This window comes from Schistocerca nitens, chromosome 6 (genome assembly GCF_023898315.1).
Source record: "Schistocerca nitens isolate TAMUIC-IGC-003100 chromosome 6, iqSchNite1.1, whole genome shotgun sequence".
Taxonomy (NCBI): domain Eukaryota; kingdom Metazoa; phylum Arthropoda; class Insecta; order Orthoptera; family Acrididae; genus Schistocerca; species Schistocerca nitens.
Window position 1 is genome coordinate 752,033,968 of NC_064619.1, and position 72,089 is coordinate 752,106,056.

Genomic DNA, 72,089 nt, shown 5'->3' on the forward strand with positions numbered 1-72,089 from the left:
GATTAATTTCTTTTTGATGGCTACTATTGTGTTCCATAATCTAATGGAAAATGCAATTAAAGTATTCACTGTACTAATACAAATTAAATTAAATTTACTATAAAAACATTACGACGGCAGTCTATCTTAATAAAGAATTAAGTGTCTGTAAGCCGATTGTACCTACTTTAACACAAATTAGTAGGATATTACCGACTTCTGACTTCGAGAAGGTCTGTATTTACGTCATGTCCTGTATCATACTCAAGTATTATGAATATGTGGCAGTTCATAGATAAAATTATGTATTCAGAATAACGAAAAATATGCCGGCAGAAAAAAGTGGAATTATGAATTTTGCAGTACCATGACGTTTCCGCTCTGACACTGTGGGATACTGAAAGTAGCAAGTAGAATTTTGCTCGAGCGTTGTCTTAAGATTCGCTTATTGAATTCCTATCTGTCTGCTTATAGCGGTGCTACAAAAGAAATAAAAACCTGGCTTTCAGCGAGTCTCGAAAGGCGAACGAAAGCACCATGCACCTGAGTGGCAAGCACGCTGCTAGGAGCTGTCGAAAAGGTGCGGTATCTTCGACTTCCTTATTGGCCCAGTAGCCGCTAAGGCAGATAAATCCAACATAAGAGACGACGGTAGTTGTATTTCTCGTGTGGAATGACTTTCGTTGACCCAAAAGGGTTAACTGATATCCTTATATCACATCTCAAGAGAAAATCCTCACAATATTCGGTTAAAATGACACGATAATATCAGGTGAATTTAGTTCGAGAGTTCTGTGCCATCGTCGGTCACAGAGTTGTCAAACATGTTCTGCGTTCTTGCCAGGTTTCGGTTACACTACCAGGAAGGATACTAGCTGTTGTGTTCTGCGAGTGACCCCGGAAGTTGCTATAACTTCGTCTCAAAGTTTTGGGTGGCAAGAGCCGGAATATCCTCATTTTATGTCAATGATTCTTATTCGGATTTTTGTAACTAGGTTTAGGGGCTAGAGTGTAATTACTTGTAATACATCGATGCACTGGGTGCAAAGAAAACGTCATAAATTAGTAACTTCGACAATTATTTGTGTTTTACTGTCTTAATCAGACCGAAACCTTGACAGCCTATTCACCAGAGGCGATTCACAGTTTTGGAGCTTCTCCAGTGGCTAATTTGACAAATTATCTTTGCTATAGAATATTGTTATTGAGATCACCGTCATTGGCACACCCGCAAGAAAACAGGCATGACCTCGCTTCTTGTTGTCATCTTTTCTGACGGATATCCTGCCGTTGCTGGAAACGGGAAGACTTCCGGTGAATTCGAATATTCCATATCGTGAAAATCTGATGTTTCTATTCTTCCAGGTCGCGCGGGATTAGCCGAGCGGTCTTGGGCGCTGCAGTCATGGACTGTGAGGCTGGTCCTGGCCAAGGTTCGAGTCCTCCCTCGGGCATGGGTGTGTGTGTGTTTGTCCTTAGGATAATTTAAGGTAAGTAGTGTGTAAGCTTAGGGACTGATGACCTTAGCAGTTAAGTCCCATAAGATTTCATACACACACATATATTCTTCCAGCTCTAACATTCAAAAAACAGTTACAATAAGCGGCAGAAAAGCGCCTGTGAACCAACAATTAATAATGCAGACATAATTCGTGGAATCTGTTAAACTCCATGTGTCATCTGATAATTGTGAAGAACTCCGGGAGAGGACTGTCAAGGGGGAGGTTACCATGAGAAAAATATTGAATAATCAACGAAAGGATAACGTTCTATGAGTCGGGGCGTGGAATGTCAGAAGCTTGAAGATGGTAGGGAAACTAGAAAATCTGAAAAGGGAAATGCAAAGGCTCAATCTAGATACAGTAGGGGTCAGTGAAGTGAAGTGGAAGGAAGACAAGGATTTCTGGTCAGATGAGTATCGGGTAATATCAACAGCAGCAGAAAATGGTATAACAGGTGTAGGATTCGTTATGAATAGGAAGGTAGGGCAGAGGGTGTGTTTCTGTGAACAGTTCAGTGACCGGGTTGTTCTAATCAGAATCGACAGCAGACCAACACCGACAACGATAGTTCAGGTATACATGCCGACGTCGCAAGCTGAAGATAATCAGATAGAGAAAGTGTATGAGGATATTGAAAGGGTAATGCAGTATGTAAAGGGGGACGAAAATCTAATAGTCATGGGCGACTGGAATGCAGTTGTAGGGGAAGGAGTAGAAGAAAAGGTTACAGGAGAATATGGGCTTGGGACAAGGAATGAAAGAGGAGAAAGACTAATTGAGTTCTGTAACAAGTTTCAGCTAGTAACAGCGAATACCCTGTTCAAGAATCACAAGAGGAGGAGGTATACTTGGAAAAGGCCGGGAGATACGGGAAGATTTCAATTAGATTACATCATGTTCAGACTGAGATTCCGAAATCAGATACTGGATTGTAAGGCGTACCCGGGAGAAGATATAGACTCAGATCACAATATAGTAGTGATGAAGAGTAGGCTGAAGTTCAAGACATTAGTCAGGAAGAATCAATACGCAAAGAAGTGGGATACGGAAGTACTAAGGAATGGCGAGATACGTTTGAAGTTCTCTAACGCTATAGATACAGCAATAAGGAATAGCGCAGTAGGCAGTACAGTTGACGAGGAATGGACACCTCTAAATAGGGCCATCACAGAAGTTGGGAAGGAAAACATAGGTACAAAGAAGGTAGCTGCGAAGAAACCATGGGTAACAGAAGAAATACTTCAGTTGATTGATGAAAGGAGGAAGTACAAACATGTTCCGGGAAAATCAGTAATACAGAAATACAAGTCGCTGAGGAATGAAATAAATAGGAAGTCCAGGGAAGCTAAGACGAAATGGCTGCAGGAAGAATGTGAAGACATCGAAAAAGATATGATTGTCGGAAGGACAGACTCATCATACAGGAAAGTCAAAACAACCTTTGGTGACATTAAAAGCAACGGTGGTAACATTAAGAGTGCAACGGGAATTCCACTGTTAAATGCAGAGGAGAGAGCAGATAGGTGGAAAGAATACATTGAAAGCCTCTATGAGGGTGAAGATTTGTCTGATGTGATAGAAGAAGAAACAGGAGTCGATTTAGAAGAGATAGGGGATCCAGTATTAGAATCGGAATTTAAAAGAGCTTTGGAGGACTTACGGTCAAATAAGGCAGAAGGGATAGATAACATTCCATCAGAATTTCTAAAATCATTGGGGGAAGTGGCAACAAAACGACTATTCACGTTGGTGTGTAGAATATATGAGTCTGGCGACATACCATCTGACTTTCGGAAAAGCATCATCCACACAATTCCGAAGACGGCAAGAGCTGACAAATGCGAGAATAATCGACAATCAGCTTAACAGCTCATGCATCGAAGCTGCTTACAAGAATAATCTATAGAAAAATGGAAAAGAAAATTGAGAATGCGCTAGGTGACGATCAGTTTGGCTTTAGGAAAAGTAAAGGGACGAGAGAGGCAATCCTGACGTTACGGCTAATAATGGAAGCAAACCTAAAGAAAAATCAAGACACTTTCATAGGATTTGTCGACCTGGAAAAAGCGTTCGACAATATAAAATGGTGCAAGCTGTTCGAGATTCTGAAAAAAGTAGGGGTAAGCTATAGGGAGAGACGGGTCATATACAATATGTACAACAACCAAGAGGGAATAATAAGAGTGGACGATCAAGAACGAAGTGCTCGTATTAAGAAGGGTGTAAGACAAGGCTGTAGCCTTTCGCCCCTACTCATCTGTACATCGAAGAAGCAATGATGGAAATAAAAGAAAGGTTCAGGAGTGGAATTAAAATACAAGGTGAAAGGATATCAATGATACGATTCGCTGATGACATTGCTATGTGAAGAAGAATTAAATGATCTGCTGAATGGAATGAACAGTCTAATGAGTACACAGTATGGTTTGAGAGTAAATCGGAGAGAGACGAAGGTAATGAGAAGTAGTAGAAATGAGAACAGCGTGAAACTTAACATCAGGATTGATGGTCACGAAGTCAATGAAGTTAAGGAATTCTGCTACCTAAACAGTAAAATAACCAATGACGGACGGAGCAAGGAGAACATCAAAAGTAGACTCGCTATGGCAAAAAAGGCATTTCTGGCCAAGAGAAGTCTACTAATATCAAATACCGGCCTTAATTTGAGGAAGAAATTTCTGAGGATGTACGTCTGGAGTACAGCATTGTATGGTAGTAAAACATGGACTGTGGGGAAACCGGAACAGAAGAGAATCTAAGCATTTGAGATGTGGTGCTATAGACGAATGTTGAAAATTAGGTGGACTGATAAGGTAAGGAATGAGGAGGTTCTACGCAGAATCGGATAGGAAAGGAATATGTGGAAAACACTGATAAGGAGAAGGGACAGGATGATAGGAACATCTGCTAAGACATGAGGGAATGACTTCCATGGTACTAGAGGGAGCTGTAGAGGTCAAAAACTGTAGAGGATGACATAGATTGGAATACGTCAAGCAAATAATTGAGGACGTAGGTTGCAAGTGCTACTCTGAGATGAAGAGGTTAGCACAGGAAGCATAAAACCAGTCAGTAGACTGATGACCAAACATTTTTCATCTGCACAGTATCGCAGTATGAAGAATTCAGGGGTTCCGTAGGTTTCCTACTTAATTTCGTTTTTATCGTTTTCAATGACAGTAGGAGATGAGAAAAACAATCTGACTTGAGATGTACTTTTCCAGCGCGGATTGAATCTTTGGCTACAGTTGCAGTAGCACATCCAGTGAGGCATCAAGAATGTGAGCATTCACTCATTGCTGTGGTATAGGCTAGGGCACCAAGTAAACGATGAGACACACTGTAATTAATGCATAAAACGACCATCTCGCGAACGTAAATTTTCCAAATCGCTGTCACTTATTAAACATGAGTTGTTCAGAAAATTACAACTATATCTAGTGAAATGAGTACGTAAATTCAGCCCAGTCCGTCACTATCACTGAGTTGCCAAACATTTTCCGAATGGCACTTTATATATATATATATATATATATATATATATATATATATATATATATATATATATATATATATTACCCCTGCTACCTTCAGAATTTGAAAGAGAGTATTCCAATCAACATTGTCAAAAGCTTTCTCTAAGTCTACCAATGCTAGAAATGTAGGTTTGCCATTCCTTAATCTTTCTTCTAAGATAAGTCGTAGGGTCAGTATTGCCTCACGCGTTCCAACATTTCTACGGAATCCAAACTGATCTTCCCCGAGGTCGGCTTCTATCAGTTTTTCCATTCGTCTGTAAAGAATTCGCGTTAGTATTTTGCAGCCGTGACTTATTAAACTGATAGTTCGGTAATTTTCACATCTGTCAAGACCTGCTTTCTTTGGGATTGGGATTATTATATTCTTCTTGAAGTCTGATGGTATTTTGCCTGTCTCACACATCTTGCTCACCAGATGGTAGAGTTTTGTCAGGACTGGCTCTCCCAAGGTTGTCAGTAGTTCTAATGGAATGTTGTCTACTCCGGGGGCCTTGTTTCTACTTAGCACACAGACTTGTAAATCAATTAAATATCAAAGGATGGATGTCCTGGTTGTCAAGGGGCGTTAAAATACAGCTACGGCGGCAGATGAAAATTTGTGCCTGACCACGTTCGAACCCTGATTCGTGGTGTGTTTTCTTTCGGACATGTCCGGAAGAATAGGTACCACACATATACGCATACGCAGAGTGTTTCAGGAGGAACAGTAGATATTTTAGCAGGTGACAGTACAGGCGAATTACGTAATAAATTCCATACAAATGTGTCTACTTTTTATTGACTACAGAGATACAGCTGTCAGTACGTAACCCTAAAAAACTCAAAGCCATGGCAAATGAGGACGTTCAAAATTGATTTTCAAAAATTCCCTCACCAACTTCAATGCACTTCTTGATAACACCACGAGTAGGTCTTCTGAGGTTGTCTTTGCATTCTTTTATGAGTGCTGCACTATTCGTAATATGAACGATCAAATCGGCTCTTGGGTTTACTTTTTCTTTGTAAACTTCACGTTTCAACCATCCCCACAGGCAAAAATGCAAAGGGATAATGTTCGGGGACGTTGGTGGTCAAGATAAGTGCCCATATCTACTGATCCATCTTCCGGGAAATGTTAGGTTTGGATGATGTGTCACCTGACGGCTAGAATGTGCAGGAGCCACGTCATGTTGGAGGAACATACGCACTCTTGTAGCCAAAGGAACCTTATCCAATAATTCTGGAAGCTCATTTTCAAGACAGCGAAAGTGCATTGAACCCAGCTGTATGTACTCAATAAAAATTTACTATTTCTCCTGAAACATTCTCTGTAATTATTCATGTCTCGACGGGTCATCGAAAGTTTTCAGTGCTAGACGCACGTCATCGTCCGAACCCTCGCGGCAATACATGGCGTGGCTGCGATCGAGTGGGATAACGGGGGGGGGGGGGGGGATACGCGGCAAACATGGCAATTCGCGTCTGAGGAGGTGCGTGTGCAGACGGGTCCTACAGGCAAAGAGATATAAAAGGAAAAGAAAAATTAGTCAGCGCGTCTGTCTAGTAAGCAAGAGGTCCAGGTTCGAACCTTGGTCGGGTACAAATTGTCATCTGCTGCCGTTGCTGTGTTTCAACACCATGTGATAGTGTGGATGTCTGTCCTTCGAAATTTAAGATGCAATTGTATTTTGAGGCAATACAGGTGATTTGCGAACATTTGTCTTTGTCAAGCAGACATTTAAGATGCAATTGTATTTTGAGGCAATACAGGTGATTTGCGAACATTTGTCTTGCCATCAATGTAATGGGACTTTACGGCATCCATTCCTTTAGTCATTGCTTTGTGATGGCTCTAGCCCATTTCATATGCATGCGAATCATACTGTAGAGCATTTTTAGTCAAATAACGAATGGTCAGTATACAAGTATTTACGAACAGTAGAAGCAGAATTGCAGCGAGCTGAGCACTTAACCAAGTGCAACGTAGAGTACCCGTGTAGTGTCATTTAGCAGCATAGCTGACAATAATATTTGTCAAGCAGTTCACTGCAGAATTAATGTAATACCCACACGATGATCTCTGTAGTCATACTGTATCATTAGCAGCTCGTGAATGGAATACTATGATCATTAAATCAGATTAGTCGTGCTGATGCCAAATAAAGAGAAGCGACGACGCCACTTCGGTAGTCAGCGCTAGATTATGTCCGCCACCACTAACGTTGCGTATGCAGTTTGACAGCGTAACACCACAACATCCACTGATGACATGTACCATTATCATCATACATTCGGTGATTACAAGTTGCTGATGTTTGTCAAGAATAGCGGAAAGCGCCTCATGAATGTGAAGTTCCATTTGCATTACGCCTCGGACAGAGAGAATCCTTAATAACAGTAAGAGGTTACCCAGTGAAGGGAAGAGGCCATGTACTGTCTCGAGTTCTTGCAGTTTCATATTAATGTAGTTCCCGATGATTTCACACTAACGGTTTCTTTTGGCTATCGGAATACTCATGAGGAATTCGACTGAGACAAGATGTCCATCCTACGACCCGCCGGCCGCGGGCATCTGGTTGTCGCTCGAGTCTGATATAATTCTTTCCATCTCCATCTCGGACGCCCAATCACCAAGCTGGAGATGTGGTTCGTTAGGCGACGCATGACGTTCTTCCGATGTCTTAGCAGCAAAATCGCCAGGGGCCTCGTCGGTGAGCTGAGCATCGTCAACTTGGTTTTGTCCTTGGGCGGACGTTGCCTGCAGCGAACCAGGAACCGTTGGTGTGACGTCCACAGCCTTGGCCGCAGATGGATTTTCCTCATCCACCTGCAACGTGTCACCATCTCGAGAATCATTTCCTGCAGACAGCCTCGTCTTCTTTCGTCGCTTGGGTGACTTCTGCTTGCGGGAACGCGTGTCCGCGTCCTGTGGATCACGACAAACAGTACGCACCTCCCGCATCTCCGTGTCCGAGCTCGAACCGATTTGCTGGTGCTCTCCTCCCTCACACGGCTGGGGTGCAGACGCGGTCGCTGCTGCCGAGTACGGTGACGGTTCCGATGGAGGCTGCGTCGTCGTGTTCGCGGAAACCGGGCCCGCGGGGGTCGCCAGCTGGAACGGAACAACGTCCGCGTCCGACACGTTCCTCGCTGCCTCGACGTACGCAATAGGCAGCGTTGTCGGTTGCGATGTAGGCGTCGTGTCTGCACGTGGTATCTGGACTAGGCGACGCTGCAGGCATTCAGATCGTACATGCCCTTATCAAAGTGTAATTATCAAAGTGTAATGGCTATAACACAACAGCTACCTCATTTTGGATTGAATATGACTCCGAAAGCGACGTTAATTTGACGTTTCCGTCCGTCTCCTGACGATTTACTGATTGAAGTCTGAAGTGCAGTCACAGTTGAGTTAGGGCAGCTGGCAGCCTTTGCTGAATACAATCTCTGTTGCATTTTTTTCATGCCGTAATTATCATAATAACATAAGGCTCATTCTGATCAAGAACTTGATACCCGCAAGTCCTTAAATAAGAATCTGCGAGCTGTAATAATGCATGAAAGGAAACACAATGTTGGAAATTGGAAATTTGTGGTAAGATCTTATGGGACCAAACTGCCGAGGTCATCGGTCCCTAAGCCCACAGCCGGCCGCGGTGGTCTCGCGGTTCTAGGCGCGCAGTCCGGAACCGTGCGACTGCTACGGTCGCAGGTTCGAATCCTGCCTCGGGCATGGATGTGTGTGATGTCCTTAGGTTAGTTAGGTTTAAGTAGTTCTAAGTTCTAGGGGACTGATGACCACAGCAGTTGAGTCCCATAGTGCTCAGAGCCATTTCAACCATTTTGAACCTAAGCCCACACACTACTTAATCTAACTTAAACTGACTTACGCTGTGGACAACACACACACACACACACACACACACACACACGAGGGAGGACTCCGACGGGGCGAGCCGCACGGACCGTGACAAGGCGCCTCAGACTGTTGGACAAAAGAATGGAGAGCTCCCTGCTTTTTGCGTTTCCGACAAGTCCTACGGTAAGAATCTGGTGTCATATCGTGCTTCGTAACCTTAAACTGTTTATTTTTTCACTTCATATTAAAACAAAAGCTATGATATGAGAAGAGGAAATGACTTATATACTTTCAGAAACTTCGGTTTTATGTGCTTATTTTCTCACGTCATACTAAAACAAGGGCGTTGATATGAGAGGAGGAAATGAAGTACACGCTTCGAAGACACATAATTTTCTTATATGCTACTACTGCGTGCATGAAAGCTCTGCAGTTAATTTTTGTGTGTTTGATAAATTTTAATATCACTTCACATTACTTTGTCAGAAGGTTCCTATTTTCTTGGGATTCAAATAGAGTGTACATTTAATCACTGGTTAATATTCTGACACCCGTTCCAATTTCTCCATAGCACCTGTGAGTAGAGTCTCACGTTTATTTACTATAAGAACATGCATGCAGTAATGTCCGCTCACTGCAGTCAGAGCCAAGGTGATTTCTTTCTGTTTGTGACGAAGCGACTGCTGCAGTGAGCACGATCAGCCAACATAAACAAATCGCAGCGGCATTGGTCACCGTTAATCGTTGCACTTGTCGCGAGCCGCGACAAAAGCGTACTGTCTCTGCTAACGATACTATGGAGTAAATACGTCTTACTTAACGTAATAAGCAGGACATGGGTTGGGCAAATATTCAGTTTGTAGTAACTAGCCATTGCATTAAAATACTGCAAGAATTGTGAGGAGGAGACTGAAAGTAAATGGACTTGTATGCTGAAGAGCTGCGACAAATCAAAGCTTGACTGATATCAGAGGATTGTCCCCATGGGTTTTGTGGACGAGTATACTTTTAGTAATCAACCCACCCACCGTCACTACGTAAGATTTCTCGAAGGCATTACGTAAGATTTCTCGAAGGCGTCGGGGCATTGATTCCACTAACGTCCTCGATAGTGTAGCGTGATGGTTTACTTCCCACCATACGTCTTCTACATTCGTCCAAAGGTTGCTTGCATTTGTAAGTCCACATGGCAATGACTGGTTCAAATGGCTCTGAGCACTATGGGACTTAACATCTGTGGTCATCAGTCCCCTAGAACTTAGAACTACTTAAACCTAACTAACCTAAAGACAGCACACAACACCCAGTCATCACGAGGCAGAGAAAATCCCTGACCCCGCCGGGAATCGAACCCGGGAACCCGGGCGTGGGAAGCGAGAACGCTACCGCACGACCACGAGCTGCGGACCCTATTGGCAATGACCTCGTTACTTCTGCCCACATATTCTCTATCGGGTTGAGGTGTGGTGATCGTGGAAGAATCGGCAACAGCTTTATCCTTTATTGGCCCTGAAACCAATCTTACACTGCTCTCCTCTGATGGATGGGGCTGTGGTTCTGTAAGAAAATAGTTATCTCTTTACTTAATATATTTATATTTAAATAACGTATTTATTATAAGCACATTCTATTAGTATTTCTCATAATGTTTAAGAATTCAGGCCCTGTCATAGATAACTGATCTAGATTCAACAGTCAGATTAGGAACATGGCTTACCGAGTCTATCATATGTGAGAGTCGTAGTCGGAAATCCGCATTAAGACAGACTGACTAAGTCCGATTAGAACGATCTGGTATCGAACTGAAATTACAGAAATCTGATAATTTGAACGTCTGTATTGCAACAATGCTGCGCACATAAATTGCTTTGATGGAGTAACAGGTAGCGACTGTCTAAGAAAAAGTGAGGAATATGTCTACTAACAGCAATGTAACGTAATTATAACCCATATTTATGTGATGCAAATATTGAATCGAACAATAGACATCTATTTCAGTGGTGGGAAGATACATCATATCGGATTTGCTGATGCCATAATAATAATAATAATAATAATTCCGTGTGAGGTCGTTAGATCCTCTATTGGGCGCCTCCCAAGGTGGCGAATACGGGAAAGCATTCCAGATACGGGTGGTACCGAGGAAGTCAAATACTTGGGATGGACAGAATACTAACACAATCCTCAACGGCTATTCAACCCATCGAACCCAAAATCCAGACACGTCTGAGTGAAAATCACCGGTACTCTGGTCAGCGTCTGTGAGCCCAATGAGCTCGGCTGAAAATATTTGGTTCCAAACTTACTCTTGTCCTGTCCAGTTCTGGTATTATCCAGGCCAAACCAATGAAACACAAGCAAACATGAACTGTGCAAGTAAATTCAACTTTACCCCAGGTGGTACACAACCCTCCCGTCGGCAAACAGCAACTGGACTTTCGGATTCTGGGGAGTCCAGCAGAGAATATCAGAGATCTCTGGTAAACTTCCCTACAATCAGAAAACATTAATTGGAACACTAAATATCAATACATGGATCCAAACAGGAAAACTACATAATGTCACATGAGAAATAGACAGACAAAAGATTCCCATCCTTGGTCTTCAAGAAACATGACTAACTGACAACGAATCCTTGCATTGCGGTAACTATCGAATCATCAAGTGCAAAACACAGCAAAAGGTATCGAAAGGCGCACCAATCTTCGGCATGACATTTCTCGTACACAGATCCACCATCAACTCTGTCAAAGAAATCACACCCATCAACAATCGACTTATGACTATGCGAATTCAGAGCGCCAATAAAAAATATACACTCATCAATGCATATGCCCCACCAACATCGAAAATAAGAAAAGAACCGAAAATGTTGAAAAATTCTGGAACACACTAGAAAGAACCATGAGGAAAATTCACCAAGACGACGTGAAAATACTAATGGGAGACTTCAACGCTCAATTTTGGACAGAAGAAACCCGTAGAAAAATCGTCGTTAAAAATTCAGCATACCAAAACACTAACACAAACGGCACACGTCTAATTGACATTTGCCAACAATTCAACCTCAAAATGACGTCTACCGACTTTAGGAAAAAAACAGAAAACATGGCGATCCCCGATCCAGCATCTTGGTGAATACCAGATCGACCACGCTGTCATCTGCTACGCCCACAACAGAGTCATCCACGATACTGAAGTCCGACGAGGCGCGAACATTGACTCAGACCGCTACCTTAGACGATTTCAAGTGAAATTCTCTCTGAAGTGAGTTCACCTCTAAAATCTCTGCATCCAAAAGTTCGACACACCCATAATTCAAGAAACCAGTATCACAGAAGAATGCGAAAAAGGACCGACGAACAAGTGGACTGACTTCTGCAGTAAAATCATCAGAAAAGCCAAAGAATAAATCCCACTTTAAAAAAAAGGCAAAACACTCGTGGTGGGACTCAAACTGCGATCAAGCCATCGTCAATCACCGACTCGCCTTCCAAAAATACAACAGCAACAAATCGACAGGAACCGTATAACGCTTCCTCGACATCCGCAAAAAGACAAACAGAACCATCGGAAAAACCAAACGCAACTACATCAGCAAAAAGCTGAAATCAGTTGAGGATAACTTCGGAAAATACAACGGCAGAAATTTCTATAGAACTTTCGCAAGCAAAATAAAATGTTACTAACCACAAAATTTGACCTTCAAGAATAAAATGGAAAAACACCCTCACCAACAAAGAAAACTGTGAAGAATTGGCGTACTACTTTTCCGATCTCCTTAACTGCCCCGAAGTGCCGCACCACAAACACCACAGGAAATCACACAGACCATTCAGGAAATCTGACGAAGTGAAAATCTCCAAGCCGACAGGAAATGTGCACTCATCGAACCACTCCGCAACAAACGAGACAAATCTGATGTGAATAACTACAGACGAATTTCCCTTCTTTCAGTCTCTCATAACATCATCACCACATGTCTCTTAGAATGTGCACAAATGGTTCAAATGGCTCTGAGCACTATGGGACTCAACTGCTGAGGTCATTAGTCCCCTAGAACTTAGAAATAGTTAAACCTAACTAACCTAAGGACATCACAAACATCCATGCCCGAGGCAGGATTCGAACCTGCGACCGTAGCGGTCCTGCGGTTCCAGACTGCAGCGCCTTTAACCGCACGGCCACTTCGGCCGGCAGAATGTGCACAAAAACAAGTAAAACCCCTAATTGGTGAATAATAAGCAGAATTCAGACCACGCAGATTTGGCACCGAACAACTTTTCTACCTGAAAACCACAATGAAAATATTGCGGTGCTGTGCAGATAAAAAATATAGTTTTTCACAATTATCAGAGACGACAGATGGAGTTTAACAGATACTACTAATTATGAACACCATTATTAATTGTTGGTTCACAGGAGCTTTTATGCCGTTTATTGTAACCATTTCTTGAATGTTAGAGATGGAAAAATAGAAATATCAGATTTTCACGATATGGAATATTCGATTTCACCTTAAAACTTCCCGTTTCGAGCAACGGCAGAATATCCGTCAGAAAAGATGAAAGAAGCCAGGTCATGCCTGTCTTCTTGCGGGTGTACCAATGACGGTGATCTCAATAAGAATATTCTATAGCAAAGATAATTTGTCAAACCAGCCACTGGAGAAGCTCCAAAACTGTGAATCGCCTCTGGTGAAAACGCTTTCAAGGTTTCGGTCCGATTATGGCAGTAAAACACAAATAATTGTCGAAGTTACTAATTTATGACGTTTTCTTTGCACCCAGTGCATCGATGTATTACAAGTAATTACACTCTAGCCCCTAAAACCAGTTACAAAATTCAGAATAAGGATCATTGACATAAAATGAGGATATTCCGGCTATTGCCACCCAAAACTTTGAGACGCAGTTATAGTCACTTCCGGGGGCATTCGCAGAACACATCAGCTAGTATCCTTCCTGGTAGTGTAACCGAAACATGGCAACAACGCAGAACATGTTTGGCAACTCTGTGACTGCCGAGTTACTTCGTTGATGGCACCGAACTGTCCTAATAAATTCACTTGATATTATCGTGTCATTTCAACCGATTATTGTGAGGATTTTCTCTTGAGATGTAATACACTCCTGGAAATGGAAAAAAAGAACACATTGACACCGGTGTGTCAGACCCACCATACTTGCTCCGGACACTGCGAGAGGGCTGTACAATAGAGATGGGGGATCCGCTCTTGAACTAATTCATAGAGTTCAATCTTTCAAAGGAGTGAACAATCAGTGATTCAGAAAAAAAGAACGGTAGCTCCAAACGTTTCCCACGGCAGAGAGAGAGAGAGAGAGAGAGAGAGAGAGAGAGAGAGAGAGACGGAGCATATCAGCAGCGCCTCTGCTGGTCAGAGCACAGTGCACGCCACACAACACAGCCAGCGCCGGCCTCTGCCCTGCTTCTACCTTGGCTGCCTGCATTGTGCAGTGCCCCATTGGATTTTGTGTTTCACATATGCCGTGCCGTCTCTGTGCGTCGTCTGCCGCGTGCAGTGTCTGGCGCAGCTTAACTTCGCATCGCAATCTGTCGGCGATCGTTTCAGTCGCACGTCCTGCCCTCTGGGCAGTTGATGCGAGCAGCAGGACAGAGAGCCACCTAGCGGATAACATAGGAACTACTTGCAAAAACCTGCTCGCAAGGGAACGGACGATTTGTCTCGGAGCGGGTGAGCTCCCCCCACCCTCGGAACTCGCCCGCTCAACGCTCACCCCACCGTCTCGACTCTAGCCAGAGCGTTGAGCAAAGCAACTCAGGTGTCACTCTGGTCTCTGCGGTCTCAGCTCATGCAGCAATACAGCTCACGGCTCGACCTGCTCGACTCAGCGCCTCTGCATCAGAGTTCGTCCCCACTGGATATTGTTCTTCGTAGTAATACCGCTATGTATATTACATTATTATGTTATGTATACATCAATCGTTTTTATTTTATTTTTATTTCTTTAAACTGATTAGATTAGGTTGCTGATGACTCCTCTTACCATAGGATTTTTATTATGGACACTCGAATTTACGCTTTAATTACGAGCGAACCGATAAACGTATCGCAAAATGTGATACACCAATATTTTCCTTGTTTTATTCTGCGTAAGGCTATATGCAGCACTTTCGTTTTACAGTCAAATTTATATATTTTTTTCTTATTCTGCTACGGATTTTGCGATGTTAGGCGTCTTCGGAAGGAAACGTTCACTTTAAAAATATATGGCTTGCGATGTATTTGTATGAGGTTAATGAAATTTTAATACATTATAGCCAAATATATTGTTAATGTAAATCTCAAGTTACAACATTTTCCGATCACCCAAAAAACCACGATAGTGCAAAATAAATCAATAATCAAAAACTTTGTCATATCGTGGAAATTTCAATAAACAATACAAAATTCTTACTCATTATCTGTGTTACTTCAAAATACGATCAAATAAGATCAAAATACAGGTATAGTACTGGAATAAACCAAGTTTAAAGGGCAATGTGCCTTCCATTTATTTTCTATTGTAAATGAGTGGTGAGTCATGAAAAAGAGCTAATTCATTTCAGGGAGTGAACAGTTCTGATCCAATCTCTGAAAAGAACAGTTTTGCCCATCTCTACTGTACAAGCAATGATCACACGCACGGCACAGCGGACACACCAGGAACCGCGGTGTTGGCCGTCGAATGGCGCTAGCTGCGCAGCATTTGTGCACCGCCGCCGTCAGTGTCAGCCAGTTTGCCGTGGCATACGGAGCTCCATCGCAGTCTTTAACACTGGTAGCATGCCGCGACAGCGTGGACGTGAACCGTATGTGCAGTTGACGGACTTTGAGCGAGGGCGTATAGTGGGCATGCGGGAGGCCGGGTGGACGTACCGCCGAATTGCTGAACACGTGGGGCGTGAGGTCTCCACAGTACATCGATGTTGTCGCCAGTGGTCGGCGGAAGGTGCACGTGCCCGTCGACCTGAGACCGGACCGCAGCGACGCACGGATGCACGCCAAGACCGTAGGATCCTACGCAGTGCCGTAGGGGACCGCACCGCCATTTCCCAGCAAATTAGGGACACTGTTGCTCCTGGGGTATCGGCGAGGACCATTCGTAACCGTCTCCATGAAGCTGGGCTACGGTCCCGCACACCGTTAGGCCGCCTTCCGCTCACGCCCCAACATCGTGCAGCCCGCTTCCAGTGGTGTCGCGACAGGCGTGAATGGAGGGACGAACGGAGACGTGTCGTCTTCAGCGATGAGAGTCGCTTCTGCCTTGGTGCCAATGATGGTCGTATGCGTGTTTGGCGCCGTGCAGGTGAGCGCCACAATCAGGACTGCATACGACCGAGGCACACAGGGCCAACACCCGGCATCATGGTGTGGGGAGCGATCTCCTACACTGGCCGTACACCACTGGTGATCGTCGAGGGGACACTGAATAGTGCACGGTACATCCAAACCGTCATCGAACCCATCGTTCTACCATTACTAGACCGGCAAGGGAACGTGCTGTTCCAACAGGACAATGCACGTCCGCATGTATCCCGTGCCACCCAACGTGCTCTAGAAGGTGTAAGTCAACTACCCTGGCCAGCAAGATCTCCGGATCTGTCCCCCATTGAGCATGTTTGGGACTGGATGAAGCGTCGTCTCACGCGGTCTGCACGTCCAGCACGAACGCTGGTCCAACTGAGGCGCCAGGTGGAAATGGCATGGCAAGCCGTTCCACAGGACTACATCCAGCATCTCTACGATCGTCTCCAGGGGAGAATAGCAGCCTGCATTGCTGCGAAAGGTGGATATACACTGTACTAGTGCCGACATTGTGCATGCTCTGTTGCCTGTGTCTATGTGCCTGTGGTTCTGTCAGTGTGATCATGTGATGTATCTGATCCCAGGAATGTGTCAATAAAGTTTCCCCTTCCTGGGACAATGAATTCACGGTGTTCTTATTTCAATTTCCAGGAGTGTATAAGGATATCAGTTAATAGTTTTGAGTCCACAGAAGTCGTTCCACACGGGAAAAACAACTTCTCTCGCCTCTTAGGTTGCGATTTATCTCTCATAGCGAACAGAGGAACAAATGCCTGAGAGACGACTTCGCTATGAATCTCCTGTATAGTTTTGTTTCTCAAATGAAAAGAGTGCGTAATCATGCAGTAGCAAACGTGATGTAGTTTTGTCGGTCGATTTTCTTGCACTGCGACCAAAAGATGTCTCAATTGTTGGCAACAAATTCCAGCTGTGGTGGACCCATTCTTTGGAAAGAATTCGTAGAGCAAAAAACACTTTTGGAGCTATCAGATGGAAAATATTAGGTTCACACCACTCTTTGCTCGAGTTTATGTCTTTTGGTAGGACCCAGCCTTTCATTTCTTCTTAGGAAATTAACGATAAAGGCATCATAACTCGTCACCAGTAACAGTATTGCAGAGGAATGCTCAATGAGCGGCCTGATGACGTTCAAGCAAAACTGCGATAATAGTCACACTGTTGATTTTTGTTGTTTCGAATCAGAGCGTGCAGTACTCCTACACTAAACTTCTGAACCTTGCCTGTTGAATGCAAATGTCGCATGATGGTTAAATGGTATTCCATGACTTGTATCAGTAGTCGAGACTTCCTTAATTCATGACAGAACGATCTTTGTTAAAACAAGAATATCTTTTCTTGGCGTATTTTTCCCAAAAGCACTCGCGTTACACACAATTCAAGTCCTTAGAGCTGCCTCCTGTGCATTCACCCCTCTGTTATACCAAAAGTAAATATTGTGTTGCAGATGTGATGCCTTTCCCCACTTGCGACCCAATTTTACAACGCTTAACCGTAGTTCATGATTATCAAGTGCGTGATCTCCATTCTTTAACTGCAAGATGATAACTAGAACTTCAGATTCGAAAATGACAGCTGACACATACACTGGCAGCGTCGCGCCGCGCTCACCTGGGCGGCGCCGGATTTCAGGCGGCGGGTGGCGTCTGGCCTGTGGGCTGGCCCGCAGCCGGTGCAGCGCGAGCGAACGCCGGAGCTGGAGCGTCAGCCACTGTGGTCGCGGCGCAGCCACCAGTTGTCCTGCGGAACTGTTTCTGCAAGTACTTGCTATTACTGGTGGGTAGACTGTGAAGCGAATTATGTCAGATGTTCAATAGGACTCGTAACTTTAGACGAGAGCCGAAATGTGGTTTAAAAGAAAAAAAAAAAAAAAAGAGAGATATACATTCGGACGCGAACACTCGTTTGTAAGTTCAGAATGCCCAACGATTACATTTTTTTTTTCATTTTGTTCGTTATTGATCGTTGTGTTTGGTCGTTGCGGACGTCGCAAGACATGCTGTTCAAGTTCGATGGTTGATCCTTCCACTCAGTTATTTATTACAGAGGCCAACCGGCTCTCTGACCGAACACGCTGAGCTACCGTGCCGGCTATCATTAGACCACGGGCCACCTTAAGTGAACGACTCAGACTTAGTCTCTGTGGCGGCAAGCTGGCGGTCAGATTTTATGCGTAAGACTGTACAATACATTAGCTGTGATCGGCAGGCTTATAAAGTTTATGTTGGGTTGCAAAGTTACTGTACTCATTGTTCAGACAAGTGCAAAGAAATTGGCTATGTCTGGTCGTAAGGGAGGTACTGATTTGGCGTGGAGAATTGAGATTTGAACGCACCGATAGGCATGAAGGGGATGAAGGGTTCTACGTGGAAAATTATTTCCACTCATAAGAAGGATATAGATACTGATATTTCCAGAACCACAGCCGTCTGGAAAAAGTATTTCTGATACTTCCATCATTGTCGTATGTCGCGAGTTGTGGGTTGCAACCGTAATATTTAATTATAAGAAGAGTGATAAATATGTGATTGGTTCCCTAAGACGCCATCGTTTGGCATCCGGGGTGCTTGGCGGAGGTAGCCTGTGGTCAGATCGTATGGACATTTCCGTATTAAGGCTCTCGCCAGCGGCGAATACACAGAAAAGTTCCGGACAGCTGGCTATTCGGTTCTTCCTCAGAGCCGCAGGGCATGTCCCAGTGTCGGCGCTCTCTGTATTGCTGGATAGTGGACTCATACACAGTATGGGTTGCGCTGTCTCTGCGATCACGTGTGTTGCATGTATTCTCCGTGAAAAGTCGAGTGATGCAACACCGATCACTGCTACGGGTTGGCGCTGGACGTACTGATAACATCTGAATTGCCACCACTGCAGTCATCCCTGGATGCCCTCCATGGCTGGGCTGGTGCTCTCCCGCCTGCAGCTGTGGTCGTGGCCGACATCTGGGCGCCGGCACTGGTAGTGCGTGTAGGAGGGGGCTGGCGCGCTGCACATGGCCGCGCCGCACCTGCGGCACGCAGCCAGCACAGGTGCTGGTGCGCACTGGAGCGAGGCTTCAGTGCACCTCAGTACATCACAGTGGACCCTGTCTTGCAAAAGTATTTGCTGCTGCCTCCGTCCTATCGCGCAGTACACCCTTCCTCCCCCTCGTCCTCTTCTACCTCCTCCTCCCGAAAGTAGCGAGGAGAACCAATTTAGGAATTATATAGTACTTTATAAACCCAATCGCAACGTCACATTCCCAATTGATAGCGATCCCCGACAACTAGCCGTGACAACTGCTGCTACAGATTTGATTGTCACAAATGCACGCGTAATTGTCCCAGGGAGGAAGGCTCGATGAAGACTGGGAAGTTTCACAAGTGCGCCAGAACCCGCCGCGATCTTTATAGATTCTGTGGTCAAATGTGGCGGTATTACTCGAAATAAAAAGTGTAGTTACATTGCAGGTTGTTTAAATATTCTTGCGTCATCTGCAAAGCCGTCAGTCACTTTCTTCATAAACTGTACAAAATATTCCACACAATGCCCTTATTGTTTAAACAATATAAAATATCCCTGTATATTCGTCTTGCACACTGTAATTCCAAATATAAGGAGTACAAACTATATCTCTAGATACCTGAACCTTAGCGAGGTGGGAACTGCTGTAAACCAATGAGTAACTAGAAACTTATCTCGCCTGCAGAGATGTTTACACGAAAAGTCGAAACAGAGAAAACTGTTAGTTCCACTCCTATTTTTTTAATGAATATCGATGTCAATGATATAAAAGATTGCAAATCATACTTGAACTTTACAATATCAACCAAGGTTTATTATGTGCAGAGAGCCAGCAAATGTCTCTTCCGCCTGTTTTTCACCATCTACATCACCTCTCCCCCCTCCTCCCCCTCCTCTCCCCCCCCCCCCCCCCCCCCCCTCCAGGGGGCACGCCACTCTTTGTCGGGTTCGTGCTTGGCTACCACGGGGCCCCAGCCTTTGCAGCATTTCTTGCCTTCCCTTCTGCATGTCTATCCTCTTGCTATTCTTTTTCCCTCCCTTGGGGAACATGTCTGGGGTGTTATTGGGAATGTTCTGCATTGTCTATCGCTGACATAAGAACAGTCTCACCTTTGTTTTTCGCTCCCTTTTCCTTTCTTTGTTTTCCCTCTCCTCTCGTTCCTCGCTTCGGCGTTTGAGGTTCCTCTCTTTCTTTTTCCTCCCTGTGCGCTCCTGAAGGCCGGCCCACGCATCTGACTCGTAACAGGTGACTGGGTAACGCGTAATTCCCAGCACTGGGTCGACAGGTAGGTTTTTACACATACCCCCTGGTACAGGCCAGGCCCAGGGATGGGTGACTGCCTGAGCTGCAAGCTTCCCCAAATTGCCAATTGGTCCCTCTGACAGAGGTTCGGGAGGTGTGAACAATCTTCTTAGGCGGGTGCGCCCCCTTGTGAAGGGGGCCCCCAATTGGAAGGAGCCCACCTCAAAGACACTGTCAATCGTGGAGAATTTTCTCACAATGAGCCAATCATCTTTCCAATCAACGTCTACGAAACGTAAACGTAATGAGGCTAATATTTGAAAGACTGTTCTCGCTGCACCACGATTCCTGGTGGTCTCATGTACTGAAGACGGTCAGTCCTTCGCCACAGTAAATTCGTTTATTATTTACAAAGGTGTTGATGCGATTGCCTGTCCTGTGAAATCCTGCTCTCTTTTATGGAATGGCACTTTGCTTTTGGAGATCTGATTCTCAAGTATAGCAACTGCTTGCTGCCTCGCTTCTCCACAGCTACCCTGTTCATGTCGAGGCTCACAGAATTCTTTCTGTGGTGTAATTTACACCAGGCTGCTCGAAAGTCTAACTGAGGCCGAAATCCAATCTTACCTCTCTGACCAGGGTGTCATTGCCGTCCATCGTGTAATAAAAAGGGTAGATTCCTTCTTAGTGCCCACCCACACTCTTTTTCTCGCCTTTGATAGAGTGGTGCTTCCGTCCAAGATCAAAGCAGGGTATGAAATTATCACAGTCTTGCCGTACATTCTGAACCTGATGCGCTACTACCAGTGTCATCGTTTCAACCACACTAGAACGTCTTGTAGTCATCCAGCCATATGTGTAACCTGTGGTAGGGATGCACACGAGGGCGATTGTGCACCTCCTTCTCCCCACTGTATAAACTGCAATGGCTGCCATTCCGCCTCCTCTCGGGATTGTCCCGTATATCTTGATTGGTGGGCTGTCCAAGAGACCCGGGTAAAGGAAAAAGTGCGTTACCCTGTCACTCGCAAGTTTCTGATTAGTCACAAACCCTGCGTTCTCCTTTCTGGCACTTCTTTTCTTGTTACCCCTCGACCCTTGAAGGACATGGCCACACAGACATGCGACCTCCAATTCAGCTCTGAGGTTGTGAAGTCGCCCAATGTCAGGGCAGCACCGCCATCCCCCCATTCAGCTGTGCAACGAGCTGTCAAACTCTAGCCTCAAGGGGCAAAGCCACCAGCTGCACAACCGGTAGGCCGGAAAGGACAGGAGACTTCCTTCGTCCCTCCAGCCAAACACCACCCGAGTCCTCCTTTAACCAGAAAGGCTTGAAGAAGTCCACCAAAGGCAAACGGTCTTCTCCTTCGCCAACTTGAAGATCCTGTCGGATGGTTTCGCCACGTGATACCTTAGCCTGGACAGCCTCCTTGTCGCCAGTGCGCACCACCAACCCTTTTTCAACGCTGGACTCCACAGACTGACTGTCCAAGCAAGTTGATGCTTTTGTGGACCACATGGAGCACGATCCTCTTGCTTTTGTGCCCTGTAGTAGCGGCTCTTCACCGGCTGTCACTCGACAGCTGCCATGCTGACACCCAACCCCCCCCCCCAATCTCTTCTTCACCATGAGTCTCATCCAATCGAATGCTCGTGGCCTTTGGTCCCACAAAGCGGATTTTGGCAGCGCAGCGCCCCCCTTGTACTCTGCCTACAGGAAACGAAATTGCCCCCTCACAACTGCTTTGAGCTTTCGCATTTCTTCCCAATTCGTATTGATTTTCCCCCTGAGGTCAGCATTCCATCTCATGGGCGCGTGATGCTGCCTACAGGATGACATTCATAGTCAAACCATCTCCCCGACTACCCATCTGCAAGCTGTTGTAGCTCGCCTTTTCCTTCCCCACCTGACTTTTACCCTCTGTACCATTTAAGTCCCTCCGTCATTTGATGTCACCAGGGCAGACTTCCTTCAGCTTTTTGGGCAGCCACTTCCCGCAGTTTTTCTATTCGGTGGCGGCCTGCCCACTCACACTGTCTGACACGCCAGGTATCGCCCCGCCCCGCACGTTCGGAGAGGCTCCGCAGCGTGCTTTTTCGTCATCAGCTTCTTACTGCCCACTGCTTCGCATAATACTGTAAACCTACCTACTGTTGAGTAAATTATTACGTGTAAGGCAGCAGATAATATTTAATCGCACTCCGTAATAATATTATAAATGTGAAAGTTTCATTGTTTGTTACACTTTCGCGCAAAAACTACAGCCTGGATTCCGATGAAATTTTGCACACGGGTGGAGTTCGACCTGGGTAGGACATAAGATACTTCCATACGCTGAAAAGATGCGTGGGATAATTTTCGATGTTGGACCATACTAGACGAACCAAGTGCGGGCAGAAGCTAATGAAAATTAAACAATGAAGAAGTAGTGCTCAGCGACCAAAAAAAAAAAAAAAAAAATGCCCCTGTGCCGCGAAGCACGCTGGGAACAGTGAGGGCAGGACATTCACGTCTGTGGTGGCACAGAGGTGCTGCTGCCAGTGCCGGCAGCGCACTCTCGCCAAACTATTACAGTCTGCTGTCAGCTCAGTGCGCCGTACCGATCGGTTTGATTTCGTTTAGAGCTGCGATTTCCGATCGGTGATTGTCAACAAGGGTCGGAGACAGGGCCCATGTTTTCATGGCTGTATTAGGTTACAGTCAACAACACAACTAGACGATAAACCGAAATAGACAGTTTTAAGAGTGAGATTTTCACTCTGCAATGGAGTGTGCGCTGGTATGAAACTTTGCGACAGATTAAAACTGCTTGCCAGACCGAGACTCGAACTCTGCACCTTTGCCTTTATCGGGTAAGTGCTCTGGCAAAGGTCCCGAGCTCGAGTCTCGGTCCGGCACATAGTTTTAATCTGCCAGGAAGTTTCATAGAGAGATTTATTTCAAAAATTCATTTTATAATCTTTCTCTTGATTTTTGCAAAATCATTAACAAGTACCGTTAAATCTAGACTTCATCCGGCCTTGTTTTTGACTGCTATGGGTGATAAATGTCGGAGCCGAGATTGACCCATAACATTCATAAATAAGTTTTGATAATTTTAATTTTCTGAATCATCTTTCGGCTGTTGCAGAAGTGACAGGCATTGCCCAAAACAATAAAACTGCGGTAAACACTTCCATAATGTCGCACTGCAGCATTGCATATTTAGTTGTAATTTTTTTACATAATTGGTGAACAGTCCAAGTCGGATCCAATTTAGGTAGAACAAAGTAATAAGTATTAATAGACTGAAGTGAAAAATGAGAACCTATTATATCAAATATTTACTTTGGAATTTTTGTACAATACTAAAGTTGCTTCATCTACACCGAGCAAAAATGATGGTGTTAGGAAATTAAATATTTGACAGGCTGCACTCACGGCAGTGAAACGTGTGTTTAACTGAACTATAATTGTGTGTAGCACAATTCTGAAACTAGTAATTTAAATATTTCTTCCCTGTTTCGAAATCGGTGGTCAGAAGCTAGTTTATCAAAATGTTTTTTAATTTCCTTTTGCCGTTTTTCGTGAAAATTGGGCTCTGTGTCAAATTTTTTTGCAGTTTCACTGACTTTGCACTTGAATAATTCGAAATCATTTCTATAAAATATCAATTTTGTTTTAACATCTGCTAAAAGTCTTCTTGCATCGTCCAGATCGATAATGCGCTTTTGTAAAATTTTGGATGTATAGTTCATGTCATTCAGTATTTTGTGCGTGAATTCACAACGGAATACGAACGGGAAAGATAGCACTTTTGTTTTAATACTATCTGCTTCGCTACACTCATCTTTACTGGAACTCTTCAGTAGTATTTCTGATAATGCCTTCTGATAAAAAATGAAGTTGTATTGCATATATCGTATTAACTATACTAGGCTACGTAGTCGCATTAAATATTTTTTAGAGTGGTTTCTGGTTCGCCAGTGAATATCAATAGTTAATGCTATTCCCGAAAAAATTATGTAAGTCTTATATTGTTGAAAAAAAAATCTCTGCTTCTAGACAACTGCTAACGGCATCATTTACCACTAAATTCAAATTATGCACATACTCCACAGTTGGCTTAATGTTCTTAGCCGGCCGCGGTGGTCTCGCGGTTCTAGGCGCGCAGTCCGGAACCGTGCGACTGCTACGGTCGCAGGTTCGAATCCTGCCTCGGGCATGGATGTGTGTTATGTCCTTAGGTTAGTTAGGTTTAAGTAGTTCTAAGTTCTAGGGGACTGATGACCACAGCAGTTGAGTCCCATAGTGCTCAGAGCCATTTAATGTTCTTAATCTGTTTTCGTACATCATTATCAACACCACTCATCACAGTGATCCCATCATGACCTTGACCGACACACTTTTTAAAATCAGTATTTTTGTGAATATAAAGTAATTTGATCACCAGCTTCACTAAATCTCCTGCACCATGTTTTATGAGTGCATAAAACCCTACAAAAATTCTTTTACTTGTATATCGATTGGTTGTCCATCTTCCGAGCTGGTTATTACTGCATATCTCAGAACAATGCTTAGCTGATCTACCTTCGATATATTCCGTATAGTGTCCAATATGATGGCGAAAACCATTGATCCTCTAATTTGATATAGCAGCTTATTTTCAAGTTTGTTCCTTAAGTACTCAATCATTTCATTTTTATTTGTTGGCGTCGGGTAACTTGCACATCCCAAAAACAAAAAGGCATGATTCTAAAAACGATTCCGAATGTAAGCAATTGGAAAAATAAACAAAAAACAAAATGCTCAACAAGTTTCTTAGATGTGAAAATAATTACCTTTGGGCATATCCAAAACTTGCCGCGAAGTGTGATTATACCGGGTGGCAAGGTCAGAAAATGGCCATGGTATCCTTCCTCGTGACGTAAGGTCTCTCAATGTGCTTTGAAAGCCAACGAACTTTTTGCTAGAGTAAGTATGATATCGGATAACCTTGTAAGAAACATTTTCGAAAATGTCGCTTCTTTACGAATTTCGTTTTTAACTTCCTTGTCAATAGTATCATTCTTTCTCCAAAGTTTGTACACAGCATATGCTCCCACATGGCCACTCGAGGAACTGTGTTCTTTAATTCTTTCTGATAAGTGCTTCAAGTGCCGGTTACCCGTACACCATGCATTGGTGCTTTACCGAGCAAACAATCAGCAAAGTTGATAATAGGCAGCAACTATAATTTAGGAACAACACAGCCGTAAACGTTTAACTGGTCTATACTTAGAAACTGAAACCTAGGACGATGTTGAAAAACACCTGTTGTTCTGGTGTGGATCATTGCTAATGCTTGGTTACCCAGATGTGCTCGAGTCAAGTATTCCCTGCAATGCACTGACTTTATACGTAGTTATGAATAAACCTTATGTAAACATTGCCCTATGTATACTTCCGCGTTGGTGTTACCTCATTGACCTGTCGTTTATGAACACAGTGAAGTAAAATGTTAATAAGACAAGTTGTGCCGTAATGTCTCCGATAAGGCCGCAAAATCTCACAGCCGGACAAATATTACCGGCACATTTGCGCTGACTGGCCAGTAGTTATGTGAACACGTGCGGTTAATTTCTGACACATCGGCCACATAAGTAAGTGGTGCCGGTTTCCCCGACGGGCTCGTACGTGTCATACACTCGTATCTCACCCACGGACGCATACTGGGGTCCATCCTGCTTAATGATGTCCCAGCAACACAAAAAACGACATTGGCCGTCTACGAGGCTGACAATGCCATCCTTGGAAATCGTCGAACATAAATTCGCGATTACAAGCAGCACTCAGAACTGGCGAGCCTCCGCTGGAACGACAACGTCGACAAGTGCGAAGCAGTTCTGTTCACGTGCAGACCGCGTCTGCAGCTACTGCGCAAACATCGACACTGCGGGCAGTGCACGTGCACGCCCAGTACGTTTCTGAGAGGCAGTCAGGTACCTCGGTGTCCGGCTGACCCGCAAACTTACACGGGGGGAACACGAGTCTCAAACGACTCTACCCAATGCTCAACAGCGAAAGTATATTGAATAGGAGGGTGTCGAGGTCTATATACACGACAACGATTAGATCTCTGATGACGCACGCAGCTCCCGCCTGGGAATACGCAGCTGCTCACGCCTGCGCTTCAGAACAAAGTACTGCGTATCATTTGCAAAGCTCCACACCACACACGCACCGCGGATACTCACAATGCACACCGCCTCGAAATCCTGGAGGACCTATTCAAATAACTCGCCACACGACTATACTGGAAATCGAGACACTCGAAAAATCCTTTCATCCTCGCTCTGGAGAGGTATGATCACAATCGTAGGTGGAGCATTAGCGACCAAAGACGTTACTAGCCGGCACACAGCGGCCCACGGCGAGCTGACGCACACTCCCAGCGAGACCCTCCACGACTGGACGTGCCGCCACCTGCCACGGCCGACCGACACGCTACAGCAGGGAAGTCCATAGACCCGCACACTGACGCACAAACAAATCGCCAACACTGAGAACCCGGTACACGAGCTGTCGGACACTAACCGATGATGGACTGAATTTCTGATGGTGGTTGAGAAGTCAACGCCGGTACCGAGCTGCAGCCGCCGAATAACAGCGCCTCACAATGTCAAAGGCGCAGTACCGACCACTCAGCTACGATCTGCTGCAGATAGCGAGCAACCGTCTACTGCTCCCACTACCCGGCACGACCATCGCAGAGGTCTCCTACCCTCCGCTCTCACCTTCATACTATTTTTCCTCTCCCCTTCAAACTGCTTCCCTTAGTTCAACTTTCGACCCAGTTTATCTCCAGATAAGTGCATATTAATAGTTAATCATAACCAGACGTACGCAAACTTGACAGCAGCCACATCCTTCCGACACTTCGTCTAGTGAAAACTAATCTCCGTGCAGAGACGGCAGTAGACTTGTTGTATTGGCCGCCGTGCCGGTGTGGGCGTGGAGACGTGCCACACTTTCGGATGCAGATAATTTATAGTAACGACGATCGATAGCAATGCCAATTGATTTTAAGAGAGTGAATTAAAATAGCTCAAACTTCACAAATACGCATTTCAACAGTCAGGTTGAAAGCGTATGTTAGTTTAGAAAAAGAGCTGGTACAGAAAGTGAAGTCACTGAAGGCAGTACTTAACCTACATTAAGTGATCCGGTAACCTTTTAACTCCCTCGATATCCGAATCCGATGGATAGAGCCATACAGTTCACCACTAGGACTGTTATTTGCTACACTGGTGACGAGCCGATCACTAACGCAATCCTGTAAACCGTCCGAGACTGAGATCCACATTTTCTCATCTTATTTTACGAAATTCAGAGAGCAGTTGGTTACAACACTTTATCGGGATCTACGATTAAGGATCATTCGGTTAGGGGAATTCCCTGCACAAGCACCTGAGTTACCACGCTTAATGCCGTATTACTGCCGCGGAGAATTCTGGGCCCGAGCGGAGCAAGGCCGGGCAGACGCGGCTGGAAAACCTCGGTCGGTGCTTCGTAGGGCCGACAACTTGGCACGCAGTAGCTACCGTTTTCGACGTTATAAATGATGGGTAGCAGCGACGGTGATCCGTAATAATACATTGCAGACACTTTATACTCAAATGTGGACACACACTGTACTGTTAAACACACTGCTAGTGATTCAGCGCCACTCACTGTTGCTTCCCAAAAATTGACAGCCGTGGCAACTCCGACTACAGCCGAGAATACCCGAGCGGCCGCAGGGTCCACGTCTTGGTGGACAAGCAATACGTTTACGTTCTGGAGGTGGCAGACATTCTTGTGGTTTCAGTTCGTGCCATTCAGGTTTATTGGTGAGGGTCCAAAAAGATAAAAGACGAAAATTCTTGATCCAACTAAGGTATTACGTAACTTTTACCAGCGTCGTTCACGGAGGCCGGGAGCCCCGCCCAGTCGTGCGCCACTGGCTGTGACGTCAGACGTCGGACACGCTCCACGTTCGGACGCACGGTCCGGCTTTGCCGCCGACACACGGGACGAGTTAGCTGCCGCTGACGCGGCACTCTGCGTGTCTTGTGACGTCACTTCCTCCTATTTCACGTTGAACAGCCATTTCGTCACGTCAAACATAACCGCTAATGTTACACTAGCAGTTATTTCAGTAACTGGCTCGCGCCATCTGTTCACTGAAGATCGTCAACTCATTTGAGATCTGGCTACACCATCTGTGAGGCGTTCTATACGCCATGGAAATACCCGTGAGACTGCACGCCATCTATTGATTGAGCTGTTTACTATTTCGGGCGCTGTCACTACTTTCAGCACAAAGAAGTAAAAAAATAAAGTTAATGTCATAGCGGTAGCTGATGGGAGTGACCTTAAAGGTCTAGTCATCGTTCTGTGTGTCAGTTTAGTTCGGGCAAGAAATTCGAGCGACTTCGGAAATAGCTGCCAGAGGTCGGTATTTTTCTCTGCCAGTTATGCGCTCGTAGTTCTAGTTCTCTGGCAGGTAACGGGCTACTACTTCGGGTAACATGGAAGTTGGTAACTGTGTTCCTAACTCCAATTAAAGGTCGTAGAACCCGGCTATTTCCAGAGGATAGTTATTGGAGTGAACAAAATATATCCGTATTCTTACGGAAATAACCGCTGGCCATCGGGTCTTCCGCAGATTTAAAATAACGGGATTCTATTCTCTGCATTTCTTGTAGTTCTGAAACAGGTGTCACTCTCTTTCCGGCTTTTGGTTGCATTAGATGGTACTGACCTTCGTTTCGTGTTCTTGTTTTCCTCTGTGTTGTTGCCACTAGCTTAGTAGTACAAGCAGTAGTCCTATACATGGAAAGCTATGAAATATTGTAAAGAGTATGCATCATGTTAATATTTATTTAGGGTTTTTACACTTACTGAAATATTTGAGTATTGTAGGTGATCTAAAAGTGGAAACTAGTTGAGTATCTTGTCAAAGTATACCATATCCCTAATGCTTAGTGGCATCATTGTGATGAAATATCACCCTCATTAAAGTGTATGTTATCAACTTGACTACAAAAAGCTTGTGCCATTTTATGAAACATAGCTTTGTAAATAAGTTTTCTGAATTTGTACACATCCATTGCAAATGGGCTTTCTTTATTTAATTAGTTTTTGGTAAATAACTTCGAAACATTTTCTACTTAGTACTGAGCACATGAATTTTGTAGAGAAAAATGGTACAATGAAATAATTATACTTGAGACACATGTATGGCAAATTAACCATTTCATGGAGGTATATATGGAATGAATACAGGTATGCTTACAGCAATAATCGGGTCATATACTTCGTCTGTGGTATTTAAATAAAAGCATAGATTTACTTATAATGGGACCTACTAGTATTTGTGCATACTACATGAACGTGTTTGAATAGTATGTGCTTTTTCGTTTTCAAAAAGCTCGGCTCAGTTCATTTTCTATCATGTAAAGCAACACTAAAACACTTTGTCAGTTGCACTCATTGCCATATAGAGGTTCTGTTATATGCAAAAATTAGCCGTTAATTTTGAGTGCTAGTTCATGAATAAGTCTGTCATAATATTAAATTGTAGAAAGGAAAAAAAGTGAAAGTAGGTAGGTGACATTCACAGATGAAGTGTTTACTATTGTGTCATATGCGTTACCAAGGGAAAAAAAAGCAAAACATGGAATCGGCAAGTAAAGTATTCTTCAAGACAGGAGATTTTGTTACTGAGCAATGACTGAAAACTTAATGCAAATCCGTATTTCCAACATCAATACTATTAATTCAGACTCTCACAATCTGGATACCCAAAGAAGAATTAGAACGACAGTGTAAAGAAGGTATCGTAATGACGTCTGATCTGTTTAAATTTGTTAGCCTTACGAGGTCAACATAACCAACCATCCACTAGAATCCTTTGTACAATGATGCAAAACGTAAGAGAAACACAAGAAACCGAAGGCTTGGATATATGCAATTTAGTCACTCTCACACACAAAAAATTAAGACCCTCAAAGGAGCTGAAGAAATCGAGCAATTCTCCAAATCTCACATAAAACTTGGATTAAATTACCAACGCTTTCCTCAAATGGACTATCTACACTCCTGGAAATGGAAAAAAGAACACATTGACACCGGTGTGTCAGACCCACCATACTTGCTCCGGACACTGCGAGAGGGCTGTACAAGCAATGATCACACGCACGGCACAGCGGACACACCAGGAACCGCGGTGTTGGCCGTCGAATGGCGCTAGCTGCGCAGCATTTGTGCACCGCCGCCGTCAGTGTCAGCCAGTTTGCCGTGGCATACGGAGCTCCATCGCAGTCTTTAACACTGGTAGCATGCCGCGACAGCGTGGACGTGAACCGTATGTGCAGTTGACGGACTTTGAGCGAGGGCGTATAGTGGGCATGCGGGAGGCCGGGTGGACGTACCGCCGAATTGCTGAACACGTGGGGCGTGAGGTCTCCACAGTACATCGATGTTGTCGCCAGTGGTCGGCGGAAGGTGCACGTGCCCGTCGACCTGAGACCGGACCGCAGCGACGCACGGATGCACGCCAAGACCGTAGGATCCTACGCAGTGCCGTAGGGGACCGCACCGCCATTTCCCAGCAAATTAGGGACACTGTTGCTCCTGGGGTATCGGCGAGGACCATTCGCAACCGTCTCCATGAAGCTGGGCTACGGTCCCGCACACCGTTAGGCCGCCTTCCGCTCACGCCCCAACATCGTGCAGCCCGCTTCCAGTGGTGTCGCGACAGGCGTGAATGGAGGGACGAACGGAGACGTGTCGTCTTCAGCGATGAGAGTCGCTTCTGCCTTGGTGCCAATGATGGTCGTATGCGTGTTTGGCGCCGTGCAGGTGAGCGCCACAATCAGGACTGCATACGACCGAGGCACACAGGGCCAACACCCGGCATCATGGTGTGGGGAGCGATCTCCTACACTGGCCGTACACCACTGGTGATCGTCGAGGGGACACTGAATAGTGCACGGTACATCCAAACCGTCATCGAACCCATCGTTCTACCATTACTAGACCGGCAAGGGAACGTGCTGTTCCAACAGGACAATGCACGTCCGCATGTATCCCGTGCCACCCAACGTGCTCTAGAAGGTGTAAGTCAACTACCCTGGCCAGCAAGATCTCCGGATCTGTCCCCCATTGAGCATGTTTGGGACTGGATGAAGCGTCGTCTCACGCGGTCTGCACGTCCAGCACGAACGCTGGTCCAACTGAGGCGCCAGGTGGAAATGGCATGGCAAGCCGTTCCACAGGACTACATCCAGCATCTCTACGATCGTCTCCAAGGGAGAATAGCAGCCTGCATTGCTGCGAAAGGTGGATATACACTGTACTAGTGCCGACATTGTGCATGCTCTGTTGCCTGTGTCTATGTGCCTGTGGTTCTGTCAGTGTGATCATGTGATGTATCTGACCCCAGGAATGTGTCAATAAAGTTTCCCCTTCCTGGGACAATGAATTCACGGTGTTCTTATTTCAATTTCCAGGAGTGTATTACAAGATTAAACGAACCTATCACGTTACGTATATTTTTGTGTTGTATTAAAAGGTCGTATACTTATTCTATTGAGTGAAGAGCACAGGAAATTAAGATTCGAATTTTACCTACAATATTCATCTTACGTATTCGTTCATACTCAAGAAAGCACGTTTCTGATATTCCACTTAAACAGTGCTGTCGCGAAATTCCGCTAACTTTCTGTTGCAGCTGACAGGATATTTTTTTTAACAGCGGCCGATAACCTACAAACCTACATATGAAACGCCAATAACCGCCCAAACATCACCTGAAATGTACCGGACGGTTAATTAGCTAAGGTTGTCGCACAACCCATACGACATTCCTGTCACTTTGCACTTCTCTCGGTTATAATTATACTGATAACTAAACTGACAAACGTGTGGTTCCTGAAGAGGGGCAGCAGCCTTTTCAGTAGTTTCAGGGGCAGGACAACGGTCTGGGTGATTGACTGATCTGGCCTTGTAACATTCACTAATTCCACAAGTTCCCCTTTCTGCACATTCTGTTCAAAGCCTATTTTATTATCTTTCAACCAGCTTACTATTTCGTCTCTCCTCGCAGCAGCCGTTGGTGCCTGTACAGAACGGTACTGCGCATTGTCCATTACAAAAACACTTCCAGAACTGACGTTTGGTAGGAAACGAGTAACGAACCAGTCTTTGGATGTATCTGCATTCATCTCCTCGGGCTAGTCGACAGTTTTTTATTTGACGGAAACGTCATCATAGCACCGGGCACAAAACCGTTCATAGGGCCACCACGCACTATAATTGGTCGCCCTCGCCCTCCCTCGCCAGTTGGTACGCTCGTAGTTCCGTGGCGGGTGTCGTCTGACCCGGCGGAACGCGCACGGCGCACGTTGACCCATGTTTCGTCAATCCGTATTACATTTTCCGTATTCACTGGTAGCAACTCGCGCAGAAAACAACATCTCCATACCCGTACAATGTCTCCGCATTCCAACAATACCTTTCGTCCTGAGAACTTATTCCAACCGAAGTCAATTTTTTTCAAAACAATCGAGAGACTTTTCGTTCTGCCTGTGAACAGACACCGTCCTCCAGGCTCGGACAGCTTCTTGTTGTGTCCCTTCGTCGGATTGTAGCAGGGTAATTTGTCGGCGCATTTTATCGCTGTGGCATGCCGATTGGGCTGCACTTACGGACAACAAGCTTCGGGCCTTGAAACCTCTTCCCGCGGCTTGGACGTCCTCCTCCCGCCCTTCTCGGCGGGAGGAGGTCGTTTTGGCCCGGTTACGAATTGGACACAGCCGGTTCAGCCATCGCCATCTGCTGACGGCTGCGCCGGCGCCGTTCTGCCCGTGTGGACAATTGCTGACGGTCCGCCACATTTTAACGTCCTGTCCGGATTTTAACACACTGCGTCTTGATCTTGGCCTGCCATGTACTCTAGATGCCATTTTAGCGGATGACCCACGAGCAGCTGCTCGCGTTCTTCGTTTTATCAACTTGACAAAACTCTCTAACGACATTTGATTATGCTGTTTTTTTTTAATCCTATGCCTGTCAGTCTGTCTTTTATCGTGTTTTCCCTTTTAGTTGTTGTTTTAAACTTGTACCTCGCGGTGCATTGCATTCTTAACGTAGTCTGGGCGCTAATGACCATTGAAGTTGTGCGCCCTAAAACCACAAAAAGAAAAAGGGGGGGGGGGGGGACGCCGTCAACTTTTTAAGTGTCGAATACTTCTTCGCGCTGTAGCATGCACGTATGTGTTGCCTGATAGCACTTTCGTCAAAGTGATCTGTTTCAGTCACACGACACAATCTCTTCCTCGATTTTCCAGGCGCCACAATAACAGTGCTCGCAGCTGAGATGGCAGCGTCTTTATAATTTGTGACTCTCTTCACTGTCGCTGTAGAGATGTTGGATGTTTCTACCACTCTGTCAACCACTATACTTACTGATATCAAAGACCCACCATTGTCCCTATCCCTTTCAAAATAAAAACTCAATCCGTATATAAAATAGCACGCTCGGGATTTCAGCGTAGCTGCCTTTCCGAAAGCCCTTTTCTTTGCGCTACAGGCAGCCATTTTCCAGTTATAGACACTTATACATACTTATGCACACTTTTCCACTTGTACACACTGCAAGAGACTCACAGAAGTAGCGGAATGCACACGCATACGCACAAACCTGAACGTAGCACGTGGCTGACTGAAAGCAGTGGTCGCCCTGGGGCGTTGCCACGGTAACGTAAACATAAGCTCACGATGTGATTGGCCGTCGCGGATGCTCGAAGCACGTGCGCCAAGGCCGCGTCAACTGTCAAGAACTCTTCTCTCGCCGTACGGGGTACAGGTACGAGTAGCTATCTCCGCCGTCGTCATTGGGAGTCGAAAGCAGTGGCTGCCGATGCGGGCACGGTGTTGTGCTTACGCAAATGTAACAGCTGCTCATGCGAACTGCCAGAGAGGGCCGCAGTGGCGCGCGAGCGGCAGGCGAGTCGGACAGCGACACCGGCGGTTCGGTGTGCGGAAGGTCTACTGAAACAGCGAAAGCTTTCACGAAGCAGTACTGAAAACGCTAGTACGTGGGGCAAAGACTATTACTGACGACAACCGACCAGAATCTGTATCTGAGCATTTGGAGCGCGTGTTCGGAGAAAACGATTACTGCCGCAACTTTAGAGTGCCGCGGACGAAATACGCCTCGTGAATCGGCGGGAGAGGCCGAGACGGCTACGTTCGTTCCTGTTGTGGAGCAACTACTAGCGAGAGACACGTGCGCTGAGAGAGGCGTTCCGGCGCGCCTCCCGGGTAGCAGGTACGTGGAAGACGACGTAGCTGCTCCAGTTGTCCCCTGTGAATGTGCCAGTGCCTAACTGTCACCAGTGTTGCCGTGCGATCTGCAGAGCATTCGCGACCAGCGCGGGGCCGCCTGGCCGCCGGGGCGAGCAGCCGGCCGCCGCCGCCGGCCGCAGACTTTAACAGCGCCAGTGCCGAGCAACAGGAAGACGGTACTGACAATGCGTCCTGCGAGTAGCAGGGGTAGGAGGTGCAGGAAGCGCGGAACCACCTCGTAACGAGAAACTGAGGTTCGTTTCTTTCCTTTTTACAAATAAAAGGTTCTATTAAATTGGAAGTGTTACGTGTGGATCAGTTTCGGTTCTTGCCACCAGCCATCGAAACTTGTCTCCTTCCTCGCTTCTGTCGGTGCTGACTCCCACAGCAGCCGACACAACATAAACAGAGGGAACTCAGCTGATCGTGGCCTACAAAACGGGCATAAAGCTTGTGAAAGAAGCCACAGTTTTTACCCGTTTGGCAGGGCATGGGGGCGCGCTTTGGACATCGAAGGCAAGCAGAGACGTAGACTCGATGCTCGTGGGGATGAAAATGGCGCCGGCTGCTAGCGCCCCGTGCCGTCACGAGGAAGGACAGGCCGTGCGTCACGTGACACCGCGGCCGCCTCGCCAGGGGACACACGTGTGTAACAGTTCTCGTTCGCTTCTTTCAGTGCCGTCGCCAAGTGCGGCGTGACGGCCGACTACAGATGTCGTCCTCTGCACTAGAGCACGTCAAAACGCTGCTCAGTCTCGCTCGCTTCTCGCTGAGTACGCGCCTCATTATCGCTGGCACGGGCGCGTCAGGTGGGGATGACTGACGTCACGCTACGAAACTGATCGGAGACGAGGATTGTCGAACAGGACACGTGCCGGGCCGAGGCTGCGAGACCGCGAGCTGGCCGAGAGACTCGCATTATCGTAACCTAGTGGTAGGCAGTAAACTCAGCATGAGTGGTTCCGGAACCGGGAACAATGCGATGACTACCATCTCAAAAGATGTTGTGTTGAAGAAACTTGCTGATGCGACGTACATTCTGATAAATAAAGTGGGAGTAAGGAGTGGCAGCTCCAGTTGGGAAAAATTTAAGGTTCGCTCTTCAGTTATTACTAAATAATTACAGAATAGAGCCTCCGAATTCGATACGTGATAGTATTTGATTAATCGAATCGCTTCGTTTGTGTAGCATTTTGTAATGAATTGATACGTTAGTTGTGTCCGTAAACGAAAAGAAAAGTTGTCTTCGTTACGACTGTTTCAGGTGGTTGATGGAAGAGATACACGTCTTCCAGTTGGTTAGGTTCAGTGCCAAAATGGAAATTGTGGAGCATTGCTTGCTTACAAAGGAAGCACAACTGGAATGAACAGACATAAGTGTAAGGATAATCGACACTTGTCAAGCGTTGCAGCTGCCAGTGCTGATAAAATATCTACTAGGGACAAATGTGTTTTAATGTGTGCAACAGACCTCTGACCATTTAATATAGTAAGTGGTGAAGAATTCATAAGCTTAGCTCAAGAACTCATAAATACAGGAGCAAAATACGGACAAATCATCGCCCAAGACGTGCCACCTTCCCCAAGGACTGTAGCACGACTTATTAAGGAATTGGCTGATCAAGTCAGGAGTGAACTTATTCCAGTAGTGAAAGACGCAACTGGTAAAAACCAGTGTTCAATGACGTGCGATCTGTGGACAGACAGTTATCGTAAGACCCATTGCCTGACCGTCACATCTAGCTATATTGATCAGTCGACGGGCAAATGGAAACTAAAAAACAGTGTACTCTTAACTACGAGGTTTTTATGATGTTGCCAAGACTGGTGAACATATCATTACGGAAATACATGAACAAATGGCAGAGTTGCTGATAACGTCCTCGGAGCTAAGACAGATTACTTTCGTTACAGATCAGGGAGCTAACACCAAGAAAGCACTAGAAGCACACAAACGACTCCCATGTGTGATGCACTGTATTAATACAGCACTGAGACACACATTCAATGAAGGTTTCTTAATGGATGAGATTCCTGCAGTGTATGACTCCATCCTGACAGTACGTAAACTAGTAGGCTTTATGAAGCGATCTGGCTTAGTCGCGAGATTAGACAAAACATTACACCATGATGCTGAAATCAGGTGGAACAGTGTGTACATGATGTTAGACTCATTCCATTCACAGAAAGACCAAATAGAGACCGTTTTGCGTGATTGAAGCAAACACGATATGATGACGTCGTATCAGAATGCGACTGTGGAAAGCGTTATTCAATTTCTGAAGGTTTTCAAAGAGGCCACGGACGATTTGGAAGGAGACAATGAGCCAGAACTACCATTTGTAGTGCCGTGGATTTTGAAACTGATAGGACTCTGCGAAACTGGAACCGACGATGTGACAATGTGTAAGCTAAAGAAAAGGCCAGAACTGTTTATAAAACAGAAAGTTCTAACTGAACTACATGACATTCATTACGTGGCAACGTTCTTGTATCCCTGTTTCAAGGAACTATTAGTTTTTCCCGAAGAAAGAAGAGAAAAAATTCATCAAGATGTGTGAAAAATGTTAAATAACGTTGTTGATACGAACGTAACCAAAGATGTCATCCCTTCTCCCGCAAAAAAAGTTTCAAAATTGGCGAACATTCACCTCAGATTCGAAAGATGAGGTTGAGAAATATACGAACATGGAGAGTCCAAACGATCAGTTCACAGACCCTGTCGAAACTCAGCAAACTCAGCAAACAAGTTTTCTGTATACCTGCCAGTAGTGCCTCGAGTGAAAGAAATTTTAGTAAGGCAGGGTTGGTACTGACTCAGAAAAGAAGTTGTCTAGATTCCGACTGCGTTAATGATATTCTCATCATCCATAACAATAAGAGAACCAAATAAGCTAAATTCGAATCACAGAAGCAAAGGCGACTGACAACTGGTTTTCTGAGGTGTGTAAGTAATCAGATATCATACTGAGAAGTGATAAGTATTGACTGCACAATTATGCAGTGAATATTACATACTTCATACTAAGTAATGTAAACTGTTGTATAACTATGGTACTAACAGGAGAACAGACTCAACTGCAGTGCAATATCCTCAGAAATGGGACTGCTGAATTAAGGTTTCAGATTAATTTGCGAAACTATATTCTACATTATTCATTTTGAATATGTACACTTTCTTTTAATAAAATGAATTTATTATTGTGTACTACGGTCGTTTACATCGCTTGAGTAGAAGAAAATTGGTTGTGTATAAGACGCTACTTCTTCACTAAATAACAGATTTATTCCAACGTACTGTTTAGCAGGTGGATCGCATCCTCAGCTGCTGCTTTAAATCGTTTTTCTTTTGGGTGCTATTGTACGACTGCCGGTACAACAGTCTTTGGTTGGTCAGTTAGTTAAATGTTCGATAAATCATTTGAATGATGTGAAAAGATCGTCTTTTTTTCTCTGGCTACCACCTTTTCAATAGACATTCTTCAATGGAACAGAAGGAGTTGTCCAGGAGAAGTGATTTTTAAGTTCAATTTAAAACTCACTTTGCTACCTGCCAGACATTTTAATTTTTAAGTTCGATTTGAACTTACTTTGCTACCTGCCAGACATTTTATGTTTTTGGGCAAGTGATCAGAGATATTTGTTGCTGCATATTGAACTCCTTTCTGAGCCACTGACAGCTTTAACAGCCGGCCGCGGTGGTCTCGCGGTTCTAGGCGCGCAGTCCGGAACCGTGCGACTGCTACGGTCGCAGGTTCGAATCCTGCCTCGGGCATGGATGTGTGTGATGTCCTTAGGTTAGTTAGGTTTAAGTAGTTCTAAGTTCTAGGGGACTGATAACCACAGCAGTTGAGTCCCATAGTGCTCAGAGCCATGTGAACCATGTGACAGCTTTAACAATGGGTAAAATCTTTTTTCCTTCCAGTGTTCTCCCTATGGACAACACTGTTCTTCTCAAACTGTGATGGGCTGTTTATAACGAATGTCATTAGCAAATATATGTATTTTGACGGCGCAGTTGAAATGCCAACCTCCTTGAAGATTATTGTGCCTACATGATTTCCGTGAGTGAACATCGCATATTATTTTTACTGCTCTCTATTGTGCAATCAGTATTTTCTTTCTAAATGATGAGTTACCTCAGAACATCATTGCATAACGCATTTCTCTTTGTTGAGTTCAAGCATCGTAATCTTAAGGTTCTTTCAGGTTTAGCAACGGGTGGATCCGGCTTTTTGTAGTTTTTCTTATGTATGTTACTGTGATTTGTATATTTTTAGTCCGAAAACACTGCATATAAAAATAAAATTGCAAGGCAGTGATGGTTAACAGAAGGATATCAAACGATAACAAACGATAACGACGTACAGTGATTAATACATTAAGCACCTATGACCTGAAAAGTGGAGCACCTCAGAAGGTGGTCGTTTCCTTCAAGCGTTCCAAGTATGTAGCTACAGAGCCTGCGAAAGACTGTTCGTAAAGTCCAAAGCACCTGCCTTCTTGAACATTCTGCCTGTACAGTGTTGTTGCAAAAGTGAAATATCTTTTATAGAACTAGGGTCTACAACAAAATAAACACAAAAGTTACACAGTTAGCTTTGATAGTAAGCGGTACAAAATTAACTCTGAAACAGATATGTTAACAACCTTGCCCTAGTTGACGGCAATCTTTAATGCTGACGGAGGTCGTAATAAACACAAGAACCGTATTAAGTCGTCGAAGAGTGAAGAAACAGGGGGATAATAGCTAAATAAAGAGGAAGAAATAAACACAAGCATTTTAATATCTATGGTAGGCAGGAAAGTGGGTGGCTAGTTTTCCTTACTACTTCCTGTTAATGCTTAGCTCAGAACCCACGATAAGCGCATCTTCATGTAGAAAATCATTTACAGTCGTTATCTCTCGCTTTATCATAAGGTTTCACGATTTCCCTTGTCGCCAGTACATGACAGTTTCTGAGTAACCTGAATGCCACCACTGATAGCAGTTTTACAGGAAACTTTGGCAGCTTTACTTTTATAGTATGTGGACTGGATTTGTTCGAATGTCTCAGTTTTGATTCGGTCGACCGAAATGTGTCTTAAATCTCCCAAAATGCATTCATACATACCAGCACAACTGTGACATGTCACACGTGCATGTTCCTTACTAGTACATTTGTAACTCGGATAGCCGCACACAGTGCGATCCACGTTCGGAACGGCCCCCTGCGACCGGCGGCGCTGCGGGTGGCCAGCCGAGAGTGTCGGGTCGCCTCGTTATCGAGACCGCGCTCTCGGAACACGATAATCTCGCAGGCAGCATTCTCGTTGCTCAGTCTCGCTTACGAGAACGATCGGGAACACGGCGACAGTTGACGGCCTCTACTCTGCACTTAAGCACCACCACCTAGAGACAAAGCCACGGCGCGAAATTCATAGCAGGTCGTGACGTCACTCCAAGCCGGCCACCATGTTGTGTTTCGAAGCGTTTGTTTATCTACACGTTTGTTGGATCGAGTGCTACATTCGTGCTTAAAACTAGCGATTAAAGTGTTTACGTGTAGTGAAGCTACTGTGAACATGGTTTACAAATGTTGTGTGCCAAGGTGTCGTGGGAATTACGGAACTGGACCGAAAGTAGTGTTGTTTACCTTTCCGAAAGATGCGAGTCTGCGTCGGAAATGGCTTTCAGCGATTCATCGGGACAATTTCCAACCCACTGAGCACACGAAGGTATGTAAAAACTATATACCTAGTACAATTTTTTTTCTGGTGGGATATCTTGAATTTTGGATATATTTGACTAAAATTGTGAGCAAAAGTTTGCAGGCTGCCCAAGCTATTTGTCTACTCCATCCACCAGCTCTCGAGAAAGTGCAGAGGAAAGGAGAGCTAGATTGGACTATGAACATCTTCTACAAGCAATTAAAGACAGTATAGTAACCAAAACAGAGTGTGATTCGAGGAAGTTATTTTCTGCTTTTGAAGCATTTCCGCAGTGCTTAGAAAGAGCAACCATTCGCAGAGAGTGGACCATTGTTAAGAGAAGTGACTGTGTGCTATTTCTATTGCTTAATGTATTGCCTGCTCCATCTGTGTCGGTATATGTTGTAGTGACAAATAATTTGCAGTTGTCTGCCTATCGAAGTAACACTGAGATAAGAAAGATAGGCAGTAACAAAATATCAGACAAACTTTCAAATATGAATGATTTGTTTATTAGACAAAGTGAAAAATTAGTCAGTGCAAAAGAAAATTCATTAAAAAGCCAGTGCCTTCTTATACAGGACATTTTAAATGATATGTGCAGTTCTGTAGATGAAGAAAACCAGAAACAAATTCAATTGTTAAGTGAGCAAGTTAAGTTGCTATGTAGCTGTAAGGAAAACTATAGGTTTAATCCTCACTTTTATGTATTTTGTTGTATCCTGCATTCTATCCCCCCTCATGCCTATAAATTTTTGTGGTCGTCTGGCAATATTATTCTTCCTCGTCCAAGAACTTTACAGAAAATATGTTCCTCATATACTAATGGTCCTCATAATGAACAAAATGAAGTTGCTATGCTCCTGTATATTAAGGAAAGATTTAAATCTTTGCAGGAAAGTGATTGCACCATTTCTTTAATGATGGATGAAATTCATATTAAACCTTATTTTGATTACAAGGGAGGAAACATTGTGGGGGCAGCATTTGGTAGTGACAAGGCAGCTACTACAGCATGTGTCTTTACGATACAATCATTGCTGTCTTCTTTTAAAGAAGTAGTGCATGTCCTTCCAGTGAGAAACCTTGTAGCTGAACAGCTATTTTTGTATGTGAAGAAAATATTATGTGGCCTTTATGACATTGGTTTCAAAGTTATTTGTGTAGTTAGTGACAACAATGCTATAAATAGGAAATCTATGGCACTTTTTAGCTCACCTCCAAAACTCAGTATAGTTTACCCACATCCAGCTAATACAACTCAGCCACTATTTTTTATAATTGATTCTATCCACATCCTTAAGTGTACATGTAATAATTGGGTTAATCAAAAGAACTCTCAAGTTTTGCTCAAATATCCACAATTTGATGGAAGCAGTGATGATTGTCAGGTGTTAATGGCATCTTTTGAAGAATTGAGGCAGCTTCATGAGGTTGAATGTAATGGTCTACTTAAGCACACTTATGGTCTTTCTTTGAAGTCTCTTTATCAATCTTCACTTGAGAAACAGAATGTGAGCCTTATTTTGCAGGTATTCAGTGAATATAAAATGGTTCAAATGGCTCTGAGCACTATAGGAGTTAACTGCTGTGGTCATCAGTCCTCTAGAACTTAGAAATACTTAAACCTAACTAACCTAAGGACATCACATACATCCATGCCCGAGGCAGGATTCGAACCTGCGACCGTAGCGGTCACGCGGTTCCAGACTGTAGCGCCTAGAACCGCACGGCCACTCCGGCCGGCAGTGAATATACAGCTGGAGCCATTTCAACTGTAGGGGAACAGAAAAACTTGTTACATTACCAGACAACTGCAGAATTTATTAAAATTATACTTACATGGTGGAAAATTGTAAATGTTAAGACAGTTCACAAAGGAGTTCGACTAAAAGATCTCTTCCAGTGCCCTCGGTCTTTAAGTAATAATGATGAAAAATTAGTTTCTTTGGAAAAGTTTCTTGTGTGGCTCGATAAGTGGAAGGACTCAGGCCTGAAAAATAATTCCCTTTCAAAGGAAACCCATATAGCTCTGACACACACAACCTATGGTTTGATTGATATGGCAAGGTACTGTACTAAAGAGCTTGGTTTCACTTATTTTTTGCCTGAAAAAATTCAAACTGATTCTCTGGAATCAATGGCTGGCTCTCGTATCTCATATCTGTGAGACAAATTTTTGGAGTGGAAGCGAAGATGAGGATGAAGAACATGTTACCACTCATGTTGAATTCAAGTGCTTTTGGCAAACTGCCTGTTGCAGAAGGATTCACCTTTAATTTAATGATGACACAAAAGAGACTATACAAACAGACTCTGAGTTTATGGTTGACGTTACGTATTTGGAGGTCCATATCAGACAGGCAGAAACATACCTTCCAATATTAACATATTTAGCAGGGTATTGTGTTCGCAGTGTACTGAAGAAACAGCAGTGTGACGTGTGCAGCAAATACCTTCTCTTGTTGTTGTTCTTGTGATCTTAAGTCCTGAGACTAGTTTGATGCAGCTCTCCATGCTACTCTATCCTGTGCAAGCTTCTTCATCTCCCAGTACTTACTGCAACCTACATACTTCTGAATTTGCTTAGTGTATTCATCTCTAGGTCTCCCTCTTCAATTTTTACCTTCCACGCTGCCCTCCAGTACTAAATTGGTGATCCCTTGATGCCTCAGAACATGTCCTACCAACCGGTCCCTTCTTCTTGTTATGTTGTGCCACAAACTCCTCTTCTCCCCAATTCTATTCAATACCTCCTCATTAGTTATGTGATCTACCCATCTAATTTTCAGCATTCTTCTGTAGCACCACATTTCGAAAGCTTCTATTCTCTTCTTGCCAAACTATTTATCGTCCATGTTTCACTTCCATACATGGCTACACTTCATACAAATACTTTCAAAAACGATTTCCTGAAACTTAAATCTATACTCGATGTTAACAAATTTCTCTTCTTCAGAAACGCTTTCCTTGCCATTACCAGTCTACATTTCATACCCTCTCTACTTCGACCATCATCAGTTATTTTGCTCCCCAAATAGAAAACCTCCTTTACTATTTTAAGTGTCTCATTTCCTAATCTAATTCCCTCAGCATCACCCGACTTCATTCGACTAGATTCCACTATCCTCGTTTTGCTTTTGTTGGTGTTCATCTTATAGCCTCCTTTCAAGACACTGTCTATTCCGTTCAACTGCTCTTCCAAGTCCTTTGCTGTCACAATGTCATCGGCGAACCTCAAAGTTTTTATCTCATCTCCATGAATTTTAATCCCTACTCCGAATTTTTCTTTTGTTTCCTTTACTGCTTGCTCAATATACAGATTGAACAACATCGGGGATAGGCTACAACCATGCCTCACTCCCTTCCCAACCACTGCTTCCCTTCCATGCCCCTCGACTCTTATAACTGCCATCCGGTTTCTGTACAAATTGTAAATAGCCTTTCGCTCCCTGTATTTTACCCCTGCCACCTTTAGAATTTGAAAGAGAGTATTCCAGTCAACATTGTCAAAAGCTTTCTCTAAGTCTACAAATGCTAGAAATGTAGGTTTGCCATTCCTTAATCTTTCTTCTAAGATAAGTCGTGTTCCAATATTTCTACGGAATCCAAACTGATCATCCCGAAGGTCGGCTTCTACTAGTTTTTCCATTCGTCTGTAAAGAATTCGCGTTAGTATTTTGCAGCTGTGGCTTATTAAACTGATAGTTCGGTAATTTTCACATCTGTCAACACCTGCTTTCTTTGGGATTGGAATTATTATATTCTTCTTGAGGTCTGGGGGTATTTCGCCTGTCTCATACATCTTGCTCACCAGATGGTAGAGTTTTCTCAGGACTGCCTCTCCCAAGGCCGTCAGTAGTTCCAATTGAATGTTGTCTACTCCCGGGGCCTTGTTTCGACTCAGGTCATTCAGTGCTCTGTCAAACTCTTCTCGCAGTATTGTATCTCCCATTTCGTCTTCATCTACGTCCTCTTGCATTTCCAGAATATTGTCCTCAAGTACGTCGCCCTTGTATAGACCCTCTATATACTCCTTCCACCTTTCTGCTTTTCCTTCTTTGCTTAGAACTGGGTTTCCATCTCAGCTCTTGATATTCATACAAGTGATTCTTTTTTCTCCAAAGGTCTCTTTAATTTTCCTGTAGGCAGTATCTATCTTACTACTAGTGAGATAAGCCTCTACATTCTTACATTTGTCCTCTAGCCATCCCTGCTTAGCCATTTTGCACTTCCTGTCGATCTCTTTTTTGAGACGTTTGTATTCCTTTTTGCCTGCTTCATTTACTGCATTTTTATATTTTCTCCTTTCACCAATTTAATTCAATATTTCTTCTATTACCCATGGATTTTTACTAGCCCTCGTCTTTTTACCTACTTGATCCTGTGCTGTCTTCACTATTTCATCCCTCAGAGCTACCCATTCTTCTTCTACCGTATTTCTTTCCCCCATTTGTGACAATTGTTCCCTTATGCTCTCCCTGAAACTCTATACAACCTCTGGTTTAATCAGTTTGTCCAGGTCCCATCTCCTTAAATTCCCACCTTTTTGCAGTTTCTTCAGTTTTAATCTACAGTTCATAACCAATAGATTGTGGTCACAGTCCACATCTGCCCCTGGAAATGTCTTACAATTTAATACCTGGTTCCTAAATCTCTGTCTTACCATTATATAATCTATGTGATACCTTCTAGTATTTCCAGGATTCTTTCATGTGTACAACCTTCTTTTATGATTCTTGAACCAAGTATTAGCTATGATTAAGTTAGGCACTGTGAAAAATTCTAGCAGACGACTTCCTCTTTCATTTCTTTCCCCCAATACATATTCACCTACTATGTTTCCTTCTGTCCCTTTTCCTACTCTAGAATTCCAGTCACCCATCACTATTACATTTTCGTCTCCCTTTACTACCTGAATAATTTCTTTTATCTCATCATACATTTCATCAATTTCTTCATCATCTGCAGAGCTAGTTGGCACACAAACTTGTACCGCTGTAGTATGTGTGGGCTTCGTATCTATCTTGGCCACAATAATGCGTTCACTTTGCTGTTTGTAGTAGCTTACCAGCACTCCTATTTTTTATTCATTATTAAACCTATTCCTGCATTACCCCTATTTGATTTTGTATTTATAACCCTGTATTCACCTGACCAAAAGTCTTGTTCCTCCTGCCACCGAACTTCACTAATTCCCACTATACCTAACTTTAACCTATCAATTACCCTTTTTAACTTTTCTAACCTACCTGCCCGATTAAGGGATCTGACAATCCACACTCTGATCCGCAGAACGTCAGTTTTCTTTCTCCTGATAACGACGTCCTCATGAGTAGTCCCCACCCGGAGATCCGAATGGGGGACTATTTTACCTCCGGAATATTTTACCCAAGAGGACGCCATCATCATTTAACCATACAGTAAAGCTGCATGCCCTCGGAAATATTACGGCTGTAGTTTCCCCTTGCTTTCAGCCGTTCTCAGTACCATAACAGCAAGGCCGTTTTGGTGTTACAGGGACAGATCAGTCAATCATCCAGACTGTTACCCCTGCAACTACTGAAAAGGCTGCTGCCCCTCTTCTGGAACCACACGTTTGTCTGGCCTCTCAACAGACACCCCACCGTTGAGGTTGCACCTACGGTACGGCCATCTGTACCGCTGAGGCACGCAAACCTCCCCACTAATGGCAAGATCCTTGGTTCCCTTAGACAAAGAAATGTGCCTGCATGTGAACAACATCTTAGTTTAATCAAATATTTGGACAGGAGTGGTCTGTTTTTCCATCAGCCTGATGTTGTGAATGTTGTTATTTACAATTACATTACTGTACACACATTAATATCTGCCCCTAATGAAAAAAATTTTTTGTCATCGAACGGTCAATGGGTGCTTGTTCCAAATGTATTTATAACTGCTGTTCAGAAGAAAAGTTTCTTCTTAACAGTCTTTGTTTGCAGTAATGGTCATTCGGCTGACAAAATACTGAAATTGTTAGTCAAAGCATCCACCAACGCATTATTAAATAATTACATTATGAAAAAGAATGACACCTTTACTGCTTCTTTTAAGAAATGGAAGCTTAGCACATTTTAATTTGCGTACAGTTTACATGCTAGGACATTTATCAGGTGTCACAGGAAATTTCTATTAAGTCTCACACATTCAGTCACACTGTATTTGGTCCACTGAAAGCAGAGGCAGGTTCCATAATCCATATTGGTGTAGTACCTTCAACTGAATGCACACTAATAGTCATTTGGTCCCTATAGCCTGTAGGTTTTGGATAATTTGTTTCCAACAGTTCCATGCAGACTATTCAGCTGAAGCAAATACTTTGTCCAGCACTAATGCCTAGTTTCAATCTCATCAATCTCATCATTGTAAAATGTTATCAGTTTGTGTACACATCCATCTGTGCACTTGATACTGGCCTAAGGTTGAAACTGGGCCAGTTTTTCCTAGTAAAGTTTTTATGTCTTTCAGCTATTCTGTGCAGAAATATTTACATCTTTCTTTCAATTTGTTGAGCCTGTGCTGCCCAACAAGAAGAAATCTGTTAAAGTAATTCTGTATGAAACCTCATGTAGTTCATTATAAGTATGTATGTAATTAGAGGCTATTATTTTGGCATGCAGACATATAAAACTTACAGTAGAATATTACAATACTACATAGGGAAAGCCAAAAATGGATTTCTGCCATTTTCCTGAATCAGAATGACACCAGGTTGTTTCCCAATGTAGTTACTTCTCATAACAGCTGTTCATCTAAATTTTGATACAAGCTGTCAGTATTGTTGTATATGGGTAACAATTACTTATTGCTTCGCCTTTATTATTTTACTGAGACATAGTTACATTCTAGTAGTTGCTTAAACCACTCACAGTTTGGAATAGTTTAATATCAGACACAGTAGTTGGTTGGTCTCCATTCCCAAATTTGCATCTCATTCAGACTGTGGCCCTTAATTTGTTACTAATCTTTTTTTTTTTTTTTTTTTTTTACTTTACTCATAAAACCCCTTGGAAGTGTGACGCTGTGTGCCAGACTTGGACCGCACATGTGTTTAATCTGCTAGAAAATTTCATAACAGCACACACTTTGGCACTGAGTGAAAAGTTTGTTCTTGAACTGTTTCTGCCAGTAGCTGTAGAATCATGTGTTACAGAAAATCACTTCACAGCATTAAAATACATATTCGGTGTTCCATACAGTCAGTTTAATTGAAACAGTTTATTCTAACAGGAATAAAGTGAAAGAGTGCTACAATTTCTTTTCTTAAGGTTGTGTTTATATAGAAATCTTCCCACCTATATACATGGAGAGTATTCTTGCAAACATTAAGGAGTGTCTTGCTGCTGCATTTTATTTGAATGTCTAGGACATTATATCCTATACCATTCAGTTTAATTTGGAATCAGTGTAAAATTATTAGTTTTGATTTATGTTGTACATCTTTAGTTAATCCCAGAGTTAGTTCCTCTGATTTATTTTGTTTACACTTAAGTTCATTACAAGAAAATTCGCCTGCTTCTAGCTTATGGCAGGATTTTCAACAAATGTTGCATAGCTGTGCAGTAACAATATAAAAGAGTTCTTTCAGTCGTGGATCAGGTATTCAACTGTAATGTGAGGTTGCTCTGATATGTCGTCGTACTCAGTATTACCATCACTTATTAGTTTCCAACGACTAGCTACATTTTCACTTTGTTGAATGTCTTTCAGTAGTGCCTCATCCCAGTGACACTTTTATATCATGGTGCATACATTCCAACAAATGTTTGTTGCTCTATTAATCTGTCTGAGTTAATACATTCGGCAGCAATATAAGTCATCGTTAGTCACAATTATTAAATTTTATAGACAGTAGGACTGGTAATGTAACCTGTTATATGTGTCTAAAATGATTTGCAACTGTGTCATTTTTCACAAAATACAATATATCAAATGTGTATAACTAATCAATCATTCTGTGTAATTCCACTAAAAGTAGAAAAGGCTTACTGCCTTTTAAGATGGAAATCGTGATCTATTTCTGTAATGAAACCTTGTTGTGCCCTGGATGTTGTAACAGCTTTTTCAGGAAGTAGATGTACACATGTCTGACTTAAATAAATTATTGTTCATTACTTCTAGTGTTTTATAAATCCTACATTAACATAAACTGTTAATAATTACATCATTTTAAGCATGCTGAGGACTACAGTTCTCATGCTACAGTAATTTGTCTACATATTACAAAGAATTAAACTTACTGTAGTCACCAGCAGAGATTTCTGATCTATCCCTGGAGTTACTAAAGTGCAAATGCGAATTGTAGTGTCCCTTGTTCTGAAGCTTAATACAATTCTTCGTATTGTATACAGCATTCCCCTTTTTTTTACAGGATAGCTTGTTTCCCTTCATGAGTCACTGTCTCCTGCAGTCACGTATGTAGACGCTTAATGAAATTCTATTACGAAATACAGCTTCAAACAATGGAACAAATTAATCTAGAAATAGGTTAAATTTATTACTGACGTTTTTAGCTTGACACATTGTCTCATTCCAACTGCTGCAAATGTCTGCTGAGGGTTTGTAGATTTTCACTGTTGACTTATATGCGCGTCCTGTTGACAAAACTACTGTTGTTTGCAGGGCTTACAGCATGCATTTTGAACAATTGACCATTATGGTCAGGAATACATCTAAAATTTCACTTAAGCATATGTTGCTAATTCTTTTATCTGCAGAGTATTGTCAATCAGGCTTGTAAAGTTCTTTGCAACTCTTGTGAGGAAGTCAACAACTGCACACGGCTTATTACATGCTCAAAATCTGCCATATTTTTACAGGAAAGAAAATTTTCATTACAATAACAACGCATGATTAGTTTTGTTTCTGAGAACAGGTGAGTTAAAAGTGATTGTTTGCTTGGGGAATGTACCTAGCTTTCCTGAGGGAGCTCTATAAACAGTTACACAATATTTATTTAGGATACTGAAGGCAGAGGAATTTAATATTATACACAGTATTAGTGCAGAATTAAAAAAAATGTTCAAATGTGTGTGAAATCTTATGGGACTTCACTGCTAAGGTCATCAGTCCCTAAGCTTACACACTACTTAACCTAAATTATCCTCAGGACAGACACACACACCCATGCCGGAGGGAGGACTCGAACCTCCACCGAGACCGCCGCACAGCCCATGACTGCTGCGCCCTAGATCGCTCAGCTAATCTCGCGTGGCAGAATTTTTCAAGTGAGTGTAAATAATAGTCGTCTGGTCCAGAAAGAATGTACTTTATCACAGTGCAGTTTTCACAAATGTACCTTGTTTTATCATGTATATCGCAATATTATTTACGTCCCGCACTCGTACGTAACAGCCGAAAACCGATTCTTCTAACAGATAATAAATATAGTACAATATTACACCAATGTTGTGTGTTTCATCCGTAATGTATAAAATATTCTATTAACAACCGACGGAACAATCAGTCATTGCAACACATGAGAATACATTGTAGGCTGAAATGCGATTATGAATGCAGGAACAGCTGTCTCGGTCCGAACAGCGAGACACTACGTCTCTCTCGTAACAGACGCAACAGCACGTGTCACGAGAGCGTCACGTGGGAGATTCCTGCTGGCCCCAGATAGTACTTTATCACAGTACATTTTTCACAAATGTACTTTGTTTTATCATGTATATCGCAATATTATTTACATCCCGCACTCGTTCGTTTTCACTGGCTATTGATAAGTCTTAAGCAATTACACTACCGGTAAAAAAGAATTATAAACTATAGCTTCTGCTATATCGCGATAGATATAGTTACGTATTTTAACCATACGGCAAAGTACCCTACTCTTTGCTTTGTATCATTTGCCAAGATCTAGTTTCGTTATCTCCAGCGGTTTACGAGATATGAGAGGCGCTATGAATATTTCATTCCCGGGCGTTGCGATCGAAAGTGAAGTTGCTGCAGATGCTCAATTTTTTCGAGATTGGAAGCAGATATTGATCCAATGTTTTACGAAAATTTCAAAACCTCATCTGTATTTCATACTCAGAAACAGAATGTATAATATGCATCAAACACAAATTCATAGCGACCCCTATTTTTGATGGCAACGTTCTCAAATTTGATACTCATATGTGAAATACCACAATAGTTATGACCATTACCGAAATGATTGCACTTCATCATGAAGCTGCCATATAAAGCTAAAAGTATTTCAGAAATTAATTATTTTTTACGGAACAGATTCTGTAAAACCTTTTGACAAAAATTTGCAGACCGTGCATCTCGATTCTTTCAGCGCAGCGCCAAGCCAACCGGGGGCCACTCTGCGTGACGTCACACGAGCGCGCCGTGGCCTTCTCTTCAGGTGGTGGTGACTTAAGCCACCTTGCTTGTGACGTAGGCTCAGCGGACCTGTTGTCCGTACGCCGTGCTCCTCGCGGAGTGTTGCTCAGCACGCTCAACTCCGTATTCACTCGTGGATTAAATACTAGCTGCTACAAGTTTCGATTTTGCAGTTCTTTGAACAGTAAGTACTTATAAATGCTAATATAATTACTTTTTGCGACTATTTATTAAGCAGAGAACACTTTTGTTTGATTCAGAAGCTATGCCGAAAGCTGCATTGTAAACTAACTAAATGTGTAAAAATACGTCTCCAAGTGCGTGAATCTACACTGCAAAAACTACACTGAATTTCAGTTTTCAGATACCGGTACTGGAAATGCCGAATAGCTGCAGTGTGGCTGGCTGTAAAAGTAATTACAGATCTCAAAACGAAACTATCAGTACATTTTCTTTACCGAGCGATGAGGAACTAGAGAAAAAGTGGCTAAGGAAAATTCCTACCGATTTCTCAAAGCTAAAGAAACCAGTAGTATGCATAAAATATTTTACTGAAGAGTGCATAATCGAGGTAGAAAGGCTTGTATTCCGTGGAGAAATAAAGACATTTGAAAGAAGTTATCCAAAGCTGAAAGCAAATGAAGTGCCTTCAATATTTCCAAATTTACCACAATGCTTGACAACAGTTGAATCCTAATGTAGAAGATTATGTGATGTAGAATGTGACAATCTTGACAAAGCAGTGGCAACAATTTTCGAAGATTACAGGCAACACTAAGAACAAATCGCTATTAAAAATTTGGGAGAGATACGCAATTACCGTACTTTTCATGTGCAACAGTAGTGTGTGAACAGAAGGCAGTGCTGCGTTTGATTGATGTCATTAATGAATTACCAGCTATTTTAGGTTATAACCACTGATACTGATTTAAGTGTCCTGCTTTCTGTCAACAAATACAAAATCTCCAGTATATAGTGCCCACTGAATATGAGTCAGTTAAAACGAAGCATTTACTTGATAGAATATTGAAATATGTTGAGTCATTAGTGTCTGAAAGAGAAAATTTAGGCAAGTTGAAAATATAATGAAGGTGCTAGAAGATAAACTTACATGTGATACATGTTCACAGCTGCAGCTGATAATTGAGCAAATTCAGTTCCTAACAAAAAATCTGCCAACTTCTCTGCATCTCCATTCACCAGCATATACAGTTGTGCACAATTGTGGTTACCTATATTCGCCACGTCCGTGCGCTGTCAGAAAGCTGATAGGTAAGTTCAGTTAAAATCATGCAGATGGCAGTGTAGAGTATTTGAAAGTTAAGAAAACATTTTTAAACGATCATGAACTTGTGGTAAATGTGCTCCTTGATAGCCGGCCGAAGTGGCCGTGCGGTTCTAGGCGCTGCAGTCCGGAACCGCGAGACCTCTACGGGCGCAGGTTCGAATCCTGCCTCGGGATTGGATGTGTGTGATGTCCTTAGGTTAGTTAGGTTTAACTAGTTCTAAGTTCTAGGGGACTAATGACCTCAGACGTTGAGTCCCATAGTGCTCAGAGCCATTGGAACCATTTGCTCCTTGATGAAATTTTCATAGAGCCTTTTTTGATCTTTAAAAGAGGTACAATTTATGGTGCCAGTAACACTGACAGAAATGATCTTTTCAAAAATGTCAGGTTTTCATGATATCCAATTATTTTCCAATTTTAAAGATATTATGATTATCATACTAGTTAATAATTGATCTGCTCAACAGCTAAGAGATATGTTATTACATATAATTACTGAAATAGAAAATGTTGGGTTTACTGTGTTTGCTTCAATTTCAAGTAACGACGCTGTAAATCGAAAAGTTTGTAGTTACGTCGGGCATCAGCCGAAACACGTGTCAGTCAATCAGCTGATGGGCCGGCGCATGTTAGGGTTCCCGCGCTGCCCGCCAGGTGCGTTGTCAGTCGCTTTCTCCTTGCTGCAGCGCGCGCTCTATGAATTTAATAATTTGCTTTGACTTTTTAGGCTCGATGAATTTAATAATTTACTTCGAGTTTTTAGTAATCTAGTTTCTGTTACAGTTTCCTCACTGAGCTGCCAAACAATTGTTAATATTCGTGGCACTGGAAATGTTTCGTAATCTTTTTCCTGATGTTATGTGAGCTATAAATAACTTCTTGTCTAATAAAATGTTGGACAGAATTATATGTCGCGTTTATCTTATTCTCGCTGCGAACACAAACACGATAACGAGATCGCAAGTATAACACACCCAGCTTGCGACAAGCTTTTGACTGACTCACCCCTAGTGGTATTTAGCAGCATTGTATTAAACAATCTAACGACAGCACTAGAAAACGGTTTCTAATTTTTGAAACCGTACATAGACTGAAATGTATCCATAATAACTGGATTACTAAAACTGACAGAGTCCAGAAGTTTCCAGCTTTTCAAACATGAACTTTCGTAAACTAAGGCATTACGGTACAAACCGAAAATCACTGTGTAACGATATATGCATATTACTCAGAAAGAAACGATTGCCGACGCATCTTATGAAACACCAGGTCATATGTACACCTTTACTCGCTGTATTCCTGAATTAAGACGCTTAACGCTTCTTTGCTCCATTTCATTTCTCGAATACGAAGCAATCAATAGAAAAAATGCCTCCACAAACAGCTTGTATAAAAGACAGTGAATTGGCAAAAAAAGGTTTTTTCAGGGTTTATGAAACCCACTTAGTGAAACAAAACGCAGAAAATCCCCCCTGAAAATCTGAAATAAGCCACTAGCCACCTAACAACAAGCAAATAACAAGCAGCGAGCACTGCGGTACCCCTTTCTGCGCATATGCGAATTATCGCTGCCTAGTGCGCATGCGCAGATTCACAGAAGTTAAGAACTGCTCTCTATTCTGGTGCGCGGATAATGTCTGCTAATTTTCGTAGTTTCTCCCGCTCTACTCCTAGATGGCTGTCGTGCTAGACCAGTACCGTTCGCGGCGGACTGTCGTGTAAAGCGGGTATTACTTTCTTTATACTAGCTGTTTGTGAAAGCATTATTTCTATTGATTGCTTCGTATTCTAGAAATGAAATGGAGGGAAGAGGCGTTAAGCGTCTTAATTCTGGCATACAGCGAGGAAAGGTGTACCTGTGACTCGCTGTATCATAATACGATACGTCGGCAATCGTTTCTTTCTGAGTAATATGAGTATAACACCACACGGTGATTTTCGATTTGTATCACAATGCCTTAGCTTACCAATGTTCATGTTTGGTTTGTTTGCATCTCTTGTTTATTTCAGCATACCAGAAAAGAGAAACTGGCAGTGATTGGCGACAAAGTCCGTACAGTTTTGCCCAGTGCGATAGACGAGGACTGAAAAACTCTAAGTGGCACTTATATAGCGTATATTCAAAACTCGGAAAAATAACACAAGTTCACATTCAAGTATTGGCCCTTTCAAGTGCTGCAAATTGCAGTGCATACACTCACAACAACTTTTGAAATAGTAGGCTGTGCTACTCTGTGGCTAAATGTCAGACTCTTTTAAGATTCCCCGTTCGCCAGGGAACGTAATGTTACAACCATCCTACAACGTAATAGGGCGTTTACCGGTATTTTATCAGAGATCTAGGCTGGTATGATCACAAAACGTATAAACATATGATTTAATTCTTACTTTCGAGAGTGTGTGATAACATGAGTGTGTCACTCCTGCTAAATCCGTTGTCTATCATAAACAGCAGCTTCTCTAAATAGGCCATGTCCATCCTCAGGAAGATCCAAAATTCTTGCGGATGATCAGGCCACAGTTCTTTCATAAGCAGTGAACATAATCCCCTACCTTCGTTCCTTCTTTTCAGCCAGGGTCGAACTCAACAACGTCTCGCTTTTCGTTTTCGTCGTCATCTGCCCTAATAAGAAGATTTACTGTCACTGCCACAGCAATATTTTCAAAAACAAGTGGGTCCTCCATGTGCAAACTGGTGTATAAATGTAAATTTATATATACTTATATCTGTGTAACCAAGTGTCTTAATATAAAACTAACTGTTGAATCTGTGATTCAGAACAGTAGTAACGTACATAAGAGAATAACAATCACTTAATAAAAAATGATAAAAACAATTTCTTATTAAATAGGAACCTTGAGCTCACAAAATATGCTTAGCAGGTGACGTTCCAATATGTCACATGGCGCCCATTATGTTCGCGCGCTAGAGCGAACGACTTTATAAGAGATCTGACAATTCTGTTTGCGTTTCGTGCATCATTACCGTCTACTGCGCATGTGCGCCAGGTATATCCCGCGCGGATGGTGTAATAGGTCTACGTGAACCAGTATGTAGTTACAAATATGTCCGCTTGGAGCGTTGGTGCATAGGTGTACGGATTAGGCGCATCGTGTAATAGGGGCTTTAGTTTAAACGACCGAGAACAACGGCGTTTCCATAGAGTTGTCAGAGCTGGCAGATAAGCAACACTGCATGAAATAACCTCAGAAATCAATGTGGGACAACGACTAAAGTATCCGTTAGGACAGTATGGCGAAATTTAGCGTTAACGGGTGAGCCGGGACTGGCTCGGGTCGATCCCGTTGTATCAACGTTATCGATCTCGGCGTACTACAGGTCTCTTCACTGGTGAGGATCTGCCGTGACCCCTCGTACCTCCTGGTCGTGCTCCCATAACAACCACACGCCAGTTGCCTTTCTCTGTGAGCTGTCGCTATTATCGTTTAATCTACGGTTTTGCGCTCAGTTATTTTCTGGTCACGATCGATCACGATCTGTTGCCCGTTGAAGCGCTTTTTTAAAATTTCACTCTGGGCTTGATAGACTGTGCTAATTACAGTGATTCAGCTAAAGTTATAACTAACTTTTCTCAATTAGTGTGTCACAGAGAACTTGACTGCATGTTTATTACCGTAACTGGTGTGTTCTGGTTTCGATAACGGTCCTCACTATTGTTTATTAGTGTCACCCTGTTCGTGCGGTGCTGGCAGAATCTATTTGTATCCGTTCTGTCGAGCGTCGTTCACCCACAAGCATTTTCACTTCAAAATATATATCACTTGCAGAATTTCCATGTCGTAAAATATGTATCTTATATTTGTCAGATGTTAGTTTACTACTTGTAATCCTCGTCAATACTTATAGAAAAGAGGGAAGGAAACAATTTTTTATCTACACAGACTCTTTCGATTCAGTAAAATTACTTTTTGCATTTTAATTCAGACAGTATAAATTTTGATTCAGATAACATTCCAGTTAAGTTATAAGAAGTTGAGGCATTTTCTTTCCTTTAAGGTTTATGGTGCTATCAGATCAGATTTGATGTACATGAAAGCAAACTTATTATCACAATTTTTTAATTTTGCAAAAGGCATATAATTTATCTGTTCCATCATTTGCTTGTTCTAACATGTCAAATTTCCTTGCAACACTTTTTAAGTTAAACTAAATATCGTACGAGAATTTTAAATATGTTTTCTGGGCTACCAAACTTTCCCACTCCCGAGCTCTTGCTGGCCTTGCCCAAGAATTAATTAACTGGGTACAATGGGCTTTGGCAGCAGACGACGGACACGAGAGCCTCTGCTAACAGTGCGACATCACCTGCAAGCCTCTCCTGGGCTCGTGGCGATTTCGGTTGGACCCTGGACAACCGGAAAACCGTGGCCTGGTCAGATGAGTCCCGATTTCAGCTGGTAAGGACTGATGGTGGGGTTCGAGAGTGGCGCAGACCCCACAAAGCTGACAACGAGGCACTGTGCAGTCTGGTGGTATCTCCATAATGGTGTGGGCTGTGCTTACCTGGAGTGGACTGGCTCCTCTGGTCCAACTGAATCGATCATTGACTGAAAATGGTTATGTTCTGCTACTCGGAGACCATTTGCAGCCATTCAACAATGCAGTTTTCGTGGATGACAATCCAACATGTCACTGGGCAACAAATGTTCTCAATTCATTTGAAGGACTTTCTGGACAGTTCGACTGAATGATTTGGCTACCCAGATCGCCCAACACGAATGACACAGAATATTTATGGAACATAATTGGGAGGTCAGTTCGTGCAGAATTCCCTGTTTATGACAGAGTACAGTCTATGTAACGATGTAACATCAATATTTACTTCATCTGCAGACTAATAATAATAGCTATTGTGAGTGTATGTTTTTAGATTCGCTAATATCTCCAAGTACTTGCAGCACAAGCAGGCCATTAACGTTCATCATTTTCCCCTGGGCAGCGGGTCAGCTATTGAAGTTGGATACAAATCAGATAATCTCTACTGATGGGTCTAATTACAATAAAATTTACAAATCTGTAGAAAATAGCAAGTAGTAAATTATTTGGTGTTTTTGTGGAAAGTCTCTCAGATGCAAAGAAAAAGCAATAAACTATGGTAGGTATACAGGGTGTTACAAAAAGGTAGGGCCAAACTTTCAGGAAACATTCCTCACACACAAAGAAAGAAAATACGTTACGTGGACATGTGTCCGGAAACGCTTACGTTCCATGTTAGAGCTCATTTTATTACTTCTCTTCAAATCACATTAACCATGGAATGGGAACACACAGCAACAGAACGTACCAGCGTGACCTCAAACACTTTGTTACAGGAAATGTTCAAAATGTCCTCCGTTAGCGAGGATACATACATCCACCCTGCGTCTCATGGTGTCCCTGATGCGCTGATGCAGTCCTGGAGAATGGCATATTGTATCACAGCCGTCCAGAATACGAGCACGAAGAGTCTCTACATTTGGTAGACAAGAGCTTTCAAATGCCCAGATAAATGAACGTCAAGAGGGTTGAGGTCAGGAGAGCGTGGAACCCATGGAATTGGTCCGCCTCTACCAATGCATCGGTTACCGATTCTGTTGTTGAGAAGCGTACGAATACTTCGACTGAAATGTGCAGGAGCTCCATCGAGCATGAACCACATGTTGTGTCGTACTTGTAAAGGCACATGGTCTAGCAGCACAGGTAGAGTATCCCGTATGAAACCATGTTAACGTGCTCCATAGAGCGTAGGTGGAAGAACAAACTAAAATGAGCTCTAACATGGAAATCAAGCGTTTCCGGACACATGTCCACATAACATCTTTTCTTTATTTGTGCGTGAGGAATGTTTCCTGAAAGTTTGGCCGTACCTTTTTGTAACACCCTGTATATTAAGGTACTAATTATCATAATATTTGTACCTATACCTTAACAACCTGTGTATACACTCAAAGACAAACGACGCACTACCAAGGAATTATCTGAATGGGACTGAAATCGGTAGATATGATGTTTATGTACAGACAAACGAATGGTGACAAACTGTGAAGGATTGGTTGATTTATTCAAGAGGAAGAGCTTCACAAATTGAGTAAGTCAGTAACGCATTAGTCCTCCTTCAGGCCTTATGCAAGTAATTATTCGGCTTGGCAATTATTTATAAAGTTGTTGGATGGCATCCTGACGGATATCGTGCCAAATTCTGTTCAATTGGCACGTTGGATCGTCAAAATTCCCAACTGGTTGGATGGCCCTGCCCATAATGTTCCGAACGCTCTGAATTGAGGAGAGATCTGGCGACTTTGCTGGCCAAAGTGGGTTCGGCAAGCACCAAGACGAGCAGTAGAAACTCTCGCCGTGTGCGGGCGGGCATTATTTTGTTGAAATGTAAGCCACGGATGGCTTGTCATGAGGGCAACAAACGGAGCGTAGAATATCGTCGACATACCACTGTGCCTTAAGGGTGCTGCGCGTGACAAATGAAAATAAATGGCACCCCAGACCAGGACTCCTGTTTGTCAGGCCGTGCCATGCGGTAAGCAATTTGCCGCCGCTGTCGGGGTCGTCTCCAGACACGTCCTCGCCGGTCATCGAGGCTCAGTTCGACACGAGGCTCATCACTGAAGACAACTGTACTCCAGTGCGGTGTAGCCTGGCACCACTACAAACGGATTTGTCGGTGTATAGACGTCGATGGCAGTCGAAGCACTGGCCACCGTGAGTTCAGCCGCCTATTAATGGTCATTGTCGCCACCGAGACACCAGGCGCACGTGGGATCGACGGTAATGGTGAGTCCGGGACTGTGGCGGCCACCCTGGCGACTGCGCGGTGCTCGCGTCCTGCCGACCCCCTGGGCCCACCGCTTCCTGCTCGACACTGCGTCGGGCCACGGTTCACCTGTTCCCACCGACATGGCCGAACAGTGGCGTCGCTGCTGTTCAAATGTGGAGCGACTCGCCGATTATTACAATCGATTTCTCTGAGCCCAACTAGTTGTCCTCTTTGAAATGCTGGAATCTGTGTGCGTTGCTTACCCGCCTGTGTGCCTGGCATACACTCTGTCCAGCTGAGTACACGGAATGAAATTCGCAAACTCCTTATGTCCTGGTATCGACAGGTCTCCTGGTTTCTCTTCTTGCCAACTGTACGGTGAAAGTGCGCTGCAGCGTCACACATTCATCCACTGGCTGCCAAATTTTACAATTTGGCTTTTTCCGTCGATATCTATACAAATAACGATTAGTGACCAATTTGCATAACTTCTTCCTTGTGCGTCGTTCTTTTCGTCCTAGAGTGTATATATACGCACACAGGGCGCATCATAATTAATAGCATAACGTATACAGTTGGAAGTACGTGCAACAAGAAGAGAAAACGCCTCAGTAAACATGGATCCGCGAGCGAACCGCTTGCGAGATAATTGCGATTTTCTGATTACCGGCCACCACTGACTTGATCCTTTCCCAGTTAGTGAAAGGAAAGAACATAACACGTCATTAAGAAAAGTTGTTACAGGTAGGTGCAGGTGATTTGAACTAATATGTCAACGTTACATGACTGCACACTTAGTTAAAGGGGTGTCCAAAGTGTCGTCCTTGTACGAGGATGCAGGCCTGTTCTCATTGCCACACGGGTATCGAATCCTTTTAAACACGCATGGATCATTTCAAAATTCTACACAAAGCACTGACAAGTTTTTGCTCCAATTCTTAAATTGTGTTAACCGGAGTGGCAAATACTACAGCTATAATGTGGCCCCACATTCGGATCGTGTGATCTTAGAAGCCACGATGCAGGTCCTCCTCACCTGATCCATCTTTGGTTATACAGTCTGTGTTTCACTACTGTATAATGCTGTGCTCCAAACGTACATTCTCAGAAATTTCTTCCTCAAATTAACGCCTATGTTTGATACTAGTAGACTTCTCTCAGCCAGGGACACCCTTTTTGCCGCTGCTAGTCTGCTTTTGATGTCCTCCTTGCTCCCTGCTGCCTAGGTACCAGAATTCGTTAACTCCATCTACTTCGTGGCCACCAGTCCTGATGTTAAGTTAATCGTTGTTCTCGTTTTTGCTACTTCTCATTACTCTCGTCCTCCTTCGATTTACTCACAATCCACATTCTGTACTAATTAGACTGTTCACTCGATTCAGCACATCCTGTAATTTTTCTTCACTTTCACTGAGGATAGCAATGCCATCACCAAATTGTAAAATTGTACTATTGATATCATTTCTTCTTGAATTTTAATCCCACTCTTGAAACTTTCTATTGTTTCCATCATTGCTTCTTCGATGTACAGGTTGAACAGTAGATACGAAAGATTACATTCCTGTCTTACACCCTCTTTAAACCGACCGCTTCGTTCTTGGTCGTCCACTCTTATTATTCCCTCTACGCCCTTGTATACATTGCATATTACCTGTCTCTCCCTATAGCTCACTCTGGATTTCAAACAGCTTGCTCCATTTTACACTGACAAATGATCCTTGCAGGTTGACAAATCCTATGAACCTGTCTTGATTCTTCTGTAGTCTTGCTTTCATTACCAGTCAAAACATCACAATTGCCTCTCGGGTGCCTTTAACTTTTCTGAAGACAAACAGATCGTCATTCAGCACATCCTCAATTTTCTTTACTATTCTTCTGTATATTATCCTTGTTAGCAACTTGGATCCATGAGCTATTAAGCTAACTGCGCTCTAATTCTCGTTCTTGGTCGTCCACTCTTATTATTCCCTCTACGCCATTGTACACACTGTATATTACCCGTCTCTCCCTATAGCTATGTCAACGAAATAATGCATGTAGAACACTCTGCAAAAAGGCTTGCTAATTGTAAACTGTCTAAATAATGCATTGCACAGCCTACAAACCCGCAAACTACTCGTAAATCACCGAAATAATGCAGTACATTGATGTGCAGAGAGGCAAACAACTCGATAATTTTCAAAATAATGCTTCTAGAAGACTCTGCTAACACGCTTGCTAATCGTCAACTGTCGAAATCACGCACTGCACACCTGTTCACAAAAATGTGCAACAGACACCAAAACAACTCGTAAATTGTCAAAAGATAATGCATGTGTAATGCTCACAACGCTTAAACAGCCGAAAATAACCCAGTGCACAAACACTCAGTGCGTGTATAAAACGCCTGCGATCTATCATCAACCGCAACTATTATAGGCTCCAACGGATGCACGTGCTTTGCAGGGCCAGCCAGATGCAAGCCAGTGCCAGAACGCTAGCCATTTGCTCCTGCACTGCTGCCAACGGCATGTGAAAGTCGCGTCTACCGTTAAGAGTTCTTCGAGTGTCATACTGATGTCACATATCTATGTAAATAATCGCCAAGTCATCCTCTGGACCACACACACATGTTCACCACTGCTGGCGTGATCCCTCTCTCTGCCTGTGGGCCAGCGAAGACTTAACTGCCTAGTTACTCACCCTCACAGACCCTGCAGAAATCCGTTCCATTGCTTCCCAGAATAGCACAGGCTGCTTTCTCCCCAGCGATCCTAATGGGTCATGCGAGCTACATCAAGCCGTGCAATTTGTACAATCGCTTTTTGGCGTATATAACTGTACTAAGTGGCTGACAAAATCTTTGTCATTCCATTGTACCTCACTCTGCATGTCATACCTCTTTCTTCTTCTTCTCATTTTTATTTTAGCTGTATCTTTTTGCATAGGGGGCGGGTTTGCTTTGCAGCGCCCCATTGTGGTTTCTCGTTGACATAGTCAATTCTCGATGTATCACTTTATGTTTGACCTCTGCTTAAGACAGATTTACTGCTCAGGGCATATATTGGTTGAAAGGTAAATTTGTATGTTCATTTTAAATGGTTTCGTACGTCTATATTCATTTAACCGGTTTATGTTGCTTTATGTACATTTATTCATTTGGTCACTGTTATTAATTATTTTTATTCTTGTATTTGGAGCACCGATGATGGCTGTCAATCAGTTGAAATATATTTACAAAAGTGAATAAATAAAGCATGATTTTGCGACTGGTTGCTGCATATTTGGTAATTTTATAGTGTAATCTTGCTGCAATTAAGAGGTCCTTTAATTCACACAGACACAGACTCTGACTCACTAATTTGGAGATGGTTCCTCGTCTAAGAACCAAAGGCATTGTGGGCATATAATAAGATGTATCCCTATCTCTGTTGTACACCTCACAACTTTGAAATGTCCGCTAAGCAATAATTTCTCGACTGTTAAAAGTCTCCAGGCCTGCTACAGTCTCTACTTTACCACCATGTAGTACAGCTAGAGTAACCCAACCATTACCATGTCCACTAGCGTCTGCGTTAGTAAGAGTAAAATTCCATCCACAAGACACTGAAGAGCCATGCAAAATCAGTTGCTCACCTACACTGTTCTTCGTACTAATAGCAAATTTTATCAAAAGCTTTATACACTGTCAGGCGAGAGGTTGTGTCAAGATCGCATGGGTAGAACTGACACAAAAAATCGATAGAATTGCGGAAAATACGTATATATTGATGGAATATACACTGAAATGCGGGGAAATTAAGGAAGTATTTGCGTTTCTTCTGCTCGGCGCGGAACAATTTGTACATGGGAACAAGTACGCAACAGCAAGAGGAATTCGAGAAAACGTGGACATGGAAGCGAAGGGAACCAGGGAAACAGTCAGTTTTTTCCGTCGAGGCAGCATTCTACTACATGTCTATTGAGGCAACAATGATACACAAGAGTTGGCTACTGTATTTGACGCTTTTCAGGAAGACAGAGACCCATCTGCCTCTAATTTTACTTGCATCTGCGCTAATAGATGGATGGATGGACTGGTCGGTTCAGATGGAGTTGTAACGACGTACGATTTAATGGTACACTGATGATGCATTCTAGAGAGGAAGAGAGAGAGAGACAGAGAGAGAGAGAGAGAGAGAGAGAGAGAGAAGTTGCTGCTGATCAGTTGACCACTTTCTCCTGATGTTCCGTCAGGATGCATCAGTTGTGTAATATATACCTGCGTTCGACTCGTATACAACCGCTTGTTTTGTGTGGGTTTAGAGCAGTGTCTACTGGCGATCATTAGCAGTAAACCTCTTGGTCATCAGAGGACATCCATCTCACGTGTGATGAAACGTGATTTGTGCGATGTACTCCATTCCGCTGTCGCATCTGGGGTGAAAAATCGATACTTCAGTTTCATAACTAAGATGATTCTAAGTTAGCGATAGATAACGAAACTTCCTGGCAGATTAAAACTGCGTGCCCGACCGAGACTCGAACTCGGGACCTTTGCCTTTCGCGGGCAAGTGCTCTACCATCTGAGCTACCGAAGCACGACTCACGCCCGGTCCTCACAGCTTTACTTCTGCCAGTATCTCGTCTCCTACCTTCCAAACTTTACAGAAGCTCTCCTGCGAACCTCTCCTCGCAGGAGAGCTTCTGTAAAGTTTGGAAGGTAGGAGACGAGATACTGGCAGAAGTAAAGCTGTGAGGACCGGGCGTGAGTCGTGATTCGGTAGCTCAGATGGTAGAGCACTTGCCCGCGAAAGGCAAAGGTCCCGAGTTCGAGTCTCGGTCGGGCACACAGTTTTAATCTGCCAGGAAGTTTCATATCAGCGCACACTCCGCTGCAGAGTGAAAATCTCATTCTAGCGATGGGTGTTTGTGAGACTCTGCAATCGCTGTGTAGACATCTGTATTGACAGATGTGCTGTTTACAGAGTTAGTGGCGGTATGACTTGTAATTTCACATGTCGGATAACACTGCTATGTGTTTATCTGTCTCCTTGTAAGAGGTATTCTCGTTTACTAATGATCATTTTCTATAGGACTGGTGTGGGCATAGTATAATTTCTGAACCGTGATCGGATGTGAACAGTGGACACTATACATTTCTGGAAAGCTATATTGTGAATGTATCACACAAAGCCACTGTTTTAAGGAAGTACACTACTGGACATTAAAATTGCTACACCAATAAGAAATGCAGATGATAAACGGGTATTCATTGGACAAATATATTATACTAGAACTGACATGCGAATACATTTTCACGCAGTTTGGGTGCATAGATCCTGAGAAACCAGTATCCAGAACAACCACCTCTGGCCGCAATAACGGCCTTGATACGCCTGGGCATTGAGTCAGAACTTGGATGGCGTGTACAGGTACAGCTGCCCATGCAGCTTCAACACGATACCACAGTTCATCAAGAGTTGTGACTGGTGTATTGTGACGAGCCAGTTGCTCGGCCACCATTGACCAGACGTTTTCAATTGGTGAGAGATCTGGAGAATGTGCTGGTCAGGGCAGCAGTCGAACATTTTCTGTGTCCAGAAAGGCCTGTAGAGGACCTGCAACATGCGGTCGTGTACTATCCTACTGAAATGTAGGGTTTCGCAGAAATCGAATGAAGGGTAGAGCCACGGGTCGTAACACATCTGAAATGTAACGTCCACTGTTCAAAGTGCCGTCAGTGCGAACAAGAGGTGACCGAGACGTGTAACCAATGGCACCCCATTCCATCACGCCGGGTGATACGCCAGTATGGCGATGACGAATACACGCTTCCAATGTGCGTTCACCGCGATGTCGACAAACACGGATGCGACCATTATGATGCTGTAAATAGAACCTGGATTCATCCGAAAAAATGACGTTTTGCCATTCGTGCACCCAGGTTCGTCGTTGAGTACACCATCGCGGGCGCTCCTGTCTGTGATGCAGCGGCAAGGGTAACCACAGCCATGGTCTCTGTGCTGATATTCCATGCTGCTGCAAACGTCGTCGAACTGTTCGTACAGATGGTTTTTATCTTGCAAACGTCCCCATCTGTTGACTCAGCGATCGAGACGTGGCTGCACGATCCGTTACAGCCATGCGGATAAGATGCCTGTCATCTCGACTGCTAGTGATACGAGGCCGTTGGGATCCAGCACGGCGTTCCGTGTTACCCCCCTGGACCCACCGATTCCATATTCTGCTAACAGTCATTGGATCTCGACCAACGCGAGCACCAATGTCGCGATACGATAAACCGCAATCGCGATTGGCTACAGTCCGACCTTTATCAATGTCGGAAAAGTGATGGTACGCATTTCTCCTCCTTACATGAGGCATCACAACAACGTTTCACCAGGCAACGCCGGTCAACTGCTGTTTATGAGAAATCGGTTGGAAACATTCCTCATGTCAGCACGTTGTAGGTGTCGCCACCGGCGCCAACTTTGTGTGAATGCTCTGAAAAGCTAATCATTTGCATATCACAGCATCTTCTTCCTGTCGGTTAAATTTCGCGTCTGTAGCACGTCATCTTCGTGGTGTAGCAATTTTAATGGCTCGTAGTGTAGTTTTTCCGTTCTACAGTTTGTTACCATAGTTTATCGTAGAGAAACCTGCAAGAAGGATGTACGTCATGCGCTGGAAATATAATTCTTACACTGGATTATTAATAGCGCTGCATTGCACACGACTGATTGGTTGGAAACTCAAGCGACCTAATATTATAGCCTGTGCAGAAACGTGTGTCCTTAGGAGCGCATGTGCTTATGCTCTCTCTTACCAATACCCTCCTGGTACTGATCCCAGATACTAGAACAATACATTAAGATTGATTTACATAAAATGCTTCGAACTCCATCCGTCTGGAGCTCCATCATGCATAAAAATCACCCGTTTCTTGTTCTTCTTAACCGTCTGCTATTACTTCACATCACTTTCAAATCTGTTACTATACACCGATAAGGGGTGCTAATCTCCTCGACATGCGCGTGTCTGGAGAAACCTTGTTCACGCCGATCTAATCGGTAACGGTACTGCAGGGTGGGTTCGTCAAAGACAGTGTGAGGGGGTCTTTCAGTCTCTAATTTTATCCTAAGGCTGTGAGAATGCTCTGTGACTCTCATCCGCATAGAGATAGATCGCCTATTATGCACTATGCTCGAGGTGCTAGAAATACGTAGAGCGCTGTCTCGTATACTTTGATGATGTATATGTTCTAGAATTAACAATGAATGGACGTACTGCACATTCATCTGTCTACATTCGCATTGGTACTCGCAAAGTAGAGAAGGGACAGTTTAGCGATTATACGTTAATTGGGAAACATGCTGTCGCATAATTGGTCGGTGTTGAAATTACTGTAAAACTGCTAAAGTTATTAGCACTATGAACTGTGATGCTTATTATGAACATCGACGGTGTTTTTTCGACCCCATCCATCCACTGGTATGCTGGCAGTTACCACACAATGACTGACTGACATCGTTTGTTTGAGATGGAGAAAGAGTCTTGGTGGAGGGGCAACACCTTCTGGGGATGGCTAGCACCGAAACAGTGATAGCGTACATGATTGCAATATTAGGAATCAGTCGAAACGGAATGCAGAGCCATCAGCTATTCCGTCACTGTGACAGATGAGTTTAAATGTAGAGGTTGTCAATCACCTTTGGACAGCAGTTTGGAAACTCTCCACAATGCTGCCAAACTCTTCTAGTTTCCTTATGTTGTAACTGCCTTTTAATTAAAATCATTCAGTGTGTGTGGTGTGTTATGGTAGCAGCAGTAGCAACACGATTTATACCCTGCGACATCTAGTTTTCTGCGAGAAGCAATGGATTGGAACGTGTTAATGTCAGTTTAGAACCTGACACAGACCTCGAAGTCGTAGCAGGACAAACAAAATGTATGACAGTGTACAAAGCGTGTTACAGCAGAAAGAGCAATGTTTCAGTCCGCGACTTATTGTATAGTCTGTGGGATACGGTCATCCTCCTACACTACAGGCGATGCAACTTCACACTGGACTGTGCAATCGATCAGTGGATCAATACTTGTATATTTAATAGGATCTTCACATGTGCTCGATGCCAGCACGCAGATGGTTCGTAATTTTTCTCTGCTGGATGGTAGAGAATAACGATGATAGAATGTTTGGGTGATAGACGTGAATGGATCCTGAGGGACGTGGATCTGCTTCGATGTTGAGTCTTCCTAATTTTACCAGCAAGAAACACCACCGTAACTGCTTGTACTGCTGTCGTGTTGCAATAGCAGGCCTCATTTGACACTGACATCATACACTGGTGGTGGAGCTACGAGAACATGTTTCCACTACCACCCAGTGGTCAAAACACGCTGCTATAGCAGTCACTCTGTTTCTAAACAGGTTGCAGAATCTGGTGGAGATTGCTCTCTCTGACCCTGGGTAAAATTGCTAAAATTGATCTCCTTATCAACTGTGGTGTGTATTACAGTACATCGCTCCATATCAATGGCGTCTTTCTAATACCAACCATCCAGTGGGTGCGCTGTTGATTAACGCATAATGATTGACTGAGATGGAAGGAACACTGGATATCTGCTACTTGTTGCTGATTAACTGTAGCGGCCATGACCTTAATACAGTTGTTTGGGCGCGTTCCTCATCGCTACAGACTCGTTCTATTTACTTATCTTGCGATACCCTACACAAGCTTTTATTTTAATTTTTTTTCACCAATAAGATAACGGTACCCATTTTTGTTTGTGCTGTCTCGCGCATGTTGTGAAGAACACCTTCCGGTGATGGTCAACACTGGAACAGTAATCGTGTACATGACTGCAAAATGAAGGAACAATGCTTTTCAGAACGTAGCACCGAGACATCCGCTCCTCTTTCGACGGGAAAATGAGATTAACTGTACAGTTGTTGCAAGCGCTCTACAATACCGCAGACTCCTCCAGTTTCCATATGTTGCGATGTGTTCCACATTTTTGTCCTTGAGAAACATCGTATCTGTGTTTTATTTCTATCAGCGTGTGGTGTGGTAGCTGTACAGTTTATGCCATGCGATGTTCAGTTTTCTGTGAGAGCCAGAGGGTCGAAGTGTGTTAATGTCGGTTTAGCAGCAGCCGACACGGGTCTCTAAGTCATGGTAGAAAAAACACTATATAACGTGCAGTCTTCCTAATTTTCCATACAAGGAAAACCACCGTGATTGCTCGTACTATCACTCCTGCTACCTGGTGCTGCAAGGGGAAACGTTCGTTTGGCGCTGATCTTACACACTGTACACGGTTGGTCGAGATATGACATCATGTTCCTATTTCTAATGAGTGGTCAACACACGCTCCTGTCGCATTAACTCAGCTCGTCCTGTTTCCCTACAGGATGCAGAAGATCTTACATATAGCGCTCTCCGACTCCCGTACAGGTCAGACTTAAATTGGGGGCGTCACATAGACATGCATGCATGGATGGCGACTTAGGTGCAGTTACAAGATGCAGACGGACTGTCTAAGAAACAGCGCTGGAGTTTCTGCTGTATGGCATCCTCAGCAGATAGGTTCGAAAAAGACGACTCATTTCGAGATATCAGAATGCCACGAATATGATTCACCAGTCGCTGTAATCATAAAAAGATGTCTCTACAGGATTCAAAGCAAGTAGATGGTTGAATGGACAGATTTGATTCAAAATCGCGGACAGCATTTCTACCAGAAAGCATAACAGTATCAGCGGCTCGTGGGTGTACCTGTACACTCAAGTACTCTTTTTATGCAGGGTGATGGTAACGTAGTCGCGACGATCGTGTTTTTAATAGCACGAGCCTTACGCGAAATGTATGTTGTGGGCTGTCAGCTTAAGATGTCGTTTCCCAATAGTGTTCCTCGAAAAGAACGTGTTCCCTACACGGAATCCCATTTGACCTACATAGTGAGTGTAATCCGACTATATTAAAAATAAATCGAAATAACGAAAACATTCTGCGGTGATCGGTAGTTTTCGCATCAGAATAGTGGAAGCTTTTCTTTTCTGATTTTACGCGGGGTGGGGGTATGTCCCTGCTGATCACTTGTGCTGGACGTCACAAAACAATGAGATGCGAGTGCAGTCGAACGTAAAAAACTATACCCATTTTGCTCATAAAACTAAATGAAATTGGGCTTTGTCTATTTTCATGGAAAGAGGACATTTATTATAGTCGCGCATTTTTTTTCCTTTTTTAAATAGTTGCTTTATTATAGGAGTCGAGCTGATGTTAAGTAGTCCAGGGCAGTATGGCGGACGACTTCCCTATGAAACCGTGGCTCTTACTCGGCCCCAGCTGAACCGTTCTCCCAAATTTCTTTGTTGTTCCAGAGGGGTCCGACCTTTCTGAGAAATAATTTTAACAGATTGCAAGAAAGAGTTTTGACATTAAGCAAAGATGTTTTCGCTCGCAGAACGAGAGGCCTATTGGAGGCGTCGGGGGCCTGCCCAGTCTGTGTCTGGTGCGCTCCCTGACCATTAGGGGCGTCTGCGTCTGCGTCGCTACGCTATACTGTAGACGAACAAGATGCATGTGGGACATGAGGGGAGAGGGCCTCGATTTTTCGGCAGTCTGTGATTGTACATCGAGGAGACCGCACGTTCAACTACAACCCCCTTTGCAGTCTTTTAGGACGACGCATTTCCCCAGTACATGTGCTACATTATGAACTGCTCGTTAAAAGCGCTGGTTTTATCATGTCAGTTTCGAAGTGTAATTAGAACTGTGACACTTTTTTTCCATCAGCTGTGATTGCGTGTATTGGCTTCGATTAGCTGGGCTGTAGGGTGATTTTTAGTAGGTGTCTGTTGTGAACTCTGACATCGAACAACTATAAATACTGTATGCTTTCAGGTAATACGCTTTTCAAACTCCTCTCTGTCCAACACCAGCATCTCGTCAGTTGAACACATTTCCCGCCAAAAAGAATAAAGGTAGTACCTTATTTCGGCAAATACGAATTGTTTGCCTCTCTGCACAGCAGTGTACTGCATTATTTACGAGTAGTTTGCAGGTCTGTAGACTATTTACTGCGAACTCAAGCATGTCAGGGTGAGTGTTTTGTATCAGTGTAATAAATAAACTACGTGAAATCTGTCCCTAAATAAATTGTTCCAAAAATAAATACACTCCTTCCTCTCTTCAGCAGCCCAGAACAAGCTGAGTCCTTTTCCCGCCATTTTCCCCCTCCAGACCGCCATCTTGAATTACATCATGGTAGGGACGACGGCGCCCTCTGATGGCAGAGCTGTGAGCTATGTCAGTTGGACTCCGGACCCCATCGTGAACACACCGTATGGAGGCAATGCCTCAAGTTGTTTAAATAAAGACATACATCCATCCTATCCATCACAGGCTGAGTCCTTTTCCTGCCAATTCCCAGGCAGGGGTGTGGGGTGAGTGGGTTGGGATGCCAACACAGCCCTGGGACAAAGAAATTCCCAGCAAAATTCGAAATTCCCGCAAAAATTCAAAATATCTGCCAATATGGTAGGTTCGGGGAGGGTTGGGGGAGATGGGAGGGGGGACGGGGATGAGGAGGCTGGGGCACACGTGCAGCTGGGAAAACATGTGACGTCATCCAGGGATGGGGGTGGGCGTGGTTGGGGGTGATTAATTGAACAATTTAATTAATTTTCATGTCAATTAGATATCAAAACTGTGCCCGTAACCCCACTACTGCTGGTTTGTCGCAAAATAACATTCAGTAATATGAAATTGGGTCCCAAAACATCCTGTGACTATTATTTTCCAACCAACCACCTCTTTTAAAGCCATTTTCGTCACGGACTCATTCTCAAATACCGGATAAATAGCGTCCAAGTATTTGCGAGCCGTCAGTTACTTTAACTGGAGATAGTCATACAGTTTCTAACGGTAAAAGTTGTCTTACTGTCTGAAACTTTTAAAATAAGACTACACCTCTTACTCATTAGATTATTACCGCATTTCAAACTATTACATTCTGTCAATAACTAAGCGAAAAACAGGGACTCTTATTGTAGGTCGTCCCTGGAGGCCGCCAGGCAGCCGGCCTGCCACCACGAGTGTAGGCAACGCAGGAAGCCAACCCCAATCTGCCAACGGCCCTGTCAGAGAGGGCGGAGGGGTGGGCAGGCAAAGGTTCAGGGTACTCTCGTGTCCTTGAGGTGGGAAACTGCCGCTAAAGGTGGAAGCATCAGCAATGATCGACGGCACTAGGATGCAGAAGGCAATTGAAACCACTGCATTAAAGAGACACACATTGTTTCCACCTGACAGGAGGCCTTAATTGGAAAAGTGTCATGATGATCTCTCCATTGGCAAAGGATTCCGGAACAGGAGTGAACAGCCAATGGGGAGGTGACCGTGACATTAAGATTGAATAATCAACGAAAGGATAACGTTCTACGAGTCGGGGCGTCGAATGTCAGAAGCTCGAATGTGGGGCGAAGGTAGAAAATCTGTTTAAAAGGGAAATGTAAAAGCTCGATCTAGATATAGTAGTGGTCAGTGAAGTGAAGTCGAAAGAAGACAAGTATTTCTGGACAGATGAGTACAGAGTAACATCAACAGCAGTAGAAAATGGTACAATGAGAGTAGGATTCGTTATGAATAGGAAGTTAGGGCAGAGAGTGTCTTATTGTGAACAGTTCAGTGACAGGGTTGTTCTTATCAGAATCGACAGCAAACCATCACCGACAACGATACTTCAGGTACACATGCTGACGTCGCAAGCTGAAGATGAAGAGATAGAGAAAGTATATGAGGATATAGAAAGGGTGATACACTACGTAAAGAGAGATGAAAATCTAATAGTGATGGGGAATTGGAATGCAGTTGTAGGGGAAGGAGCAGAAGAAAAGATTACAGTAGAATATGGTCGTGGGACAAGGAACGAGACAGGAGAAGACTAATTGAGTTCTGCAATAAACTTCAGCTAGTAATAACGAATACTCTGTTCAAGTATCACATTAGGAGGAGGTATACTTGGAAAAGGCCGCGTGATACGGGAAGATTTCAGTCAGATTACATCATGGTCAGACAGAGATTCCGAAATTAGGCAATTGATTTTAGAACTTACCCATGAGCAGATATAGACTCAGATCACAATGTAGTAGTGATGAAGAGTATGCTGAAGTTTAAGACATTAGTCAGGGATGGTCAATACGCAAAG